At 46.0% G+C, this 71,207-nt stretch overlaps 1 protein-coding gene and 1 pseudogene across 5 annotated transcripts; both read left to right on the forward strand.

Moving 5' to 3' along the window:
- Positions 1–3,165: 3,165 nt before the first annotated feature.
- Positions 3,166–43,706, forward strand: SFXN1 (sideroflexin 1). 5 transcript variants are annotated; one of them, XM_019450357.2, is made up of 12 exons: positions 7,088–7,350; positions 9,609–9,721; positions 16,351–16,525; positions 23,199–23,369; positions 24,112–24,210; positions 25,513–25,588; positions 26,105–26,190; positions 27,154–27,281; positions 29,157–29,206; positions 36,191–36,240; positions 36,647–36,694; positions 41,110–43,706. In XM_019450357.2, the coding sequence occupies exons 2-12, from the start codon at positions 9,688–9,690 to the stop codon at positions 41,204–41,206; spliced, it is 1,014 nt and encodes a 337-aa protein (XP_019305902.2). In that variant the 5' UTR covers positions 7,088–7,350; positions 9,609–9,687; the 3' UTR covers positions 41,207–43,706. The 5 variants fall into 5 exon arrangements, with proteins under 5 accessions (XP_019305904.2, XP_019305906.2, XP_019305905.2 ...); XM_019450359.2 differs by lacking the exons at positions 7,088–7,350; positions 9,609–9,721 and adding an exon at positions 3,166–3,307; XM_019450361.2 differs by lacking the exons at positions 7,088–7,350; positions 9,609–9,721 and adding an exon at positions 4,184–4,634.
- A 10,362-nt stretch (positions 43,707–54,068) lies between these two features.
- Positions 54,069–57,485, forward strand: LOC128778381 (zinc finger protein 296-like; annotated as a pseudogene).
- The last annotated feature ends 13,722 nt before the right edge of the window (positions 57,486–71,207 follow it).

The raw sequence follows: 71,207 nt of genomic DNA on the forward strand, positions 1-71,207 counted from the left end.
AATCTGGAGCTTAAAGTTTTCACTAGCATGTTAACATAAAAGGAAAAAAAAAAAAAAAGATTCTCACCAAATTCCCTGTTCTACCGTGAGGAAAACGTCATCTTGTGAGATACTCAGCAAGATCTCTCTCCAGCTCACTGAACTTTTACTATGCTCAGAAATGCACCCCCTTCTTTGCTGACTTAAGCATTGTTTTATTTTTGCCATGCCTTGAACAGTTCAAAGTCCACATTAAAATGCAAGGGTTTTGCAACCTTTGTTGATGCAAGCCTCGCAAGAATTCCCAAGCACTCAGCTTCCTTATCAACAAAACTGAAAACTACGATCTTAGTTTCCATGAAAGCTGTTTCCAAAGGCCGTTTATTTGAAACAATGGACACTTTTTATTTCTGCATCCTCAGCTCCTTTCTACTTCCTTCCTCTGCCTCCTTTTCCTACTTTTTCAAATCTGGTTGCACTCAGCTCAGATGTCACCATCTCTGGGAGTCCCCTTCCCCCAAATCAATCAGGAATGGAAATCTAACTTGAAAGAACTTTGTGATTTAAAAAAGAAAAGAAAAAGAAAAGAGTGTATGTGAGTAGCTTTCCAAGGCCTGAAATGATGTCATCTGAACTCTGTCTCCCTTGCATCTTTCAGCTTAGTTTCTCTTCTGTAGATTGGCAGAAAGTCCGCCCTGACCAGTAGCCCCTTATCCATGTTCTCCCAGCTCTGTAACTCCAAGAGGGGTGAGGGAGGGCGACGAGTCTACATATAAACACAGGACAGGATTCTGTTTGGTCCAGCTTGGGTCTCGTACCCAGAACGTGGTAGGTATGAGAAGATAAGAGATTGATGATCTGACTAGGATCAAATGAAACAAGGGGAATGAATTGGAAGTGAAGGCATGTCAGTTCTCTTTTTTTTCTTTAATGTTTATTTATTTATTTGAGAGAGAGAGAGAAAGAGGGAGAGAGAGAATCCCAAGAAGGTTGTGGGCTGTCAGTGAAGAGCCTAATACGGGGCTCGAACTCATGACCTGTGATACGACCTGAGCCAAAATCAAGAGTCAGACTCTTAACCTATCGAGCCACCCAGGCATCCTGAAGATGTGTCACTCCTAAGCCTTGGCCTCAAGAAGCACTGAGTTTCCTTCTTCTATATCTATCTCTGTCCCTCCACCCCCTTGTCGGTCCAATTGTCCCAGCTGAGTCCCCAGACACGTAAAAGAGCCCTGCTAAGATCCACAAAGCCACTGACAGCCCACAGCTGACCAGACATGAGTAAGCGTTGCTGAGCCCAGCTCCTATCAGCACAACTTCCAGTCAACATAGACTCAGGCACAAAAATAAATGTTCATTGTTGTATACTCCTGAGGTTTCGTGGCTATGCTGGAACATCACTGTGGCAACAGATAACTGATACGCTCTGTATCTACTCTAACTCTCTTGCAACCCCATTCTGCAGGCAAGCTAGTCAGTCCCTCCTCCAAGCTCTTAGCACTTAGCTATACAGCCCGCATTATACTGTTGCAATTGTTATATTGAATTGTAATCATATCTTGTAATTACTTGTTTACATCTCTGTCTCCTTGCCAATAAGCCCTGTGAAGGAACGATTTCTTTTCTTTTCTTTTTTTTTTTTTTTTCCATCTTTTTGAGCCAAACACTTGCACAGGGTTTGGTAAGGAACATAAACTGCTTCAACATTCGTAGGAATTCTGAGGATAAGGAGTGCTACCAAAAATTTTGTGAAACCCGTGCTGAGTGCCCAAATAAATTACTGACCAGCTTGAAAATCTTTACTTATGCATCGGGACGATTTCTTTTTCCTTCTCTGTGAGTTGCATAGCCATGATTTTCATATGTCTTTCCATTGGGTGGTTTCTTCTTATTAGTTTGTAAATTTTTTAAAAATATTTTCTGGATAGGTATTCTTTACCATATCCATGCATTGAAAATATTTCCTCCCAGTCTGTGAACTTTTCACTTTTTATGGTATCACTGGTGAGCGTGAACTTTTGAGTTTTAATAAGGTTTAACTTTTCAATCTTGCCTTTCTATTTTGTACTTTTTGTGTTTACTTAAGAATGACTCCTTCTCCCAGGGTCATAAACATACCCTCCTCTATTGTCTGCTAAGAACTTGAGAGCTTTGTTTCTCATACTTGGGTCTTTAATCCACCTGGAGCTGAGTTTTGTGTATGGTACAAGTAAAGATTCAATTGCCCCAGTATTATTTAGTGAATATTTAACCTACGCCCCTCACTTGGGATGCCAGCTCAGAGCACATTTCTATACGTGCAGGGTCCATGTAAGGTATTGCTGTTTGGCTGCACTAAGCTATTTGTTACACAAACATACTACCTCTCTGTGTTTATAGCATGAATCACTCCCCCCTCCTCTTTTTCTTCAAAATTGTTTTGGCTATTTCTGGTTCTTTGTTTTTCTCTATACATTTTATAGTCATCTTACCTAGCTGTGCGTACACACTCTTATACGCACTGGATTTGTCAGGATTTTGTTTGGGATTGCATTATATTTATAGGTTATTTGGGGGAAGAATTTAGGACTTAAAAAATGGAGTCTTCCTCTCCGTGAACATGATGTAATTCACCATATACTGCATTTCATCTAACCCCAAGATATACCCAGAACCCAATAATTCTCACCGCCTCGCTTGTATCAACCTGGTCCAAGCCGCCATCGTATTTCCCTGGCTAACCAGGGTAGCCACCCTACTGACCTCTTTCTGTCTCCATGTCCTGCAGCCTATTCTCCATACCGTAGCCAGAGCGAGTCTTTTCAAAGAAGTAAGTCAGACCGTGGCACCTGTACCACCTAAAATGGCCTTGTGGCACTCCACACTCGGGGGAACCCGGGTTTAAATGAATGGATGAGCGACTGAATGAGCGGCTGCGAACTCTATACCAGACGCTGGCCTTGAAGAAATGATTTGCCCAATTTCCATTGGGCAAGCCCAAATGGAAAGCGCTGGCACCGGCCTGAGCAGAGAGGGCCCCCGACCGCCTGGAGGCCGAAGTTGGGACTTCACCGCGGGGCCCGAGAGCGGGGAGAGACCAGAAGCGAGAGCGCGGGCACGAGGGAGCGCGCGGGGCGCAGCGCGAGGCCAGGCGGACGGCGCGGCGAGTCGGGGGCGGGTCCGGGGCTCCACGCGGCCGCCTGGCTCCGCACGGGGACGCGCTCCGAGGGCGCGCGCGGGGCGGCGGCGGCGCGCGGGGCCGCCCTGGCGGGAGAATCGCTTCCGGTGGCGGCGCGGGCAGCGCTGAGCGGGGAGTGCCAGCGGCGCGGGCGGCGGGTGGCGGGGAGCGGTGAGTTGCGGGCGTCGGGCCGAGCCGGGGTGGGTGGGAAGCGCGCGGGGAGCCCGGCGGAGGGGCGCGGGCAGGGGCGGAGGGGCGCGGGCCGGCAGGCGGGTTGCGCGGAGACCCCCCTCCCCCTCCGGGCCGGAGGTCGGGAACCCCCGCGCCGTGCCGGGGACTCCCGGGCCAGGGGTCCCGGCACCTTGGGGACCCCTGCCCTCCCGCTGTCTGGCCGCCCCCCACCTGCAGCAGCCCGACCTGTCCCCGAGGCCCCCTGAGCCCCGGCGTTGGAGTGCGGTCTTGCCCCGGACGGGAAGGGGCTCACCCATCCACACCCGCACACGCCCTGCCACGCTGTGCTCGGCCGCGTGACCAGACTCCCCGCGGTGAGGACACCCAAAATGGCTGCCGCGGGGACAGGCCACCGCGCTACGGGCGCGAGTGATTGCCTGGTGACCGGGTGTTACCGACCCTACCCTCATGTCCCCAACACTCTTAGCTCTTGGTTTCTCCTCCCGGCGCAGAGCAGGGCTCCTTGATCGGGTTAGAGACCACCCGGCCCCTGCCCTAGAACTCGCGATCTTGCAGGAAAGAGGGGAGCGAGTGGTCCTGGCCCCACCTTGCATCTCCATGCCCTCTTGATCTTTCCCACGTGTCACAGGTCTCCAACCTCCCCGGAATGACAACCACGGTATCTGCTAAGCTTGTGCAGTGATTTCTTTCGGTCCATTTACTTTTACATTCTTTCAGCCCCGTGAGGTGCTTGGTGGTGTTGTCCATGATCCAGATGAGGAAGCTGGTACTCAGAGAGGTTAAGTAACCAGCACAAGGTCACACAGTTGGCCATCAGCTTAAGTGTTACTTGCCCATGACTGTGTTGTCTAAAATTGACCCCTCACGCATCCATTCTTTGTTAGGTTACCCCTGTGGGTTTTCTTCAATCGCATTTGTCACCAGTTGGAATTAACTGTGTTTACTTGCTCGTTTTCTTCTCTCATCTTGTGATCAGGGCCTGTTTGTCGTGCTCACCTATCTGTCCCTACCTACATCCAGCAATCTCCTGTACCAGGTAGACCCTCAATGAATATGCGTTGGGTGCCTGAATGACAACACCTACCTCCGAGTAACTTCGGAGCGTAAGCACTTAACCACCTCATGGACAGCTGCCTTCTGAACCCCCACTGCATTTTGTTTGTACTTCTCTCAAACTCATAATCTCTCTTCTGCCTCGCCTTCTAGATTTTGACTCGGGTGCCTCTTGCTTTTCTCTTCCCTTGGTCCATCCCCGGTTCACTGAGCTGCTTCCAGGCATTGCAATAGGTGGGAGGTGGGTATGCAGGTAAATAAGGAGGCTCTGCGACTCTTAACGGTGCTGGAGTCAGACTTGACATACAAGGTATACAGGATTGGGGAGGGATCTCTGAAAAGATGCTTGGAGGCTCTACCAAGAAGTTCTGGGGCCTCTAGCCGGTCCTTTCTCCCTAGGACTGCAGGTGTCCAGCTTGCAAAAATGACAGTGTTTGGAAGGGAAGATCTATCAGATCCTGTCTTAGTCGTACGTATAATTGCTCTAAGTATGCCCTCAAGGGTTAGATTGAGGGTGCAGGCTTTTAAGCCCCGTGGGCCTTCAGAAAAGGGACAGTATCTGGTGTAGTTGTCAGAGAGGAACCTGCATAGCAAAGCAAAGTCTGGCTGGACTTCAGAGGTGGTCATATATTTAGAATGCTCTTAATGCTCTGTAGAAGTCTCATGAAATCTCATGCAGATGGATGTAGGAAGATGCCAACAGGGAGGAAACATCCCTCCCCCTCTTCGCTTCCTGGGCAGAAATCTTAGAGGACGACCAGAGCAGCAGTGACCTTACGAATCGGTCCATCATCCAACTTCTTTGCTCTCCAGTGCCTTAGAATAAAAATATGGATGGCATCTACGTCCATCCTCCTATGCAGGCAGTGGTCAGATGTATTTAGTTGGAGTATAATCATGGGTGGAACTGACCTTTTGTATGAGGTTAAAGGTAAGACATCGGTAGCAGTAATCAAAAAAAAAAAAAAATGCTGACTTATCTGCAAAGTGAAAAATGAAAGTAAGTATCAAACCTGTATGTAATTATACAAAGTTCAAAGTTATTGACATTTTAGTTAACTGTTACTTTGTCACATATTTTCAGGTACAGTATCTATAACATGATTTGATTCTTTTTTTTTTTTAATTTTTTTTAACATTTATTCATTTTTGAAAGGCAGAGAGAGACAGAGCATGAACGGGGAAAGGGGCAGAGAGAGAGGGAGACACAGAATCCGAAACGGGCTCCAGGCTCCAAGCTGTCAGCACAGAGCCCAACGCGGGGCTCGAACCCACGGACCGCGAGATCACGACCTGAGCTGAAGTCGGACGTTTAACCGACTGAGCCACCCAGGCGCCCCCATGATTTGATTCTTTAAAGTGGGTGGTAAAATATTCAACTGAATATGTCTAAAATAGTATGTTAACATTTGTATAGGCTGATGCCACCATCTCAAGTAGAAACCAATAGCATTAAAAAAAAAAGAAAGAAAATGGATGAGAATTTCACCCCATCCTAAGAAATTGATTAAGAAACCCATACCCAAAGTTGATCTTGACTGCTGGAATATGACTGATGATTGTATTGTCACTGGGATGTTTTAAAGTTAATCCAAGAGTGGGATCTGCCTTGTGGGGTGGGAAATAGGGGGCTGGGAGGGTGCTGACAGGGAGATAGGCAGAAGGCGTTAATTCTCCATGTCTTCCCTCAGTTCTAGAAAAGCCCCCTGGAATAGAGGAGAGTGTGCAACAGAAAGCCATTGATGAGTGGAAATGCGCTCTGAAGGAATCTAGTTCTTTGCACAGGATTCAACTTTCTGGTCTGTTATTTGATCTCCTGTGTGGCCACACCCTCGAGAAAGGAACCCTGTGCCTGGACGACCAGCCCAAACAAATCAGTAAATGTGCTGTGTAGGCTTCTTGAGTTAGGGTGATTGCCCCTGGCAGGCACATCACCTGTGGGCCCCTCGGGGTCAGAAATGTGGTGGAAAGTCAGACAGAAGCACGGATTCCAGGTTGTGCCATCTTGGGTGTGGAACTTGATTTTTCTGAGCAACTCTACAAAACTGGGGACGTTTTCTTGGAGAACAGAAATGAGGGTTTGGCATTGAATAATCCCGGAAAGCCTAGCATCTGGCATAGTGGGCACTCAGTCACATCGCCCAGACAGTGACTTTGACGGGGTGTTTCACACCTGCCTGGCCCTAACTAAACCAGGGCAACTAGGCTTTCTTACCTCTTTCAAACTGCAGTTGTTTTAATCAACAGCAAGGGTACAGTTTAATAATTTCCATCGTTAATCTTTAGCCAGGGTTAAAGGTCTTTGTTACTAAGTCCCTGATAAAAAGCATATTCTCTGCTAACTTGTTTCCTGCAAAGTTTTGGCAAGAAAATTTTTTCCAATATTTAAGCATTTTCTTGGCATGTAGCTAAAAGTTTGAAACAAAGTTTATCTTGGAGGGAAGTTATTTTTGATAGACATTTTCGATCATCATCTTCAGGCAGCCAAGCTCCAGTCCATTTCTCCCCCAACCCCATCACCACCACCATTGCCAGTGACTGTATTTATGGGCAGGACTTCAGCCAGTGAGGACATCCACTCACAGGAAACTGGCTTGTTAGAAATGTTTCCTACCTTTATTTAGCATTTTGCAATTAATAAAGGTTTAAAGCTCTCTTGTGTACCTCAGCTTGCTCTATGAGCCACTTCTTATCTCCATTTTATAGATGATAATATTGAGGCTCAGAGATGTGAAGTGAGTCACCCAGTGACATGCCTACAAACGAAGTGACAGAATCAGGACTCTAGTCCAGAGTGCATTTGGTCCAGTCCTGTTCTGATTCCATACACTGTCAGGGCAAGTGCTCGCAGGACCAGGCCATAGGGCAGGAAGCTACTCTCATCAGGAACCAGTCAGAAAGAACAGACCCAGCAACCAGTATTAACGGCCAGGGAGTCATCTAAATGTCTACACTGGCCCTGCAAAAGGGTAAGCATCTTCCCTTAACTGGGAGGGCATTTGGTCATTATTTATTTATTATTTTTATCTTCTTCCAATGGTGTTTCCCAAACTTACCTAATCATAGGATTCCCCTGGTGTACTTCTTAAAAATCTATTTCCGAGGCCCCATCCACAGCTCTACTGAATCGGAATCTCCGGGGAAATGCTATCCTGGTTACAACCCCTTCTCCCAGGAGCAGGGTTCTGGAGGAGCCAGAGGACTTAGGTTAACGTTCCAACGCCCCTACGTACTTGAGCAAGTTAGCTCAGGAAACTGAACTGTTGTGAGGGTTAGAAGAGTTGGTAATCTAAGGAAAGCTCTTAGAACAGATGGTTGTTAAATATTAGTGGTGGTTATTAGGTAATATCCCAGTTTCATCCATAAAGATCCAGAAACTAGGAACAGTGGGCTAATGCATACAAGGTCGCAGAGTCATTGGTGGAGCTGGGATTTGAACTCAGATCTGCTGCCTCCACAGACACAGTCTCCTAACCACTATACCTTCCATTCAGGGATCCCCCAAGTTATAAGACAGTTGGTTAAGTACAACCAGACGGATGGAAACCAAACGATCACCGTTGCCCAATTGGTGCAGACTTCAGCAGCCGTGAAGGCTTATCTGTAGTAGAAGGTGGTCCTGGTTCTAGGACCCGGGGGTGGGGGGGGGGTGGTGGTTTTCGCCTTTGTATAGCTGTGCACTGACTGTGTGACATCTAACAGAAATGCCCTCCCATAATTGTTCGTGAAGATTGTGATGTAATTTGAATAATGACTTGGAAGGAGACGGAGTTCATTAACATTGCCAGTAGGCCTATGATAGATAATGTAGTCCTGTGTTATGAGTAGAGGAACTTGGTCATGCCACTCTGGCTTTAAAAGCTTATGGATTCTGTGACTTAGTCATTGTGTACCTCAGAGCAGGCTTACTCCATATAACGGATATTCTTGAGAATTATGTACAGATTTGGAGACCAGAGTCACTCAGCAAGGTTTGTGATCTGATAACTCTGTTAAAGACTTTATCGGCAGAGTTAGGCGATGTCCATGCATAATAAGCTCTATGTACGAAGGATGTCTGCAGGTTTTGGGGGGGAAATTTAGGTTGTGATCATTAAAATATGTTTGTTTTTCAACTACCATTCACAGTATGTATTGGGTCTTTCCAAACCCAAGACCAAGCCGGTGTTGGGTACAAGGGAGGCCTTCAGTGGATACTGAATATATCAAGTAGTTTTGTTTGTGAATTAATGAATAAAAAGGCTTGGAGAAATGTATTTTGATGAGGCTCCCCGATACTATGTTTATGCAAACCCTTAGCCAAGGGTTTGAGTTCTGACAGTTTTCCTCCTAAGAGATTATTTCTGTCCCCTCTCATGGGTTAATTAATGAATCAACATATACAATTTGTAAAATAATCTCTTTGGCAATGTCATTTAAATTCAGTCTAATTCTCTAATTATTAATGGTGCCAGATAGCCACATCCTGAGTTCATTCCAAGTGATTTTGTCTTTAAGTGATAAAGCTTTGGCTTTCTTTTAATTGCAAAGTGATGTCAGTCATCCACAGAAAACTTATAAAGTATGTCTATATATATATTTTTTTTAATTAATTTATCTTTTAATTAATTGCTTATTTAATTTATTTTGAGAGAGACAAAGAGAGCACAAGTGGGGGAGAGGCACAGAGAGAGGGAGAGAGGGAGGATCCCAAGCAGGCTCCACACCTCCTGCACAGAGTCAGGTGTGGGGCTCAAACTCACAAACTGTGAGATCATGACCTGAGCCGAAACCAAGAGTCGGATGCTTAACCGACTAAGCCACCCAGGTGCCCCTGTATGTATGTATTTTTTAAGAGAGAGAGAGAGCACATGAGCTGAGGAGAGGGGCAGAAGGAGAGAGAGAGAGAGAGAGAGAGAGAGAGAGAGAGAGAGAGAGAGAATCTTAAGCAGGCTCTATGCTTTGTGCAGAGCCTGACGCAGGGCTCAATCCCACAACCCCCTGGGATCATGACCTGAGCTGAAGTCAAGAGTCAGACACTCAACTGACTGAGCCACCCAGGCACCCCTCATGGGAAAGATTGTTGAGTAAGAATTCATACCTCATTTGGTCAGGCTTCAGGAAGCTCCTTGCAGCTACTTAAACATATAAAGAGGTCACCTTCACCAGCCGTTTCCTCGTAATATCTCTGTTCTGGACTCTTCACAGCCTCCTTCCCTCCTCAGCAACCCCTATTCCATCATTTCAGATCGTGCAAGCTGAGTCTGTTGAACGTCAGAAGTGTGCCAAGATGGTGTTGTGTAAACCCTAACATTTTGCTGTTGGGCATGTGCAGTTGTCACACTGGCCGGGAACTGGCTCGTAAGTTCCTGCTGGGGGAGGTCTTCACTTACTGCCTCCGTGGCTGTGATGTTCCACAGTCGTGTCTCTCTCTCCGTGGCATCATTTCTGAAGGTATTTCAGCAGTTCTACGTAACTGTGAAGGCCTCAGGTAGACGTGCGAAGGGGACATCCTCCCCACTGCTGTCTTCTGATTCTCGAGATGACTCTTTCATTCACTTCAGGTGCGATAGAGCTGGTAAACTCACGCATTCTTGAACACATTCTTTGGCGTCCCGTGCAGGCATCCCTTTAAGGTATTGCATTTTTCCTTATCCGTGCTGCTTTGGCAGTCCAGAGATCTGCATCTTGTTCTCTGAAACTTTCTTCTGAACCATTTTGGCTTCTTGATCATTCCTCCTGCCACCAGTATCACAAGGTTGTACATCATGATGACTTCCTCGGGTGTTCTCTGCAGAAATTCCTGGTTGATGAGTATCTGTCATAAAACTGTCAGCATCTGTTGTTCATGAAAAACTGTCAGAACCATGTGCTCAGCTGTGTTTGAGAACATCTCTCTAAAAAGGTGTCTGATCTTGGACCAGTTTCAAGCCAGTCAGGGTGAGGGAGCTAGCCCAGGGACCCCAGACCTTCAGATGACTGCTCATTTTATGGGTGAACCAGACTGTGAGGAAACCAAGCTCATTCCTTCTCCTCCCACCCCTGGGGACTCGGCTTCCTCCCTACAGAGGTGCCCAAGGGGGGCACCCCCAACCCTCCAGCGCAAACAGCTGGTCAGTACCCAGTATGTGGGGGCCGGTGCCATCTGCCAGTCAGCGGGCACCCAAGACATGGTGGTTTGACCAAGCGGTCAGGCCCAGTCATGGCCCAGCAAGCAGGCAGAAAGGGGGCATGCCTCAGAGACCCCCGCGTGGTGGCAGAGGCCACGCTGGCTCATTCACCCTGGAGATGGCTGTGTGATCAGAGGCCCAGATGGGTCTCAGCCCCCTCCCTTAGCCAGCTCCAGGTACAAAATGGAGCGTGCCTGGGGTAATGATGAGAGGGGTCCCCAGCAGCGCCTCGGTGCCACCTCAGCCTGCAGCCCCCAGCACCCTGGCTCGGTGCACAAAGTGCTGCCGTCTGGTCTGCAGTCAGAGCACCCAGGCCCGGGCGTGGACAGGAGGGGAGACAAGTACTCCAGGGCAGTGGCGGGACCACTCCTGGCCCCCCCCCTTTTTTTATGTTTTTATTTTATTTTTGAGAGAGAAACAGAGCATGAGCAGGGGAGGGGCAGAGAAAGAGGGAGACACAGGATCTGAAGCAAACTCCAGGCTCTGAGCTGTCCGTGCAGAGCTGACATGGGGCTCGAACTCACGGACTGTGAGATCATGGCCTGAGCTGAAGTCAGACGCTTAACCGACTGAGCCACCCAGGTGCCCCATGGCCCTACTGGTTTTTAATGTGGAATAGGAAATACATTTTTGAAAAGAAAAAAAAAAAAAACAACCAAAAAACCCGAAAGTGGAACTCCTGATTCTAGACACTGGTTGATTTGTTTAAAGTTGAGAAAGTGGATGTGCTTGAAGGTTCATGTGTGAAAAAGGCTTGTCTAATTGAAACATGGGCATCACAGTTAATAATTAAAAATTTACCTGGTTTGAGACCAGCTGTCTTGGTAAGCGTGTTAATATGACATTCCTGATGAGGCTTCATGTTTTTGAAATGCATGGGGGGCAGAGACAGGTTATCAAGGCTAATTGGTATGTCTTATGCCAATGTACAGTGCTATTTGAAATCCTTTCTAAGCAGGGAGAACGGTGCTGTATTAGTTTCCTTTCGCCACTATAACAGACCACGACAAAATTAATATTTGTAAACCAGCACGTTATTTGATAGTTCTGGAGTCCGGTGGTCTAAAATGAGTCTGTGTTACTTCTGGAGGCTCTTTGACTTTTGCAGCTTCCAGAAGCTGCCCATGTTCCTTGGCTCACCGCCTCAGGTCACCCCAGTCTCTGCTCGTCTCACATCTGTTCTTCCGGCTCTGCCTCACCTGCCCTCCTCTTGGTCTCGTGGGGGCTCTTGTGATCGTATCAGACCCACCTGAGTAAGCCCCAGTGGTTCCCAGTGTCAAGAGCCCTGCCTTAGTCACAGCAGCAGAGTCCCTTGGTCACAGAAGGTGACCGTGCATGTGGCTAAGACGTGCACATGTTGGGGAGGGGCATCATTCTGCCTACCACAGGTCCTTACAGGGCCCATCACTAAAAGCTTTCAGGGTTGCGGTTTTGGTGGGCTTGGCCGGGAGTCTGAAGATCAGCCTCCTGGCTCCCTTGCTGGGTAGGTGAGGATTAGTTGTGAGTAGCATCTCAGAATCTTGCTTTCCTCCTCGTTGAGCACGCTGTCAGGAGAGCTGAGGTAGACTCTTCTGCCACGGCATGTAGCAGGAGCTGGCACTCTTAGGCTAGCATCTAGCCCGGTTCCTTGCATGTAATAGAAACTCCAGACGTGTTGGGGTTCCTTTCTTCCATCTCTCCCCTTTTCCTTTGCCTAAAGAAGGACTCCTCCTTTAGGCAAAGAAGACCTCCACAGCTTTCTTCTTGCTCACATGTTCTAAGGTCACCACAGGGTCCTCGTTGTGCAGAACTTCATAGTGTCCGTAGACACGTTAGTATTTAAACAAAAAAGGAGGGCCTCAAAGATACCAGTTCTGTGCAGGCATTAATTGATGTACTTTGAGGGGAAAAATAGCTAAATGAGAGTGGTAGAGTAGAGTAGAGAGAGCTGGCAGACCAATGCCCAGGAGTGCAGTCCTGCTTTGGGCTGTCCAGCTTGTCTTCAGCCACCAGCACCAGTCACACAACCCAGGCAAGTTATTTGCAGCCTCTGGGCCTCCGTCTCCTCATCTGTGTGGTGCGGTTAAAAATGGCGGGTCAGGGGCCCCTGGGTAGTTCAGTCGGTTAAGCGTCCAACTTCGGCTCAGAGCATGGTCTCACGGTTCATGGGTCCGAGCCCCGCGTCGGGCTCTGTGCTGACAGCTCAGAGCCTGGAGCCTGCTTCGGATTCTGTGTCTCCTTCTCTTTCTGCCCCTCCCCAACTTGTGCTCTGTGTCTCTCTGTCTCTCAAAAACAAATAAATGTAAAAAAAAAAAAAAATCTCATGCCTGGCCTTCTGCTAGGCCTACTGGGTCAGAATCTCTAGACAGGAGATAGTAATTGCCTTTGCGGGGACAAACCGTTCCCTAAGGAGGAACACTTCACATGTGTGTACCATCTCACCCTACTTCCAGCCACCATTGCTGAGAGTTTTTAGAACGGACAGAGTTCTGCTGTGTTCCCCTCCCCCTAGACTGGCTCCTCAGGGGGCTGTATTCTCCCGTCTTCACATTCCCAAAATGGGAGTAACCATCTACCAAGGTGTTCTTCATTTTGGCCAGCTGGACTACCAAGGGATTCACTCGACCTGGTTTCTAGGACACCACCCTGTCCTGCTTTTCCTCATGCTCGTCACTCCTTGTCAACATCCTCTGCTGTAGCCCCACCTGCTGAATCCCCTCCACTCCCTGCGGGGCACGAAGGTGTCTCAGCAGACAAGTCTGGAAGCTACTGCTCTCCTGGGTGTGAATTGGAGTTTTTGTTTTGCTTTTTGTATGTTTTGTAAGTAACACATTTGATGTATTCGAATTCATAATTTAGACATTTCTCTTAACAGTGGCACAACTCTTTGATGTGTACTACATAGCCCTTGATTTTGATGTGTTCTAGTTTGAAATTTAAGACGTTTTCTCTTACCATAGCCCAGTCAGCCAAAACCCAGCAGGGACAAAGCTGTAGTCAACAAAGTCACGTTCATTGGCTTCTTGCATTGAGGGAGACCACACACCAGAGGAACCAACAAAGGAGGAGATAAATCTTATAGAGCATCTTGGAGAACAGTGGACTTTAGATGAAGTTCAGTGAAACAGTATTTTGATTGGCTTCAACCAGGGCTGCGTGTTAAGGTCTAGACCCTGAAGTGGTCCCACTGCCCTGTTTCCTTGGAAATTACAGAGTTAAAAATTTGTGGAATGTCGTGTCCAGAAACTCTGTGATAAACTCCACACCTAGGCTGGAAATCCAGGCTCCTTTTCTTTTCTTTCCTTTTTTTTAATATGAAGTTTATTGTCAAATCGGTTTCCATACAACACCCAGTGCTCATCCCAACAGGTGCCCTCCTCAATGCCCGTCACCCACCCTCCCCCTCCCTCCCACCCCCCATCAACCCTCAGTTTATTCTCAGTTTTTAAGAGTCTCTGATGGTTTGCCTCCCTCCCTCTCTAACTTTTTTTTTCCCCTTCCCCACCCCCATGGTCTTCTGTTAAGTTTCTCAGGATCCACGTAAGAGTGAAAACATATGGTATCTGTCTTTCTCTGTATGATTTATTTCACTTAGCATGACACTTCAGTTTCATCCATGTTGCTCCAAAAAGCCATATTTCATTCTTTTTCATTGCCAAGTAGTATTCCGTTGTGTATATAAACCACAATTTCTTTATCCATTCATCAGTTGATGGACATTTAGGCTCTTTCCATAATCTGGCTATTGTTGAAAGTGCTGCTATAAACATTGGGGTACAAGTGCCCCTATGCATCAGCACTCCTGTATCCCTTGGGTAAATTCCTAGCAGTGCTATTTTTTAATCTTTTGAGGAACCTCCATACTGTTTTCCAGAGCTGCTGCACCAGTTTGCATTCCCACCAACAGTGTAAGAGGGTTCCCGTTTCTCCACATCCTCGCCAGCATCTGTAGTCTCCTGATTTGTTCATTTTAGCCACTCTGACCGACGTGAGGTGATATCTCAGTGTGGTTTTGATTTGTATTTCCCTGCTGAGGAGTGACATTGAGCATCTTTTCATGTGCCTGGTGGCCATCTTGATGTCTTTAAAGAAGTGTCTATTCATGTCTTTTGCCCATTTCTTCACTGGATTGTTTGTTTTTCGGGTGTGGTGAGGTCTTTTTCGGTTTGGTGAGGTCTTTATAGATTTTGGATACTAGCAGGCTCCTTTTCTTTGTGAAGAGTGGAATGTTTCATTCTTTCTGTTGGATTTCCAATAGCAAAGTTTCTAACAGTTTGTGATTATAGAAAACAAGGTGTCTGGGTGAGATAAGAAAGCAGTGGTCACTCCAAGAAGGACAGTGTTATGACACTTTACAGCTGCATCGTGACCTTGGGAGAAGTATGGTTTCCCATTAACTTTGCAGTTGGCTTCATCCGTGTTTGCTAGTCCAGCTGGCTTTATGAACAGCAGACCTGATTTTTACCTTCTCACTCTTCCTGACCAGCTATGTCACACGCACTAGATTTCTCACGTCTGTTGTCCTAACACGTTCGCTTTTGATCCGGTGGGCTGTGATACGTATTGAGAGTTTGATAAAGCCCGGTGACCGGAGTGCCTAGAGTCTGCACCTGGCATCTTACCGTACCTAAGAACTTGTGAAGCACCTGGAAAAGAAAGCTGCTATTCGAACTGGTATTAGAAATGTAGGGGAGGGAGACAGGAATACAAAAGCAATGGTTTGAAGCCTTCATAGTGATCCAGTCCTTCAATCTGCTAATGTCATGCAGAGATCAAGCCTAAGGAGATCACCAGCTTTGAAGAGATCAGAGACAAGGATACAACATGATTTATCATGGTGAAAAACTGGAAATAACTTAAACATTAAAGGTGTTGTTATATACCCAAAACGAATATTTAGTGCTGTGGGAAATGCACATGAAATAAGCACAAAACAAAAAAAATCAGGAAATTAAAATACAGAGTATGATATCAACTTTACTTTGTTATTTATATGATAATATGTATTAAAAAATGCCTGCAAGGAATTACCCAAACATTAAAGATGTTTATTTCAGTGTGGCTAAATTAGCAGAGGTTTTGTTTCTTCTGTATTTTCTACAATAAGCTTACATTATTCAGAATACTACTATAAGCATGCATTTTAATAATACAGTGCAGTTTTAAAAATAAGTGTATCACTCAGAGAAAGAAATTATTTACTTTTGGGAAAATAGTAATGGTCCTTAGCCATAAACTACACTAAATGCTACAGTGTTACTCTTATTCATGGGATTGTGCCACTGTACTTTTTCCACTATGTTAGATTGAAGAACATAACTTGTCATTTTTGATTGGTGGCTTATATGCTCAACAAGCCTGCCTGAATCTGAATCTTGTTCTAATTGTAGGATGTTTGGCATTTACTTAACCCTTTTTTGCATAATTAGTCACTTCTACTGGTAGAAACAACAAATTTAATAGACCAGAGTACAGTAGTAGTTTGAGAAAAGGGGTTTCAAACTTCAGACCCTGTTACTGCTGATGTTAATTTTTAACTTTTTATATTTCTATTTTTTCTAGAGTATTTCTAGGCTTCCAGAAGTTAAGGAGTGATGAGATACTGTGTGTTTATAAAGAGAAATATGTGGGAAATTAGTGAAATTTGGTTAAGATCAGGTGGGATTTATGGACAAAGTAAGCTTTGGATGTAGATGGTCCTTCTGCCAGTTATAGCCAAGTTATTTTTGTAAATAGGAATGTACATAAATCTTTGCCTGAAGGCTGATGTGACTCTAAGTTTGTAAAACGTGTTGGAACATTGTAAGCCTTGACTAGACTTGTCTTTTTGACCCTCCGCAGAGTCCAGGACGATGTCTGGAGAACTTCCAGCAAACATTAACATCAAGGAACCTCGATGGGATCAAAGCACCTTTGTTGGACGAGCCAATCATTTCTTCACTGTGACAGACCCCAGGAATATTCTGTTAAGCAACGAACAACTAGAGAATGCTAGAAGAGTGGTGCATGATTACAGGTAACGTTAACGGCTATGCTTTTTGGTGACTATAGTAATAGGTTGTCATGTGACCTATTATCTCTAAACCTTCACTTAGTGATTTTACAACTTTCTTTTTAACCAAAAAGGAGGAAATAGGAACACACAGTTTATCCTGTTTTATGCTGAGCCTGAATGCAGATATCCAGGGTTCAGAGTAACCTGGAAATGAGACAGCCATCCCTCCAGCTCCTAAGTACCAATCTGTGAGGTCCCCTCTCCCAGCGCTCTGCCTCCTCCTCTTAAGTACACCCCAGCATCTGTAGCCCCCTGTGTATCTTTCTATCTCCAGATGGAGACAACATCGTGTAGAAAACAAGTTGTTAAGAATTAGGGTAGGTTGGTTGCTTCTGAGCTGGAATCTCAGTGAATAAACTGCACAGGCAGGAGCTCAGATGGAAGGATGCTGGTGGCAGGTTTGTAGGTTTGGGCTACAGTTCATCAACTCAAAGAGTCGGTCATGAGGTCAGAGAAGACAGATGCTCTAGTAAGGCAGTGGTCACACCTGTCTCCATCGAAGACCACATAAGAATATCTCGGGCTTTGTGGGCCACAAAGGGTTTCTGTCGCCTGTTTTTCTTAGTTTGGCGTTTGCGTTGTTGTTGTTTCTTAAACAATCCTTTTAAAAACTTAAAAGCCACTCTTAGCTAGTGAGGCAGGCAAGCCAGAAACAGTAGTTTACAGACTCCTGCTCTCGGGGAGAGTCCGCCGGAAGCTGAGAATCGGAGCAGTGGGCACTCGGGCCACAAGCCGCATACACAAGGCAGGAGTTTGATGGTTGGTCACATGGGTGGTTGGGGAAGGAACCAAGGGCAGCCTGTAAACTCTGTGACCAGCTCTGAGGCTGGCCGGATCTTCGTATGTGCTTGCGCGTAAAGAGAGAATAGCCGGACAGCAGTCCTGGAAGCATATACAAAAGTACTGAAGAACAAGGCAGGGAGGACAGCAGAAGCACAGTCAGGAATTCAGAAAAGCAGGTGTTCTATGAATCTGGAACAAGCGCCATAAAAAGAGGAGAGGTGGAGAGGAAAAGACGAGTTGAAAAGGCATAAACACATTGCAAAGAAGCTAACAGTTCTTTGTAAGAGCATGATGAAGCTTCCCGGCAGTGGCAGGGCATTAATGATCATCGGAGCTGGCTCGGTGAGAGAGTAGAAACAAAGACGTGGGGAGCGAACCGGGGTGCTCTTCCAGCGGTGAAGGGCGTGGGGTGGCCCACCTTTCCCACAGAGGGCCAGGTGGTAAATATTTTCAGCTTTGCAAGCCATACGGTCTGCATATTCTCTCTTGCATATTCTTCTGTGTTGTTTTGCTTTTTTTTTTTTTTAATGTTTATTTATTTATTTTGAGAGGGAGGGACAGAGCATGAGTGAGGAGGGACAGAGAGAGAGGGAAAGAGAGAGAATCCCAAACATGTTCTGCTCTGTCAGCACAGAGCCTGATGTGGGGCTTGAACTCACGAAACCACGAGATCACGACCTGAAACGAAACCACGAGTCAGATGCTTAACTGACTGGGCCTCCCAAGCACGCTGCCTTTTTTTTTTTTTTTAACAACCGTCTAAAAACGTACAAACCACTCTTAGCACACAAACCATTCAGAAGCAGGCCATGGGCTGCAGTTTGCCAGTTCTGATACAGAGGAAAAGGTGGAAGCTGACTGGGGGTTGCCAGGAAGTGGCAGAAAGGAACGGAAGGAACTTTTGGGGAGATGAAAACATTCCATACCATGATCCTGGAGGTGGCCCCACCACTGTGTACATTTTCCAAAACTCATCAAATCGTACATTTAAAATGGGTGACTTTTATTGCGTTTAAATTATACCTTAATAAAGCTGATGTAATTTCCTGAAAAAAAGGAGATGCTTCCCAATTCATGTGCAACCCTCGTACTGTAAATGACAGAAGTGTGCTGAAAGAAAGCAGTGGCCCATCTTACAAATTCATAAGGCAAAACTCCGAAATAAAATCCTGGCACATCAAATCCAGACTTACGTTAAAACCTGAACAGGTAGGGTTTATTCCAGGAATAAAAAAGATGATCTACTTTAGGGCATCTATCACTATAATCTATCACACCCAAAGCAGGAAAGTCACATCTTGATAGATGCCCAAAAGAAGGTGAAATTATCCATGTGTTTCTCAGAAAGTAATTTCTCAGCTGGGAATAAGGTACAGTGTGTCTTTAATATGGTAAAAAACACACATTCCACAGTAGCAGCCAGCATCGCACTAAATGATGAAACAGGAGAACTGAACTTCCCAGACAGTTCTGCAGAAAAGCAATCCTGTGGAATACTTCCCCCCAACACCAGAGACCAAGAGAAGGAGAGAGACACCCAGAGAGGGAGAGACAAGGTGGCTTCCATAGTCAAATTTGAATAAGTTTACATCCCATTTTTTTTGTTTTTTAAGATTTTAAGTAATCTCCAAACCCAACATGGGGCTCAAGCTTACAACCCCCAGATCAAGTGTTGCACGTTCCACCTATGGAGCCAGCCAGGCATGCCCCTGCATGCCATTCTTGAGGATGTCCTATCCCATTGACTTTTTAAGTATTCCACAAAGTCTTGGACTAAAGAAAGCTGTTGAATCCTTTTTCTCAAACTTGAACATGGGCCCTTTTTACATCCAGGAGAACACTCCTAAAAATCCTGCCCTAGAAGGCATTCTCTCTAAAGTCAGGGGCGGGGCGCCTGGGTGGCGCAGTCGGTTAAGCGTCCGACTTCAGCCAGGTCACGATCTCGCGGTTCGTGAGTTCGAGCCCCGCGTCAGGCTCTGGGCTGATGGCTCGGAGCCTGGAGCCTGTTTCCGATTCTGTGTCTCCCTCTCTCTCTGCCCCTCCCCCGTTCATGCTCTGTCTCTCTCTGTCCCAAAAAGAAATAAAAAACGTTGAAAAAAAATTAAAAAAAAAAAAAATAAAGTCAGGGGCAAGTCAGGGATGCTTGTATCTTCACTATTGTATAGTATTTTTCTAGAAGCTCTAACTAATTCAGTAAACATAAAAAAGGAAGGAGAGGGGCACCTGGCCAGGTCAGTCAGTGGAGCATGTGATTCTTAATCTCAGGGTCCTGAGTTCAAGCCCTGTGTTGGATGCAGAGATTGCTTCAATAAATAAACTTAAAGGGCACCTGGGTGACTCAGTCGGTTGAGTGTCCGACTTTGGTTCAGGTCATGATCTCGGGGTCCGTGAGTTTGAGCCCCGCATCAGGCTCTGTGCTGACAGCTCAGAGCCTGGAGCCTGCTTCAGATTCTGTGTCTCCCTCTCTGCCCCTCCCCACTTATGCTCTTTCTCTCTCTCCAAAATAAACAAACATTTAAAAAAATAATAAACTTAAAAAAAGAAAGATGTAGAGATCTAAAAACATGAGACAATTTCTTTTTTTCCCTTCCTCCCTCACTCTCTCCCTTCTTCCTTCCCACACTCCCTTCCTCCCTCCCTCTCTCTCTCCCTCTTCCTTCCTTCCTTCCTTCCTTCCTTCCTTCCTTTCGATATTCTTACCAATCAACTAAAAAGCTAGTGGAACAAATAAGAGAATATGATGAGTGGGCTACACCCAAAGAGTCAATAGTTTGCCGTACACCAGCAATAATAAGACAATATTTTTTAATATCATTCCTAAGACCAAAACACGTATATACCTGTATATGAAACATCTGGGCATATACTTGCCTGGAGGTGTGAAGCAGTTAGACGACCATGGAGGGTCATTAAGAGAGGCCTTTGAGTAACTGGAGAAACATGCAGTCAGTCTGGACAGAGTTTCAATCCAAATACAATTGTGTTCACATATAAAATTGGCAAAATAGGGGCCCCTGGGTGGCTCATTCGGCTGAGCATCCCAGCTCTTGGTTTCGGCTCAGGTCATGATCTCACAGTTCATGGGATGAAGTCCCACATCAGGCTCTGTGCTGACAGCATGGACCCTGCTTGGGTTTTTCTCTCACCCTCTCTCTCAGCCCCTTCCCCCCACTCTTTCTCTCTAAAATAAATAAATCAATATTGAAAAATGACAAAATAGTTCTCTCTTTAATTTTTTTAATAGTTATTAATTTTTTTGAGAGAGAGAAAGAGAGATCGCACATGCGTGTGTGCCCAAGTGGGGGAGGGGCAGAGAGAGAGGGAGACAGAATCCGAAGTAGGCTCCAGGCTCTGAGCTGTCGGCACAGAGCCCGACACAGGGCTTAAACTCGCGATCTGTGAGATCATGACCTGAGCCAAAGTCAGACGCTCAACCCACTCAGCCACCAAGGCGCCCCCAAAACTGACAGAATAATTCTAAGCATTGTCTGGAAGAATAATGAGTATAATTCAGGGGCTTTTGAAAAGGGAAATGAGGAGTCATGGTAGGAGAGACCTCTGCCTTCTTACCAGGCAAAAAATGGACTGTCTGCAAAAGGGTGGGGATCGGCCCCACAAGGTGTAGATAGTGGGAACTGCACAGAAAGCCCCAAAACCAAGCCTGGCATTCACAGGATGTCAGCAGATGATGACTGTAACATTTAAATCTTGGTGTTAGCACAGTAGACCAGCCAGGGGGAAAGCAAAATTAAGCAAATTTCACATTTTCATAACTGAAGATAAATTCCAAATAAACTAAAAACTTCAGTGACAACAACAACAGCAAAACAATGTTGAAAGTATAGGACGTAGAGGTGAATGTTTGTACAACCTTGCAGTGGGTCAGGCCTTTCTAGGTATTTGTTCCTACCTGACCACATAAAGATAAACATGTTCTGGGCAGCCGGTAACACAACTAACCAGATCAACCACAGTGTGTTAAGTGTACATGTGAGTTGCTTAAACAGTGAGGTTGCTGCTGCCACTGATAATAAAAAAAACAGTCAAGTAAAGAAAAGGATAAAAGGCATATTTAGAGTCTCAATATTTCATATAACTTTTGCCACAGCAAATGTATTCGTTTCTAAATAATCTTGGATGCAGAAAAGATTTATTTATAAGAAGATTAACTTCCTCATCCTTTACAAATGAAAAGATTAGAAGCAATTAAAATGTCCAACAATAAGGGATTGGGATAATCTGCTATCTGAGATTCAGTGGAATGCTGTAGCATTTGAAAGGATGATGCGTTAGTTTCCTAAGGCAGGCGGCTGTAACCAACTACCACAAGCTGAGTGGCTTAAAACAACAGAAATGTATTTATTCTGTTGCAGTTCTGGAAGCTAGAAGTCTGAAGTCAAGGTGTGGGGAGAGCCATCTCCCTCTCCCTGAGAAGGATCTAGGGGAGAATCTTTCTTCCCCTCATGCGGCTTCTGGTGGCCCGAGGCGTTCCTTGATGTTCCTTGACTTGGAGCTACATGATTCCAGTCTCTGCCTCTGCCACCACGGGACCGCCGTCTTTGTCTGCACATGGCTCTTCTCAGGGCCCCAGTCATTGGATTTAGGGCCCACCCTAATTCAGCATGACCTCATTTTAATTGTTACATCTGCAGAGACCCTGATTCTGAATAGGGTCACATTCTGAGGTTCTGGGTGGATATGAATTCAACCCAGTATAGATGATATAGAAGAAGGAAGATCCAGAGAAATGTTTACAAAATATTTCTCGTTTTAAAAAGGTGGTCATAAAGCAGTTGGTGTGGTGTTTTATAAAGGTCCTAAGTGGCGTATTCAGGTCCTGCAAGACACTGGCAGCACATTTACCACAACAGTGTCGGTGGGAATGAGTAGTTACAGGCTTGAGTGGTTTTCATTGCAGTAATGAATTTCTGTGTTTTCTAAATGTTTAGCAATGAACATGCGTTTCTTTGATAACAAGACAATGAGCCTTTCTAACCTAGGGTTTCGAACTGTAGGTTTAAAAATAAATTAATGGGGTGCCTGGGTGGCTCAGTCGGTTAAGAGTCCGACTTCGGCTCAGGTCACGATCTCGCGGTTTGTGGGGTCGGACCCCATGTCGGGCTCTGTGCCGACAGCTCAGAGCCTGGAGCCTGCTTCAGATTCTGTGTCTCCCTCTCTCTCTGCCCCTCCTCTGCTCATGCTCTGTCTCAAAAATAAATAAAAAAACATTTAAAAAATAAATAAATAAATAAAAATAAATTAATGTTCTTGATCACCACAGCTTTTGTCTAGTTGGCTAAAAATATTTTAGAGTTTGCAAAGTTCAAGATATATTTTTATTATTTATTTATTTAATTTTATTAAAAGTTTTACTTATTTATTTTGAGAGAGAGAGAGACAGAGAGCGGGGAGAACAGGGAAGGGAGAGACAGAATCCCAAGCAGGCTCTGTGCTGTCAGTGCAGGGCCCGACATGGGGTTTGAACTCGCAAACTGTGAGATCATGACCTGAGCCAAGATCAAGAGTCGGACGCTTAACCGACTGAGCCACCCAGGCGCCCCTCAAGATACGTTTTTAAATACGTCATTTAAAACAAAGGATATTTCAGAGTTGAGTACTTCAAGATATAAGGTAAGTTTTTGTTTTTCAAAATTACAGATGATTTGAGATATACGGGTGTGAAATGTACATTGTGTTTACTGTCTTTTGTGTTACTAAAATTTCACTTAGTAACTTGCAGGCACGGTTGTTTCAGGTAAGCGGAAACTCAAGAACTTTCTAGCTACACATCTCTAGAGCACTGGTGAGATAATTAAGATGAAATTTCCCTTGTTATTTCTTGTTTCCCTAGGCAAGGAATTGTTCCTCCTGGTCTCACAGAAAATGAGTTATGGAGAGCAAAATACATCTATGATTCAGCTTTTCATCCCGACACTGGTGAAAAGATGATTTTGATAGGCAGAATGTCAGCTCAGGTTCCAATGAACATGACCATCACAGGTTGTATGATGACGTTTTATAGGTAAGTTCTGGAAATGTGACAGCAGTTCGTTTTACATCACAGAAGCTTCAAGTACAGTTTTGTATGTGAATAGTTTTATTGAAAGAAATGTCATTTCACGTTGAGTTCCACTTCGTATAGATGTTGTAACTCTAGGGGGTTGTTTTAACTTTTCCCTGTGCTAAATAAATAGTATTCTCTTCGTTGTTCAAAAGGAGACTGAACGTTTCCCTAAATCTGAGACCCAAAAGAAAATGAGATGGAGGAAAGAAAATTAAAAAACGCTCTAAGCAGATTCTCTTTTGAATCCGTTCATGTGACCCACAGTGTAGGTGCAGCTGTAGACGTGGACACTTAGGCTTTTGCATGTGGTTGGTTAGGAGGCATTAGGGCTACTTTGCCTACAAATGGCTTCTTTTTTCCCCAAGAGAAGGAACCTGACATTTGTTGATTGCCTACTGTATGTATGCCAGGCTCTTTACAGATTTAAGATAAAATGTAAGGAAGATAACTTGCTCCTCACTGTAACCCTTTGAGCTTGGTGTTACTCGTAACTAAAGAACGAGGGAGCTGAGAACCAGAGGGCGAGCATCTGCCCCGCCGTACAGGTCCGAAGCCCTCGACCCAGAATGCACGGTCTCTGCCCTAGCGTCCTCCTTCCGCAGTCCATCTCCCCTCTGGTTACTGGTGTTCACATTTTCTGTTCTGCACAGCGGCTAGGTCACAGGCGATGGCCGGTATGTGATGGATCGCTCTGTTTTAGGACCACGCCGGCGGTGCTGTTCTGGCAGTGGATTAACCAGTCCTTCAATGCCGTGGTCAATTACACCAACAGAAGTGGAGACGCTCCCCTCACTGTAAAGTAAGACTGTAAGAGTTAACTGTTCCCTGACTTCTCCAGCGTGCCCTTGATTCAGTGCCGTACGAATTGTTGATACTGTTCGGAATATCACGGGGCATGGTTTTCAGTAGTGTTTCTTCTCCTCCCTTCTCAGGGCTCGTGCTGTTAGTGGTGCTGGTAGGTGGGTTTGTCTCCCACACCCTCGAGCTCCCCCTGCAGAACGCCTGTGGCAAGTTTAGACAGCCCCCACCTACCCTGAGCCTGTGGCCAGACAGCAGTGTCCAAAGTCGCAGGCTCAGTAGTACGATCTCTGCAGAAATCAGGGGGACTCTCATACAGGATTTGTCTTTCTGGGGTTTTACTGATGTTTTTATTATTTATTTTAGAGAGAGACAGAGCATGAGCGGGGGGAGGGGCAGAGAGCGAGGGAGATGCAGAATCCGAAGCAGGCTCCAGGCTCCGAGCTGTCAGCCCAGAGCCCGACGTGGGGCTCGAACTCACGAACCGTGAGATCATGACCTGAGCTGAAGTCGGATGCTTAACCGACTGAGCCATCCAGGTGCCCCAGGATTTGTCTTTAAAATAAATCATCTACAGAGCCAGTCCTGTAAACAACTGTTTCAATGTCCTGAAGTGATTAGCTAACCACAGCTTTTAGCTCAACTCGTACAACACTTCAGAGTGTTTTCTTTTTCGTCGCATCACTTCAAATGGCTTTTGACGGTCCACACGGTCTTCTTTCCCCAAATGGAACAAAGGCTGTGGAAATCTGCCACCAGCAGTGTTTATCACACCTTCGTTTCTTCCAACCCTTTGAACTAAAATTTCTTTTAAAGTGAGAGAAAAGCGCTGTGCTTGGCTGACTGTCGAGGACGGGACCTTCAGTAGTTCCATACGACAGGTTCTATCGTTTTAAGAACGACAGCAGCGCAGGTTTGCTTTCAGTGTGTATGTTTATATTGGGGAAGTATCTTTCGCTTGAGCAGCCGTGCTGCCAACACGCAGACCCGGCTTCTCCTCCCTCCTCCCCGCGCTGTGGCGTCGTGCACGCACAGCCCCTGCGTCCCACCCTGGAACCGGCTCCCTGTGGCCGCTCGTCGTACGTGGCAGGCGGCTTGTGTGCGAGGGGTGCCCCTTCTCCGGGGTCCGCCTGCTCCCCTTCGGCGTTGCTATGTGTAGACCGATAACAGGTGTTGTTTTGGGGGCTCTCCGCTCTCAGTCACGCTTTTTCACATCTTCCCCTCATTTCTTCAGAAAACGGCGAGCCCAAGTTTCCTGACGTGCCCTCCTTTCTCACGCACCGTTCTTTCTCTTTGTTTTCAGTGAATTGGGAACAGCTTATGTTTCTGCCACAACTGGAGCCGTAGCAACAGCTCTGGGACTCAATGCATTGACCAAGGTACCCAGATTCTCATTTCTGTAGCAGAGCTTCTGAATTTCTTCTCACCTGCCTGGCTCCAAGCCTCTCAGTTATTTCCCAGAATAGTTCAGGTCCAGTTGTGTCTTCCAATGAGCTTGGGAAGTGCCGTCACCCACACCGTCTGCCAAGCCCCTGGTCTGTCCCTGGCACTGTGCCCAATGTCCCCTGACCCTAACTGCCCGCTAGAGGCTGTGTGCAGAAGAACGTGCCTGCGCCCACACCTCCGGAGAGGTAGGGATGCCAGTACGTGGACTCCAGACTCTGTGACTCCAAAGCCCCCCAGTCCGTCAGCCAGGCTAAGCTGTCACATGTCCCGGAAGTGCGCCCATGCGGGAAGTAGACGGACACCACCAGGCCACGAGTTTTGAAAGTACTCCTGGCCTGAGCATCCGTGCAAAGAAGGCTCTGGGTTTTTAGCGGTTTTCAGGGAGAAATAAGTGCATTTAGTCATCCGGGCAAAGTAAGGTAACGCTTTTGGAATTCTCTTTTCTGCAGCACGTCTCACCACTCATAGGACGTTTTGTTCCCTTTGCTGCGGTAGCTGCTGCTAATTGCATTAATATCCCATTAATGAGGCAAAGGTAAGATCCACGTGCAGTCGTCGAAAGGACTGGTGCTTGACAGTGGAGCCGCTTGGGATAATTAGTTTTGTCGGAACTTTTATTACAAGTTCATGTTAATCTTTGCAGACGGAATTACGGGAGACTACGGGGGACGTGGGGTTTGCTTCAGCATAATCCGTCACGGGCGCGGAGATGGGTCCATTAATGAAGCAAGCTTAGCCATGACCTGTTAGTTACTAAAGTAGGCTGTGGGCATGTGGGGGGATAGAATATTCTTTCTGCTTCTGTGTAGTAAAACGTTTAAAATGTGGATCTCAAGCTCACATAATGTTTGTGCTAGGGCTAGGCAGAGAAGGTCTCTGCACTGAAAGTGTATTCTCTAAAATAGGTTCTCCCCGACCACAGCCCAGAACCGTCTTCTTGGCTTTAAAATAATATTCATGTCTATCTTTGAAAGTATTTTATAGCCCTGGCAAAAAATTAGGAGAGAAGAAAGGACAAGGAAAAGCAGCTTGGAATGGATAACGAGGAAGGGTAACAAATAGGAGGTGTACTTTTAGTGTTAGTAACTAGAGTTAAATATCCAGCAGTGCCACGTACTAGTGAGTCCTGCGTCAGTCTAGGCAGTTAGGTCACTGATGGCACATATCATGTATGTGTCTCTCATTTGGAGAGTTGCCCAGGTTTGCACGTGAGCATAGGAGTTAGCTTTATCTTTAAGTTAGCATACTTGCCCTTTGAGTCCTATTGTTCCTAAAAATGAGACACTTTCTGTAATGGAGTTCGCTAGTGTTAATTTACTCTTGAGCCCGTCATACAACTTGTTCGTGGTATTTGAAAACAGGCCCCTTAGTGCCAAAAATGACACCTGAGTGGCTAGTTGGATTAAGTGGGGACTTGATCTTCCACAGGACAGTGCTGTTTCCAGCCTTTTCACGAGAGGGCGTCTGTGAACCTCTTTGCATGTGTTTTGCTCGGCAGGGAACTCAAAGTCGGCATTCCCGTCACAGACGAGAATGGGAACCGCTTGGGCGAGTCGGCCAATGCTGCAAAACAAGCCATCACACAGGTGGTCGTCTCCAGGATTCTCATGGCAGCCCCGGGCATGGGTTAGTAGCTGTCAGTCAGCGAGGCCTGACTGTAGTCTGAGTGGCCACGAGGCAGTTTGGGCAGGGGCGTGGGGTCATCTTTCTTAGGCTTTTGCTGCACGACACCTGGCGCTGTGGGTGCCCTGTGGAGGCCAGAGGGAGCCAGCAGTGGTGGTGGGATGGTTGGGGAGACTGGCCGGGAAGCTGGCCCACCACAGCAGACCAGTGTTGGGGACAGGTGTGGACCTGGGCGGTGACAGTATGGGTTATGAGAACCTGAAGGCAAAGAATTTGATTTTCATCACTCTTAAAAAGAAACTTCGAAAAGTTCTTGAATCAGAGTAATTTCTGCTGGAGGTTGATTTGTATCAGTTGGAGACCCTTTAGAACACACACCAAGTCGGGTTGGTTAGAGCAGCTCTTAAGATGTGCACCAAGCTTCTACTCAGTTTTGTTCGCAGGGCTTGGAGTCAGCACAAGCGCCAGCCAAAATCTGCATTGTGTTTAGTTCCCCTGAGAAACTCTGGGCCCCTCCTAGGGCTTTCTAGAGCTACCCTCAGACCCAAGGCCGAGAGAAGATTCTCAGACTTACTCAGAAACCAGATGGTCTGGAAGGTCTAGTGCTGTTTATAGAAACAAGTGGAAACTTGTATGATTAATTTGATCATCTAAACTGAATGCAGAAAGCACTTGGCTATTAACCAGGCTCTCAGGGGAAGCCTACTTACTTAATCAACTGCTGTCAGGTTGTCCCGCTAGTATATTTTGTTGTCTTTAAGTTCATTTTGTCATTGTGAATCTCATCAGGGGATAAGTAGGAGTAGGCAGCAAAAGTTGAAGAAAAGGGCCTGAAGGAAAACTCTGAGGAACATGGTAGTGGCATCCCAGGTAATTGGGATTATCCGATTTCGCCACCATTAATTCATTCAACAAAGGCACCCTCGTGGACCCTCATGAGACAGCAGTGTCTGCTCTGGAGGTGGGTGCGCTGTGGAAACCGCAGTCCTGAAACAGGCCAAGAGTCCCCCCGAGTCTGGCACCAACACACCCTCCCCAACCTACGAGGGGCCGCGGCGCCCTCCCCGACGCGCCTGCTGAGCCCGGATTTCCAGATTTGCCAAAATCAAGCTTGCAACTCCTGCTTCTGTCCCGTATCTGTGTTCGATTTTAGTTTTGTTCTTTCTCATTTTGAAATACAAGGTTCCCCTTTGGAGTTCAGCCAGCCCAACAGATCTTTCTATTTCTAGAGGCTTGGTTATTTTAAACATTATTTAGTCCCCAGAGGAGAAACACAATCTTTCTTTCCCAGTGAAATCTATAGAGGTAATTGCCATATCGAAGTGGTTGACGTGACAGTTTAGTCTGATGGAAATTGTGAGTAAATAATAAATGAACTACCACTCCCCGAAGTTTTATGTGCATCATTGTATCTGACCGTCCCAGCCAGTTTGATAGAATTTTCTCCGCTTTATCAATGAGGAAAACAGAAAGCTGAGGCTCAGAGAAGTTAGGTAACTTTTCTAGGGTCACTCAAGGCAGGAATCTTTTTTTCTTTTTTCTCTTTTTTCTCCCCCCACGTGGGATGGATGCCTGGGGGAGGTTGCATGTGTTTTGTTAACACAGGAGAGGAAAGTTCCTGATGTGTGTGCTGTTGCATACTTAAAGTAAAATATAAAGTTCCCTTCAAGATTATAAAATTTTCTGGCTGGTAAAGACCATCACATTAGTTTTAAAATCTTTTTTAAATACTAAAGTATTTTAAAGAATTACTGCAAATAATTGCACTCTGCCAGCAAAAATAGCCTAAAAGTGACATAAGCGTTTTGTGAAATTGTTGAAAAAAACGTAAGCTGAAAATAAATATTAAGACTTAGGTGGATCTGTCTTTACTCGCAGCCATCCCTCCATTTATCATGAACACTTTGGAGAAGAAAGCCTTCCTAAAGGTAAGCCCCGCTTCTATCTCTGCCTCAACCCTTTCGGATTTCAAACTGTGCAGAATGTTTCCTACACAGCGAGTAAAGAGTTTGAAGGCCGTTGGCACTTGGGCACTCGCGTAACTAAAAAGATGTTTCGAGGGACATTTTACTTGTGATCTCAGATATTTGAAAAAGCTTTCGTAAATGGAAGGTGGCTGCTCACTTCTCGAGAGGTCACACCCTCGGGATGAGTGAGACACTCATCCTCGTCATCACTGGGATGCCTAGCTAGGTGATAATGAAGACGTGGTGTGAATTTGGAGTGATGTGTTGATAGGTCACTGTGCCGACTACCGGAAATGGAAACGTCGTTTGGAGTAGTAGCTTTGTTGAACCCTGAATATAGCGCCCCGTGTATTTTTCTTTGGTGATCATAGCTAGTAATTCATTAGTCTCTCAGCCACCTCCCTTCAAGGACTGAAAACATCATGGGATGAAACTGTGACCGAGGACTCTCGATGCTCCTACACTGCTGTTTGTAGCATCCGCGGTTTAAAGCAATAGTGTTCACGCATCATCTTCATTTTCCAGTGCTTTAACAATTGGGATATGGTAGAATCGGGTGACTCATGTGGCTCATGCAGTTTGGAAAGTGGCTTTGTTAGATCTACCAGGAGAAAGGAGGCAGGCTCCTCGCTGAAGGAACAGGTGTCTTGTGGGGAAGACCGCAGCTGTCTTGGGGTGAATCGTTTTGGGTCTTAGAAACAGAAATGTAACATCGAAGAGACACTATAAAGCTTTGAAAAAGGACCTAGTTCGCAGGCCAAACACTTCCTGAATGGTTTCCTAATCCTAATCCCATGATTAGGAGAATTCTAATGGGCCCCAGGAGGAAAGCTACAGTCACCGCTAAGTGAACACTTCATAAACACTTGCAATACAATTAATGTTCTTAGAGAAGGAAACCAGAAAGTATGCCGTGAGGAGATAGTAACGTCGAGTGCCTCATTTGACCCATGTACCCAGGCTGTGGCCCGTCCCTGCATCAACCCCATGTTAGGGAAAGGGGACCCTCTCTCCAGCACCTTCTCTCGTATTCTTTCTTGGGTGCTGTGGGCACATGAAAGAGTTGTATTCCCTGAGCACCCTCCCACAGCAGTCTTGCACATCAGTATGAATTGTGCAATAGCATGTTATGGTGGCCCTGTAGCCATTGAACTGTCCCCAGATACAAAACAGTTCTATATAGATATATAGATACCTATCTATATCTATATCTATATCTATATCTATATCTATATCTATATGCATGTATGTATTTAAGCAGTAAAGCTGTCGGTATAGACCAAAATGTCATTGTGGATTCACGTGACATTTTACCTACTTCAGTAAGCTGTTATTTTAAGAATTAATGAAAAAATTTTGCCCATCTCTCTTTCTGGTGCAAAGCTTAGAGAAGATGGACTCTTAAAAGCTGCTAACGGATTAGTTTATGTACTTGAACAGTGACTGTATCCTAAAACTACCAGATTATATACACATCTGGAATTCATCAGCTTTGACATCTCAGTGCTTTTCAGAAAATCTGAAAAAAACTAATGCAGTGCTCCTTTCTCTGTCGATCCCTGCTTTACTTATGGGAAGTGATTTCGGCTTTGAAGGAAAAAGCACTTCAGGGTGCTAGTAGTGAGTGGCCCATACAGTACATGCCTAACTTTGCAGACGTTGAATTGATGCCCTGTGTTCTTCTCTGCCGGCTCTTGCTCTGGGAAGGCATTAGAATCCCACTGTTTCTGCAAGGGCATACGTCGGCCCAGGCAGCCTTTTTGGCTCCTAAGGTCTTGGCGTGCCAACTTCAGGAGCAATGGAGGATCAAAATAAATCTAACCCCCCACTCCTGCTGAACTGAAGAAACAATCAGGTTTTTGAAGCAAGACCAGATTTCTAGGTTGGTTACAAGACCTGGAAGCTGTCATCTTATATAGTTCGTCTGACGATAAAAGTGACGCTTTCGTAAGAGACGGGTCATCAGTGTGGCTCATTCTGCCGATCATGTCACAAGGTTATGATTGTCATGAATCTGCAGGTGGCTGTGAAAGCTGTTGGGAGGCCACCTTCAGTGACGGCATCCCCACTGCCGAAGCCCTCCCGTCCTCTTCTCTCTGTCTCTCAAAGGCCACCCAGCAGAAGAATCTCGGCAGCCTGGCTCTGGAGCAGAGGCTCCGAGTCTCGCTGCGTCCACCGCGGGTGGGACTCGATTCTGCAGAGTCTGGCTGCAGCCTGGGGGCACGTGGTGCCCTGTGGCTGCTGACGCGTATCCCGATCATGGCTAGGGATCCCAGAAATTCTCAAGGAAAGTCTGCATTGGAAGCTACGTTAATGCTGAAAAGTTAGATCACTGGAGAAAACGCATGGAAATGAGGCTGGTACATCATTCTCCCAGTTCAGTCGTGCCTTGGCACTCCTGGGGTCTCGGCATTGTTGGAAAAGTTGCTGTAGTTACTCTGAGTGACAAACACTGGACAGGGGACGTAGTTGTGCATAATGCATCATTTTCTTGTTTCGGCCTAACAGCATTTTCTACATGAAAGAAGCAGCAAATGATCCAGGCAGTTAACCCCCCATTGCCACTCTCTTTTAGGCTTTTTCACGTTAATAAATGAATACATATTTTGTTCTCCTCCCCCATCTCAGTTTGCAGTTTTTAGCTTCGCTCGATACCATGTACTTAATAATGATTTGGAGGTGTGCCACCCACACATCCTTCACGGAGAAGCCCTCTGCCTGCCCCGCTCCCCAGCCTGCCCCTCCGCCCCTCTGCCCCTCCACCCCTCCGCCCCTCACCTGGAGCTGGCAGAGGCCGCCGGTTGCAGATCCCCGGGGTGAGGTTGGGAGAGGCGGTCAGAGTAGCTGGTGGATCAGTCCCAGGGTCTCGCTAGCTACCGGGGGTCTGGTTGTGGCTGCACCCCTTCAGACCCCAGGGGAGGACGTCGCTTTGAAAAAGCAGTGGCTAAATGTTGGGCTATTCATGCACACATTCCACTCCCCGAAAGAGTGCAGGGTTGCTGTTAGGCTGAAGTCCTGCATTTTGCGCAGTAGAGAGTTCCCATGGGACTGAAGGGATAGTGTAGCTGCTACTAAAACATAGGCAGAGGTGGCTTGTGTTAATAGCCATACATTTCCATCTTCGGAGCGCTTTCATGTGCATCTTGAAAGGCAAGCTTTACCATGCTCCTTTCACAGAGGTTTCAGAGATCATTTTTCAGCAGCTCGTAACGTCCATGTGGGTGATGTCTGCCTCGCCTGGCCCCCTGATTGTTCCCACAGCTCTAGCGGCCGCATGTGCCCCTCTGTAAGGATGCACTTGCCTGGGCTTTTACCTTGGACATGACCAAACTCCTCTGCCAACATGAAACAAATTGGACATTCTTGGCTTTTTTAATGGTGAGCTTGGGGAGCATTCGGTATGACTCATCCCTCCCCCCACGCCTTATCTTTTTCCAAGTGGAGTGCTAGCTAGAAAAAAGCATCATCTGTGGGCAGGTGACTCACAGAAACCTTTGCAATAAATCAGAAAGTTCACTGCCTAAAATCTGGCACTTTGAAGAATGGTATTCTTGAAGAATAACTCCTGTGGTCTCTTTACCTTGCTGGCACTTTCATTAGGAATAAATAAAGTTACTATGGTTTAGATGAGATAATAGTTCCTCATCCCTTAGTTCTGCTTCTTCCTTATTCCTTTTAACAAAGGTAGACAGCTCTGTCTACTCAGTGTATTTTCAGGATTTTCTGTTAATTAAGTGTGAGTGTAGCATTTATTTGTTCGTTCACTCGTGCATTTACTCAGCAGCCCTTTGCTGAATGCCCTGTTACAATCCAAGGAATGTGCTGGGTAATTGAGTCATAGAGACAGAGCCCTGCTCTCAACAGCCAGAAAGCACAGTGACAGGAAGAGGCACAAGGCAGTGGTTCCAACACTTGGTGATTACAGAATGCAGCACAGAGGGATTAGAAATGTCTCCCCCAAATGCAGGAGGTGGGCAGAGACTTGAATGGTGGCCAAGGATACATGGTCCACAGAAGCTCAGAGAGGACACACAGCATGGCTTATTGGGAAACTTCCAGATGGCCAGGTTGTGGGCTATGTATAGGGAATTGACTGTACCATATATAAAAATTAACTCCCCATGGTTCATAGACTCTAAACGTAAAAATCTACAACTGTAAAATTTCTGGCAAAATATAGAAGAGGCCATCTTTGAGACTGAGGGTTTGGCCAAGATTTCTTAGACACAGCAGCAAAGGCACAGTCCATAAAAGACAAATTGATAAACTGGACTTCATCAAAATGATAAAGTTCTGTTTTTTGAAAACTTTATAGTTTTGAAAAGGCAAACAGACTGGGAGAAAATCTATGCAAGCTTGTATCTGATAAAGGACTTCTATACAGAAGATATAAAGAGCCTTCAACACTCGTTCAAGAAAACAACCCAATTTAAAAAAATGAGCAAAAGGTTTGAACAGACATTTCCCCAAATATATACATATATACATATTTATACATGTATATATGTGTTTATATACATATACATGCTCGGTATCTTTAGTTACTGGGGAAATTCACGTAAAAACTACATGAGCTACCACTAAACACCTCCAGGAGTGGCTAAAGTCAAAAAGACTGACCATAGCCAATGTCGGTGGCAATGTGGAGAAACTGGAACTCTCATATCCTGCTAGTGGGAATGAAAAACAGTACAACCACTTTGGAAAATAGTTTGGTAGTTTCTTAAAAAGTGAAACAGATGTTTACCACCTGACCCAGCCATGTCACTCCTAGGTGTTTACCTCGGAGAAATGAAAGCATGTGTCTATAAAAGACGGATGTTCACAGCAGCTTTATTTTTATTTGCAATCTCCAAAAACCAGAAACAACCCAGATGGTCATCAGCAAGAGAATAGATTATCAAGTTGTGCTGTATCCATGCAATAGAATACCTAACTCAGCAAGCAAACGTAATGAACTATTGATAACGTGCAACAACCTGAATGAACCTCAAAATGATTACACAAAAGAATATATTCTGTGCATAAAATGCTGGAAAATATAAACTGATACATATAGTGACAAGAGATCAGAGGTTGCCAGGGAATGGGGTGCGGGGTTTCAGAAAGAGAAATTGCCAAGGGCACAAGGCACAAGGAAAGCATTAGGTATGGAAGGATATGTTCATTATCTTGATCGTCGTGATGGCTTCTCAGCCAAATACATGTATCAAAACTTTACACATCAAATCTGTGCGTTTTACCATAAGTCAGTAAAGCTGTTGGGGAAAAGATCACGATCCTGGCGGAGGGAAGATTTTAGAGTCATATTAACTTTTTGCACATTGGCCTCATGAATATATACCTTTTAAATTGATGGGTAGTGTCTCTAATTCATTGAAACTATTATTTAAGATAGCCTCTGTTGGCACAGTTCGAGGTGTGGGAGCATATGAGGGAAGACCAAACATCCACAGCTCCCTGAGTCTCAGGCTAAGTGCTGTTTAAAAAGTGGGGATGAGTTGAGCGGACAGGCTGCTGGAGAGGAGTCAGGAGAGAGGATGACATCCAGGTTGGATGAAGTCAGAGTTCTCCAGGATCCTTGTCACTACTGAGAGCCTTTCCATGGAAACCATTGGCATGAGGCACAGTCGGCCTCTCACTTGCACACGTCCTTGGAGATTACTTGCAGCTGCTCCCTGGTTTAACAGGTTAGCCCCCTTCCCTTCAGACAAGAGTCCACTTGAAATAAGAAGGCCGCTCTCAGGGGCTCAAGTTCATCCTTCACAAAATCTCCTTGCTGAGCTTGCCTTCCTGTCACCCAGCGCAGACGTCACAAGTCTGGGCAGTGCCAGGGCGAGGATTTACATCTCCTGATGAAAATCCATCATCACTCCAAGCCAGTTGCCCAAGATACCGTGTGTCCTTTTCTTACTGTCCTTGGAGGGGTGGGTGTGTCCTCTCTTGATGACATTTCTCCCTTCCTCTCTAGTCCATGCCTCTCTCCCCCCCACACTACCCTGCGTGATGTACCTGTTCTCCAGAGGAGTCTTCTCGGGGACGAGGGTATGCCTCTCCTGCAAGCATCTTGGGGGTCATGATTTTTTTAACAGCTTGTGTTGACTCTTCACTAAGTTGGCTGATTTCATAACGACCAGTTCACAACTTGGTTGCAGACGTTTCAGTGGCCTTGTTTCTATAACCATATACCCCACCGTTCTTTATAGTGTGTTTTTTGGTACCACTCCTTTTTGAAAACTAAAAAGCTAACTGCTTATTCTCTGAAAGACCAACCAACTCCTTCGTTTCCATTTAAAAAAAAAAAAGAGAAAGGCACAAGTTTTCTGTGCCAGCAATAGTTTTAACCATATTGACAGCAACTAAAAGCAAGAAAGGGAAGATGCAGGGGAGGAGGGAAATGTTGGGTTTCTGCTACGTTCCAGGCACCGTTCTAGGTGCCTTATGACCAATACCTGACATATCTTCTCTCATTCACTGTTGGGAAGCCCGCTGTGATCCTCGTTTTGCAGACGAGAAAACCAGAAGCTTGGAGCGCTTGGGCTCTGCCTGTCTTTCCCCCACTGTCAGGAGCGAACTGGCAGGGCAGAGGTTTGAGTACAGGTTAGTTTGTCTTCCAACCTTGACACCAGGCTGTATAGCCTCCCCAGCCAAGAGGTGAATTACAATTAAATGGTAATGATTTCTCCACCTGTTTAGAGCCACGCATCTCTCAGATTATATGTGCAAGAGAAAAAAATGAGAAGCCACTTGATCTCTGCATGGGCATTTACTGACAGATCAAGGAGGCTGCAGGAAGTGAGAACTAACGTGCCTGCTGCATTGTTCCCCCCACATTTCACTAATCTGGGTCTTGTAGTGTGGAGAGTTTCCTTCCCGCTAATCAGGAGAAATTGTCTCGAAGAGCCTGTATAAAAAGCATTCAAAGTAATTTATTTCTCCACACAGAGGTTCCCGTGGATGAGTGCGCCTATTCAAGTTGGATTAGTTGGCTTTTGGTGAGTGGAATCACTTTTACATACTTAATTTCCTTTATGGAGGTAAATATACAGCATAAGAAAGGCAAAGCAATGGGTAGATAATGTGAGACACAGGTTTTGAAAGTGAGACCCAGAACAGATCCCGGAACTTAGGGAACTTATGGTCCCAACAATTGGATAGAAGCAAAGGGAAACCTACAACATTTGGGACTCTGTGTGATTCTTTTTTAAGTTCTGGATATTTCTCTGATTTTTTTGAAACTTATTTTGACAGTCCCTGGTGATAAAATTACACAAACAGGACGTATTTTTGGGGAGGAAATGTAATATTTGAAGGATCGTTATAAAAGTGAGACAGACAAAGGATCTGAAAGTTGCCATTGGAAAGGCTCTGACTTGTCTTTTTCTTTTCCGTTTTTCTAAGTTTGGTGTTTGCTACGCCGCTGTGTTGTGCTCTGTTTCCTCAGAAAAGGTATGTATTTGCTTTTCTTCGGAGTGATCACCAGCTTTAATCCTAAAAACCATTTGAAGACGCAGGTGCTGCTGTCCCATTTCATTTGTATGGACGTTGAGATTCACAAAGATGAATGAAGCCACGTCCCTCAAAGGACAAGACAGAGGCAGAAATCAAACACACATCTGCTTAATTTCAAAACTCTTGATCCAGCTCTACCACCACATTTGAAAATGCTTTATTCTTTTGTAAGAATCACGTTAACTCCTGGTACAAGTGTGCTTTTAGAAAACTTTAGATATGGCTCCTGGCCGCCCAGTCCGTTAGCAAATGCAGCTGGAACACAGACGCACTAGAATTTGAGATCCGCCCCAGGGACAGCAGCTACACACACTTAGTCTCAGTGATTGGTATATTGGCTTCCCTTCTTCCTACTTGGCTTTTCGCCTCAATTGCCTTATCGTGTGCCTTCATCCCAGGCCACCCTTCAGTCCTGCTTTTGATGTAAGAACGGGACTGACGGGCATTAAATCGGCATCGGATAAATCTAGGTCTTCAGCCTCCTCCTGGTCTAACATGAAAGCACAGAGAGCAGCGTTTTGTTGTTTGGCTTTTGTCTGAGGATTACCAGGCTGCTGCTGCCTTCGTGGCACCTTCACGGGCCGACAGGCTTCAAACGTACGGTCTTTAGTGCCCTAGGCTTTCAAAGCATGATGAAGTGTTCTGGAACTAACTGTATCAGGTCCCCTCCACCTGAGAGAGAACTCCACTTTTCACCTGCTCTTTCATTTCTGTCTTTGGCTCCTACTAGTACTAAATAGGGCACTAAATCTCCAGGAGAGGGAGCCTTGTACCACTTTGATGCCTAGAGCCCTGCCCTCCCCTGGGAGAGGGCAAGACCTTTAGAACCTCTTCTCTAAGCCCAGGGCAGATGCATTTTTTTTCCATCTCCTAAGAGGGCTAATCATACCTATTTACTTGTGCAAACCCCAGAATCTCAGGGCTTAACGCAAGAAAAATTTATTTCTCTAGTATATACCAGTGTCCCAACAGTTGACCTTGTACTCGGTGACTCAGAAATAGTGTATGTCAAATGCTGAGGAGAGCACCTGATACAAAGTAAACCCTTAATAAATATAGCTTTTGTGATTGTGAGATCAAAGGATTTGAAAATCCATAAAGGAGCTCCTTACATAGACCTTGGTTTTGTTTAAGTGTTATGAGAAAAAACACTGTATTTGTTCTAACATTTGTTGTTATGATTGATTTAAATTCTAGGTATGGACCTTCAAAGTTTTTCTGTAACTACTGGTGCCATGAGGTCACCTGTCCTTGGAGAGTACGTGGTTTCCACATTTGGGAGACCAAGGGCACTCTTTTGTGTTCCCCTATCTAAAAATGAAGCTTATCACTCTGGGTTTTTTTTGCTTCTACATTTGCTTATTTTTCTTTTTGTTTCTTGCTCATAAGTTCCATAGAATAGGATTACTCCTATTCCTTGGTTCTTTACACACTGTTCTTATTGGTCCCAGCATGACCCTATTTTATTTTGTTTACTTTAATGATACAATGAACATCCGTGCACCCACTGCCCACTCATGAATAAAAAGATCACCGGTCAGTTACATCTTTTTGTAGGTTCTTCCCTGCCTCCTCTGCAGATTTAACCATTATGCAGAACTTCATAGTTATCATACAATTGCATTTAAAATTTTTTATTTTTTATTTATTTAAAAAAAATAATTTTTTTTAATGTTTATCTTAGAGACCGAGCACAAGCAGGGGAGGGGCAGAGAGAGAGGGAGACACAGAATCCAAAGCAGGCTCCAGGCTCCGAGCTGTCAGCACAGAGCCTGACGCGGGGCCTGTGGACCCATGAACCATGAGATCATGACCTGAGCCGAAATCGGCTGCTCAACTGACTGAGCCACCCAGGCGCCCCTTAAAATTTTTTACTTTATATATATAATATATATACACACACATATATGTATTACTAATGTTTAGTTTTGCCTCTTTGGGAACTTTTTAGACAAGGGTGTCATTACTATGTATAGTCTTTTGGTGTTCGTTCTTTTTTTATTCAATGTCCTACAGCTAAGATTCCTCCGCATTATTGCATGTAGCTGAGTTCATTTACCTGACTGCTATATAATAGTCCGTTGTATAAATATGTCACAGTTACCCATTCTACTGTATAAATGAGAAGTAATAAAAACCCTCCGTATCAAAATTTGTGGGAAGCAGCAAAAACGTTGCTCTGAGAGAAATGATTGGCTTTAAATGTTTATATTAGAAAGGAAGAATGCCTGAAAATCAATGCGCTAAATGTCCAACTGAAGTTCAAAAAGGAACAAAAAGAATAAACTCCGGGGAAAGAGAAAGGAAGGAGGTAGGCCCAGAAACAAAAGGTCAAAAGTTGGTTCTTTGGAAATAGTAATGGATGGTCATCTTGTGACGCCAGTCGGAACAAATCGTGTTGTGAACGAAAAAGAGGTATAACTAGAGACCTCGCAGAGTCTAAAAAGGTAAATGAATATTATCGACATCATTACAACAGTAGATTTGGAAACAGGCACACGGGCAGGTTCCTAGAAAATGTTAACAATGCTAAAACATTAGAAAGTCTGAATTGGCATGTCACCATTAAGGAAGCAGAAGGATTATTTAAACTTCTTCCTACAAAGTAAACACAAGAACCAGGTGGTTTTACAGGTGGAGTTTACTCAGCTGCCAAGAAACATATTACTCCAGTATTTATTTATTTAATTATTATTTATTTATAAATGTTTATTTATTTTTGCGACTGGGTGGCTCAGTTGGTTAAACGTTGACTCTTGATTTCAGCTCGGTTACAGTTCGTGAGATCGAGTCCCGGGTCAGGCTCTGCTCTGACAGCTCGGAACCTGCTTGGGACTCTCTCTCCCTCTCTCTGTACCTCACCAGCGCATGCTTTCTCTTTCTCTCTCTCAAAATAAAGAAATAAACATTTAAAGGTAAAAGATTAATTACATATCAAAATATTACCAGGTTTTCTGTAGTAAGTATTCTGGACAGTTTTTCTTCGTACTTTTGTATAATAAATACACATTTATAACAAAAAAAAGCTTTAATATATATATATGCATATAATACATTCAAGTACTTTTTTAAAATTCATCAAAGACTAACAGAGGTCATCTCTCAGTGGTGTGTGACTGTGAGTGATGTTTTTCTCTTGCAATTTTTAGTATTTTCTTTTTTTGTAATGTTTATTTATTTTTGAGAGAAAGAACATGAGCAGGGAAGGGGCAGAGAGAGAAGGGGGACAGAGGATCCAAAGCAGGCTCTATACTAACAGCAGCGAACCTGATTCAGGGCTCGAACTCACGAACTGAGATCATGTCCTGAGCTGAAGTCGAATGTTCAACTGACTGAGCCACCCAGTCGCCCCCATTTTAGTGTTTTCTAAAAGTTTTGCAATAAGCATGTGTTATTATACAATGGACAAAAGCATATTAGTGCCAGTGAATTGTTAGTGTTACAAATTCCACTAAATCGGGACGCCTGGGTGGCTCAGTCCATGAAGCGTCCGACTTCAGCTCAGGTCATGACCTCACGGTTCGTGAGTTCGAGCCCTGCATCTCGCTCTGTGCTGACAGCTCAGAGCCTGGAGTCTGCTTCAGATTCTGTGTCTCCCTCTCTCTCTGCTTTTCCCCTGATCATGCTCTCTGTCTCTCAAAAATAAATAAACATTAAAAAAAATCCACTAAATACATGTCTTTTTTATTAATGGTGAACATTAGATTGTTCTTTTTGGGCAGTGGCATATTACCACGTTTCCCAATATCAGCAGGGTCTGGAAGTGGTGTTGCTTATTTTTCCCAGCGAAGAAGTTTGTAAGCTTTAATGATTGTTGGGTTCTTAGGGCTCCTGTGTGGCTCAGTCAGTTAGGCATCTGACTCTTGATTTTGGCTCAGGTATTGATCTCATGGTTCATGGGATCTAGCCCCACATTGGGCTCTACGCTGAAGGCATGGAGTCTTCTTGGGATTCTCTCTCTCTCTCTCTCTCTCTCTCTCTCTCTCTCTCTCTCTTTCTCTGTCTCTCTCTCTCTGTCTCTGTCTCTCTCTCTTTCTCTCTCTGCCCCTCCAGGACTCACTCTCTCCCTCTCTCTCTCTCAAAACATAAATAAACATTAAAAAAACTAAGAATTGTTGGGTTCTTAAGTGTATTTCTTGGATTTTTAGCAACAACTAATTGTCTAAAAGGAACTGGACACTCACTTTCAGGGCCCAGGAAGCATTTTTCAAACAGAACCCTGTTTTACAATACCAGTCATGGCGGGGTGGGGGGGTGAGGGGTGGCACGGAAAGGTCCCTTCTCTGCCGTCTGCAGATTCTAGTTCCCTGCTCTGCCCATGTAATAATCCTGTCATTTCTCCGTTATCCCAGTTCCATGTCTGTGACGAGCTTGGAGGCTGAGCTGCAAGCCAAGATCCGAGAGACCTATCCTGAATTACGGCGCGTGTACTTTAACAAGGGATTATAAAATAGGGGAAGAAACTCTACAGCTTGTCCCGCCTACTGCAGACCTGGTGAGGAGAAGCCTGTTCAACCTGGGTTCTCCCAGTGGCAGAAACCTTTTAAAGATCCACATTAGCCTTTTAGAGTCAAGCTGCCACCTACAGCACAGCACCTGGTGTGGGCCTGGCGCCCGACACCCGTTGGCTCCCTTACATTTGAATCACGGTGTAATTTGCAAAAATACCCTTCCTGTGGCTTTTATAGTAATTGTTTTTCAAAGACAATATACCAGCCCTCCCCCAGAGTTTTAAAAAGCACTGTTAGGCATAGAGTAGATGTTCAGTATATACTCAATAAATCCTTACTGATTATCAGTGAGCGAAAAGGAAATCTGTTTGAAATACTGAATGTTTATCCTGTTCTTGTTTCAAATCACTCAGCAGTGATTTGGGAAAACAAAGCTCTGAGGCTAAGCTGGAAAAAACTGGACTCATAAACATTAAGGGAAGTTTACTTCCAGTTTGGGCAATGGGCAACCCCAACTAAGTGACATGTCTTTTGGATTTGTAGGATTGAAAGCTCCCCCATGTACTTCCCAAAAGGCACGGTAATAGACAAGTGTCGTGAGCTGTTCCTGCCGGCCACGATTATATGCATTCACATTGCTGGGGGATTTCTTTGGTTGACTTCTAAATTTATTCTGTTTTACATTCTTACGAAGTTCATCTTACCTCGCACTTGTTGACCTTAGATTCGGTTATTTACACCAAGTAATCAAATCACAGAAATGTTACACGTGTCGGATTTTGGAAGTATATTCAATACCAGTGCTGTGTGACTGGGTTGGATCTGGTTCGTTTGATTCTTTAGAAGTGAGAGCCCAGCTCCAGCTAGCTACATGTGTTGGTCATTCATCTAGATCTCCTTGGCTTTCAGAAAGATGCGGAAATGTTGTGTATGTGAATCAGTGACTAAATGAATTTTCCTTGAATATTGTCTATTGCATTCTACCCTGTTTGAAAATAACGAATCCATGGACCACTGTTTACATCATCTGTAGTAGCTTCACCTATTTTTAACGTAACAGGTTATGTTTCACGTCTGTAGATGCTCCAGGCATATGCTAGGTGGTTGTTCTGTTGAGTGAAGACCACTCGGTTCACTTGTAATTCAGAGACTTGTAAGTGGGGGGAAAAATGTAGAAGCTAGTTTCGACAGGTTTTTCCCGACGATGTGACCAGTCTGTATTTCCTCATAAAGAAAAAATGGTGTGCCTTGTGTCCGTGTTTCTCTTTTTCTCTGAAAGGATTATGGATCTGAAGCTTGGGGGCACCTCGAGCCTTCCTTTGTGCCACCAGAATTTTCTCTTTGAGATTTTCTGTCTTAAACCATTTGAGGCAAATTGGTTCCCCATGACATTCTGATGTATTTTGTTGCCGTAGATGCTTCTCTTTAAATAGCGGTAAGAGGCTGAAATTGAAGGCAGATCTCCATGAGGTGCTGAAAGGGTGGTTTTTAACCTAACTAAGCGCTTGACGCCCACCCCACCTGCCCCAGCTAATCTCAGAATTCTCACCGCCCCCTCCCCCATTAACTGTTAGGTCCCTTTCAGAATCCTGACCTTCATTGAGAAATCAGCTAGCAGCTGGCTTGACGCTTGATGAACTAACCAAAATTTTATACACACCAGAAGGTAGGACCAAAGCACTGTTGTAGAAGGGATCATGAACATGGAGATGTGTCTTTTTAAACACTTACTGAGGCTTCCAACCCCTGATGCTTTTATATAGAAATATTAACTGTATCATTTAATCATGGTTTATAAAAAGGAACAAATGAACCAAGATTGGCAATTTCGCTGATCTCTTAGAAATATCTTTTCTGGAGAAAAGTCCACATGAAGTGCAATGAGCTTATAAAGGTAAATAGTTGTTCATATTTCTAGTCACGTGATAATTATGATTGTACGTGTTACTGACTGGCAGATCTTATTACTTCAGTATTAGCACGGTGTCTTTGCCAGTGTTGGAGTCAATGTATTATTTCCGTTCAACTGGATGAAATGTTAAATAAACTCAGAATGAAAATAAATTCTCTCTCTTTTTTGTATGTGAAGGGTGATGCAGTTTTTGTGTTAACAGTCGATGGTACTTTCGTTCAGACTTAACATCTGGTTACCATCAGGAACTCCTAATGAGGAAACAGTTTTCTGTGGTGCCTTTGGCAGGAAACGTTTTCCTGTTTGGGGCTACCAGTCTTCCACCTTCTCGAACACCATGTGCCCCGGGCACCCACCCTCTGCCCCCCACCCCGTGGTGTCATTCCAGGAACGTCTGTTATGAGCACGGGGGGGTGGGGGGGGGATGTCCCACTGCACATGGTTGGTGAGGTGAATTTGCTTTCATACTGTTTGTCAGCTGCTAATGTGGGACTAGCATTTTCTGTCGTTCAGAGAGAAAACCTAAGTTAACCCAAGATTGGGGAGTGCCTTATTAACAGACTTAATAAAAGATTGCGCATTGTAACCTTGTCGTTCACGTCTCTGCATCTGTTTTGCTACCATCCCTCCGTCCATCACTTAGATTAATCATACTCAAGAACGTGGGTCCAGAAGTCACAGCTGGTAGAATCTTGGTTGTACCCACGGTGGCAATCGATGTGTTTGGGCAGCTGACGTTCTCTGTGACCTTCAGTTTTCTTTGTTCGCTTTGGTTATGTGGAGAAAATAATTGAAGCTACTTCATAGAGTTGTAAACATGAGCAAGACCATCCCTGTACGGCAATTCGCATATCGCCGGGCACCTCGTAAACATTCAGTGAATGGCTGCCCGTGGTACATTTATGAGTTCTAGAGATACAGAGAATACCAGTTCCTCGGTATTAATGGTAAGATTTTAGAACCCCAGCAACCTTCCCAGAGATAACCCACAGCCTGACTACAATTCCCAGGTTAAAATGGTCAAACGGAGACACTTGGATCCATCCTGTAAAATGTCTAACAAGGTTTTGCCTAAACGAGACCAAGGTAGGAAAAGTCTGTGCTTGCAGATGAGAAAAGCGGGGCTTCCAATGGCGAAGCGCATGCCCAGGGCTGCTCCTGGTCACTAGAAAACTGCGGTGGCAGCCAAGATCAGACACCCAGACTTCCAGCCCTGTCTGAAAAAGTAAACCACTGGAATACTCAAAATTAGGTTTGTTTTTGTTTTTGTTTTTGTTTTTTGCATATGCAGAATTTTACTGAAAGCTGAATAAAAATAAGGTCATGTTTGTTGTGATGAATATAAGATGTCACTTAAAATGTAGATATTCAAAGTGTGGTCCATAGACCAGAATATCCAAGTGTGTTAGAAATGCAAGTTCTCGGGGCGCCTGGGTGGCTCAGTTGGTTAAGCGTCTGACTTCTGCTCAGGTCATGACCTCTTGGTTCACGAGTTCAATCCCCACGTCGGGCTCTGTGCTACCAGCTTGGAGCCTGGACCCTGCTTTGGATTTTGTGCCTCCCTTTCTCTCTTCCTCTCCGCCCCCCCCCCCCCACACACACACATTCTCTCTCTCTCGCTCTCGCTCTCGCTTTCTCAAAAATAAACATTAGGAAGGGAGGGAGAGAGGAAGGAAGGAAGGAAGGAAGGAAGGAAGGAAGGAAGGAAGGAAGGAAACTTCTCAGGTCCCACTCCAGACCTCCCAAACCAGAACCTGCAGGATAACAGGAGCCCCAGGGACAGCTTGACAAGTTCTGGCTGTAGCCGAACCTCTCGGTGTTCCCGGAGATCTGAGTGTCCTTGCGTCAATTTCAGATCAACCTACAATTTTCCATGAATTGGCATATTTTGCCCCCCACCAGATTCCAAGGAAGTTCAAGGCTCAGTGTTGACGTACTTAGGAAACCAGTATCAATAAGCTTATGAGGGCAAGGATTTCTGTTTTGTCCACTGCCATATCTCCAGCACCTAGAACAACGGTACCAGGCAAGGATCCGTGTGATCATTGGGTTCAAACTGGACTCTTTCCAGGAATCTGAAAAAGCGGCCTCCCATTTCCTTGCAGAAAAGAATCCATTTTGTGTCATCACCAGGATGTGTCAGGAGTGGAGTACGATTTTCTGGGGCTAGAGCCTGAAACAAACACCGTCCCTGGAAATTGAGAGGGGAAATGGCTGTCAGCAACCAAGCTGCAACCACTGTTACAGGAGCATTCCTTTGTCACTGAGGACATCACTGCCCCTAAAGCCTCTGGAGCAGAAAGAACACTTGGGACGATGCACATTTAACCCTCAAGGAGCCCATCATAGCCCCATCTCTTTAAAGAGAAGGAGTACCTGAGTGGCTCAGCCGGGTAAGCGTCCGACTCTTGATTTGGGCTCAGGTCATGAACTCAGGGTCGTGGGATCGAGCCCCATGCTCTGTGCTGACAGAATAGAGCCTGTTTGGGATTCTCTCTCCCTCTCTCTCTGCCCCTTTCCCGCTCGTGCACACATGCGCGCACGCTTTCTCTCTCAAAATAAACTTTTTAAGAAAACAGAATTTGAGGCTCAGCAAAGTGCACTAACTTGTCTAGTGTCACAGTGGCCCAACCACCATCTCAATCCAGGCCTGTCAAACTCAAGTAGTTCCCACTGTATTTCACAGCTTCTCCATTAATAGGAATAATTATAACGGACTTTGGAATAGCATTTTATGATATTCCAAGTGGTTGTGCCCTTTTTTTTTTTTTTTTTTTTTTTTTGCGTATATCACTCCTTATAATTCCCCCAAAGCTTTCATCTCCATTCAAAGGTGGGAAAACAGACTTGGAGAAGTGGGATGACTGGCCACAAACCTAAGTTGGTTCATTCAAAGAACTATGAAAGATTATTCACATTCCCATAGACATACACACACACACACACACACACACACACACACAAGGTTTGTGGAACATGTAGGTCTGCGAGGTCATTTCCAGATAAAGTCCCAGATTAAAATAAGAATCGGGAGCGACGGTTCTTAAAATGCATTCCCTGGACCAGCAGCGGCAACACTGGGAACTAGAAATGCGTGTTCTCAGGCCCTTTCCATAAGTACTGAATCAGAAGCTCTGAAGGTGGGGCACAGCCAGCTTTGAACAAGCCTCCCCCGCATGATTCTGATGCATCCAACGTTAATGAACCACCGCGGGGTTGTTAGGATGAAAGGCTGAGGTCGAATTCAGCTCCGTTCCGTGATTTGAGGCAGGCTAAGCAATCTGAACCTCAGTGTCCTCTGTAGCAAGAAAATAACACCGCTTCCCTCACGGGCTACTTGTGAGAATTCGGGGAGTGTTAATAAAGAGACAACACTAGCCGGGTGCCTGGCGCGGGGCGCACGCCCTCAGCACTTTGTAGCTAAGCTTCAAGTGCAGATCACAGGGGCTGAAAGTTTGACAACACTCTGTGGGGGATCCTGCTGAGAAACAGGCACTCCCATGACCGCCAGTGGGTGTGCAACCTGCTATGATTTCCCTGCAAGACAGTTCGCGGTATCTATGAAAACTTACAAAAGCACATGCCCTGTTTTAAGCAATTCCTCTTCTAAGAATTAATCCCACAGATGAGCACACTCAGGTTCTTGGAAGGCCCGCCTACTCCCACAGGAGCCATATGGATGCAAGGTCAGGCGGAGGTTGGAGGAAGGGGGAGCTTGAGGGGTATTTCCAGAGAAATTACTAGGCAGGAAAAAAAGAAAGTTACTCTACTGTGGGGTAATCTAAAATATAAGAATACGTTTTCCCTTGGGAACTTTTCATTTTTTTTTTTTTAAGGTTTCATTTATTTTTGAGAGAGCACAAGTACAGGAGGGGCAGAGAGAAGGGGACAGAAGATCTGAAACCCGTTCCTCGCTGACAGCAGCCAGCCCAATGTGATGTGAGGCTCGAACTCAGATCATGACCAGAGCCGAAGTCCGACGTTGAACCGCCTGAGCCACCCAGGTGCCCCTCCCTTGGGAACTTTTTAAAAAAATTTTCTGATTGGAATTCTTGCAAGATAGATAGATAAATGGATTAATAACAGTCCATTGTCGCTAATATAAATAAGTCGAGAAGAAAGTCAATCTCTGGATGATGGGATTATAAGTGATTTTTAAATTTTCTCCTTTATGCTCTTCTGAGTTTTCAGACTTCTGCTCCGGAATTCAGGACACATTAAATACTATTTTTTAAAACCTCTGTGTAGGATAACCCCAATTTTCTAATAATAAATGCACGGATATGTATAAAAGACGTATTAGAAGCATATACACCAAAATGGTGAACAGTTGGTGTCTCTGGGTTTACAGGCAATCTTTGTTTTCTTTATAGTTTTCCGTGTCACATACTTTCTGGAATGCATCTGTATTCCTTTTATAAGCAGAAGAACGCCAAGTTCAGGCTGCTGAATAATGCCTTGGCTTTATCTGCCTCATAGGATCATTGCCAGTCCCAAGCGGGCTCCCCTGGTTTCCGAGCTCCAGTGGGAGGGAGCTGCAGCGCTAAGAGGCGCCGCTAGGGCGCAGCATTGCCTGCGAGATCGCGCGGCTGAGCCCCCCCCCCCCCCCCCCCCCCCCCCACGCTCCCCGCAGCTGACCGCAGGTGTCCCAAGGCAAGGGACTGTGGTGGCAGGAGAACTTGCACCTCTGAATTTCCGAGGCCAACTCGGGAAGAGAGGAGAGGACGCTTTGAGAAAGACGATCTCTCCAGCTGCGGCAAGCTGGAAAGATGGCCAGGTTTGGTGTAGGACAGGCAGGGAAGGATCTATCCGTTGAAGCACCTGATGCGGGTGGGGGTGGGGCAGAACACAGAACAATGGTAGACCGACCCAGGGCGTACCCTCAGGGCCATCGGCGCTGTGACACAGGCCAGTGACACCAGGAGCATGAACCCTGAAAGCTCCGGGAGGGGAGCTGGGAATGGGGGGCGGGGACTTTAGGGAATGGTACATCATCTGACATCAGAAGGATGAGGAGGAATTACTGATGGGGAAGAGAAAGGGGAGATGAAGAAAATGGGGGCTTCTGGTTGGAGGGAACAGTCAATGGGAGGACCTGGAGAGCGGAGAAAGGGTGGCTAAATACCCTGTGCAAGGGCCAGTGCTCTCAGGAAGATGCCAGCTCCTGGGTGGGGGATGGGGGGTGGGTAGAGTGGTGAGATCCCTTCAGTGCCCAGAGAAGGAGCATCATGTTCATCCTGAAAGCCTGGGCTCATTCTGAAGGGTTTTGTGCAGGGGAGAAACAGTAGTCAAATCCTAGCTCTGGCACTTGCTATTTTCATGATATGGGAATAGCCAGTTCCCCTCTCGGAGCCTTAGTTTTCTCATCTGTAAAATGGAGACAGTAAAACCCACTCTTTGGTCTTGCAAAGCTTAAAAGAGGTAAACGCTTGGCGCGCCTGGGTGGCTAAGTTGGATAAGCCTCTGACTTCGGCTCAGGTCATGATCTCACAGTTCATGGGTTAGAGCCCCATGTTGGGCTCTGTGCTGACAGCTCAGAGCCTGGATCCTGCTTCCAATTCTGTGTGTGTGTCTCTCTCTCTCTCCCTCTCTCTCTCTCCCCCTCTCCTGCTTATACTCCTGTCTCTCTCTTTCTCAAAAATAAATAACTGTTAAAAAATTTTTTTTAAAAAAGAGGTAAACGGAGAACCCCAAATCATGACTTTTCTTCCCTGGTCTTTTTATTTTTTCTGCAATAACATTCGAATGGAAAAACCAGACAAACGCCATTTCCAGTATGGCCACGGTGTCAGCTTGGCAAACATTAGTAGTCCAGGGGGGTCATCCCAGCTAGCTTCCAGTGGCCAGGAAATCATTTCATCGTGTGTGATTGCAATCAAGAACACGTTCTGCCCTCTTATTCCCGTTTATAATGAAATGTATTTTAATCATGTGCAATCTCCAGGAAAGATGGTAACACAGAGAACAGTTTTTCTTTAAAAAAAAAAAAATAATAATAAAAAGCTAAAAATAGAGGCTAAACCGGCTACTGTATTGAAATGCTAAAGGATGCAACCTCCTGGCACAGATCGAATAATAATGTTGGTTCAGAATGCAAGGGGTGGGGTGGTGCTGGGATCCCATTCCCGGGCAGAGTCCCATCAGCTGGCGCTGTCTGGGGTGGGTGCAGGTGGGGACAGATGCAGGAAGCACAGGAACACAGCAGATGTTTCCCTCTGGCCAGAAGAATGAGTGCCCATTTTGCAAGGGCAAAATCTGGACAGTGGAGGAAAAACACGAAGGAATCCCAAGCTGCAGGTAGAGGCTGACAATATAAAGTGGAGGGAGGGGGGGCGCCTGGGTGGCTCAGTCGGTTAAGCGTCCGACTTCAGCTCAGGTCACGATCTCGCGGTCCGTGAGTTCAAGCCCCGCGTCGGGCTCTGGGCTGATGGCTCAGAGCCTGGAGCCTGCTTCAGATTCTGTGTCTCCCTCTCTCTCTGCTCCTCCCCCATTCATGCTCTGTCTCTCTCTGTCTCAAAAATAAATAAACGTTAAAAAAAAAATTAAAAAATAAATAAATAAACATTAAAAAAATTTTTTTAAATAAATAAATAAATAAAGTGGAGGGAGGAAGGAGAGGCAGAGGACAGAGAAGCGTGGACCACAGCTCTAAGTCAGCGAGTTGAGAGTAGGAAAGAGAGGGTTTGGGCACAGAGAGAGGCAGCCATGGGGAGATGCATCCGTAAAAGTCAGCTGGGTATTAAGAGGGCGCCCCATCTGAGTAGGGTTTCTCACGCCCGGTTTCCAAAACCACCTGAGGAACATTCCCCAGTTCCCATGCCTCAGGTGTTATCCAAACCAATTGCATCAGTATCTGGGGTGGCCTGGGGACTGGCATTTTAGGCTCCCCAGGTCATGCCAGGGTTGAGAACCACTGTTCTGGAGATCGAGGGTACTTTCAAATATTTTTTTTAAGTTTACTTATTTTGAGAGAGAGACAGTTGAGGAGAGGCAGAGAGAGAGAGAGAGAGAATCCCAAGCAGGCTCCACACTGTCAGTGCAGAGCCCGATGCGGGACTCTAACTCACAAATCGTGAGATCATGACCTGAGCCGAGGTCAGATGCTTAACTGAGTCACCCAGGCACCCCATTACTTGCAAATAATTTAATGACTTTGGGGGTGCTCAGTGGGGCTTTTAAGGCACCGCAGTGTATGAATGTCCTCCGCTGAGCTAACGCTGCAGACGGACGTGTGTTATCCTTTAAATCCACCCAAACACCAGTGAGCCCCCATGTACAGAGATGGCTAACGTTCACCGCGCAATTATTTTGCCTTTTCACCACCTCACTGAATCTCAGGACACGCTGTGAAATAACCACTTCACAGATGCAAGTGTGACATTTCAGGCCCTGGCCCAACAGCTGCCAGCTAATACGTGGCAGAGGCAGAACTGAGCCAGTACAGCAGGTGCCCCTCATGTCCTGCCCGGGCCTGCCCTCCCCTCAGCCTGCCTGCCACCCGAAGGAGGGGACGGAGCCAGCCTCTGACCCCAAACCCCACCACTAAGACTCGGTTCGGAGCAGCCTGCGCAAAGGACCCCGGAAGAGTGTTGCATGCAAACAGTAGATGGCCCCAAGACGGCAACGTGTGGGTTGTGGACAGCACGTCTCTGAAGAGACTCTAGTAGGAATGGAGCTCGCCTTTTGAAAAAAAAAAAAAAAAAAATGAAGCTTCTGGAGCCCTGCAGGTGCTCAGTTCTGGGCACGCACCTGCTTCTCTGTTCATTCCCATCCCAGCAACCGCCCTGGCTCCACGTTGCTCTCCTCCCCCTCCCCCTGCCTTCCGTCGAGCCTCAACCTCTCCGGCCTAAAGAGCTCTTTAAGTTGCACGGCAAAAATAATACATGCTTAGAAGAACAGACTAAGAGAACACGGAAATGGATCAAGTGAGAGCTTCCCTCTTCTCGTTTCCCAGTCCCAGCTCCCAACACTGCATCTCCGAGGGAAAGCTGCAGAATAATGTGGTCTGTGTTTATCCAGACCGCGTATGTGCGGATGCAAACATGCACGCTCACTTGTAATGGGTGTGGTTTGGCTTTGTCTATAAAAATGAAATTTTAGGGGGCGCCTGGTTGGCTCAGGTCATGATCCCAGGGTCATGGGATTGAGCCCTGGGTCGGGCTTTGCGCTGCGCGTGGAGACTGCTTGGGATCCTCTCTCTCTCCCTCTGCCCCTCCTCTGGTTGTGCTCTCTCTTCTGTCAAAACTTAAAAATAAAAATCAAAGAAATCTTAGTATACGTATTAAATTACATGCAACCTCATTCTTTCCCCTTAAAAATATACCGTGGGTATTTTTCTTACTTTTAAAATTTTTTTCTTTCTTTAAGTAATCTCTACACCCAATATGGGGCTCAAACTCACAACCCAAAGACCAAAAAGAATCACCTGGTCTTCTGACTGAGCCAGCCAGGTGCCCCCACTATGGACATCTTTCCAGGTGACAAAGGTAGATCTTCCTCATTCTTGTTAGGAGTTTTACAGAAGTTCGAAATAATAATTCCTAGAATTTACTTACCCTTCCCCAATCAATCGACAGTGCCATTATTTCCGTGATTTTTCTATTTTAAAAAAATGCTGTGGTGAAGATTCCTGTATGTAGTTTTCTATTCCCCAAACACTGTTGTCTCTTTAAGAGAAGTTCCTAGAAGTGAGATTAGCTGGGTCGTAGGCTGTGACCTTTTCAAATTTTGATGGTGATGGCTGTGACGATAAGGATAGAAACTGACTACATTTAGCATTGACTTTGAAGTGCCAGGCATTATAAGCACATTTTACTCACTATTTCATTGAAGACTTTTATCAAGTCCATAAGATAGATCCTCTTATTGTCCTCATTTCTCAGGCAGTGACCTTGAGGCCTACAGAGGTTGGCTCCCTTGCCCCAAATCACATGGCCAGTAAACAGACCGTCCTCCAAAAAGGTGATGCCAATTTCCACTGTAGCAACAGGACCCCTTTCTTCACATCTTCCCCAACAGAGGATGTAATGGTCTTTGTGCAAAGAAACAATCAAAAGGTACCTGTCTTTGGGTTTGCTTCTTACTCCTTGAGGTTGCGAATCTTCTGCGGTCCCCGTCACTACAACCCTGTTTCAGACCATCGTCTCTTCCACTTGGACCAGGGCCTTCATGGGCACCTGCTGCCGGGGTTCCCCCTTCCAGTTCATCCTTCACACTGTCTGAACAGGCTCACCCTCTCCTGAAGCCCTTTGACAAAGTTCTGGTTCCTGGATCTGACCGTTGAGGCCCTGCCAGCCTGTCCAAGTCGGCATTTTCCCTCTGGCCTTCCTGTCCCTTTCCCATCAGCTTTCACAAACCACGTCCACGTACTTCCACATGGACATGCCATTATCTCTGGAATGGCCTTTCCATCTTTGATAGGCCCAGAAAACTCCTACTCATCCTTCAGAGCCCAACCAAAATGGCCCCTCTTAAAATCCAGGTGAAACCAAGAATACCAAAATGTTACCTGTGACAGAGACTCACAAGTATATTTATTTCTGTTATATGCTTTTTTTCTAAATTTTTTGCAACGAGTAACCATTACTTTCATAAGTAGAAAAAATAAAATAATTTTAATTTTTGAACACGTCTCAGCTGAAACGTTTAATTCTGAGCTTTTTGGTTTATACTGGGGTCAAAGTAGGTGTCTTTTCCTTCTGAGAAAATTTTCAGAGTGGATGGCATATAGTTGAACCTCAATAAGTGGCTGCTGAATGCACTGATTAATTAACAAGTCAAGCACACCCTCACACACACCTTGGCTGACTTTGAAAGCATAAGCCCCTCATGCATTCAAAAGAAGTCTCCCCCCTCGGCTCCCCTGCCACAGAAACTAGAGAGGGGCATGATCCTCCAGCAAGCCCTGATGTGTGACAATTTCAGGGCTCCTCTGAGTCTTTGCTGTCTAAGAGAGCAGACATTATCTATGTGACTCAGGGATGGGCCCGTGTCCCATTCCCAAATGCGGAAGGCACAGTCTGGGAGCAAATTCTGCCCCCTCTGATCCCTCGCGTGACCCTAGGTGTGAGGGGCAACCTCTACAAATTAGGCGGCTAGGGACCACGTGTCTCCTTCCTGGGGACTTGTAAGGTTTCAGAGAATTCGCTTCTCTCCTCGGGCGGTGTTTATATGGGTACCTGTGTATCAGCTATCTATTGCTACGTAATAAACATTCCAAGCGGTGTCTTAAAACAGTGAGGGTTTGTTACTTTGCCTGATTCTGTGGGTTGGCTGGGTGATCTTCGGCTGGTTCACCTGGCCTCCCTCATGTAGCTGCGTTGGTTGCCGGAAGGTCTAAGATGGCCCCTGCCTGGTAGTTTAGGCTGGCTGATGGCTGGAACACCTTGGTGCCCCTCCTTACGGCCTCTCATCTTCCAATAGGCTAGACTGGCTTCCTTGCATGGGCCTCAGGACGGCGCTCCAAGAGGAAAAGGTCCCAGTCCCCCAAGCACTTACGAAGCCTCTGTTTACCCAGTGTTTACTGGTATCCCATTGATCAAAGCAGGTCACCTGGCCAAGAGTAGCGTCAGCTGGGGAGGAGGCTTGGCCCCTGCCCCTCGATGGGAGCAGTGGCAGAGGAGACAAAGCTGGATCCCCACTTAGCTGCTGGACCAGCGAGATCATAGATGGGTGTGTCCACCCATAGGTGGGGAGATGTCAAAGGGAGCAGATGTGGGGGAGCCTGGGTGGCTCAGTCGGTTAAGCGTCTGACTTCGGCTCAGGTCATGATCTCACGGTCCGTGAGTTCGAGCCCTGCGTCAGGCTCTGTGCTGACATCTCGGAGCCTGGAGCCTGCTTCGGATTCTGTGTCTCCCTCTCTCTCTGCCCCTCCCCTGTTCATGCTCTGTCTCTCTCTGTCTCAAAAATAAATAAACATTAAAAAAAAATTTAAAAAAAAAGGGAGCAGATGTGGATGACACCCACACTTGGGCCTGCACTAGGGGAGCTGGAGCCCCAAGACCACCCCTGGCTGTCCCCTAGTCCCCAGGCTCTCCGAGCCTTGGTGCTAAACAGGATAGGACTTGAGGAAAGCCACTGCGGTGGGGAAGGAAGGTGGGTCCTGAGGAGAAGTCAGTCCCCATGGAAGGGGGAGTGGTTTCCAAAAGCTGGAGAGAGGCCCGAAGAATGACAGTCTTTCTCAGGAGCCTGCACACCAGAGCTCAGTGAGGAGCCGGTTGTGTTTATGAGGAGATTGCCAGTGGCAGCAAGAGAGATGCTCCCATTTTCCTTCAGGAAAGTTGCCTTTTAGTTCCAAGACGTGCGTCTGGCCGCCAGCCTCTTGTTGGGAGACAGCGCTCAGGACCAGCTCTAGCTGAGGCCACGCTCTTTCTGGGAAGTACCCGCCAGTGGCTGGGCGTGGCAGGGGCACTTGGGCCCGGCCATTTCTGTCCAGTGCGAGTCTTCTAAGAACAATCTTTGCTCTACAACTGCATGCTGCCCTGGCCAAATGTCAGAGCTGTACCACCGTCTGAGGGTCTCCCTGAGTCGTCCCCTTGCCCTCATCTTTCATGGGCCTTATGCCCCCTGAGCCCTCTGCTCTGCTATGATTATTGAGCATTTATTATGCCCCAGGCACCGTGCTAAGTGATCTGTGCACGTTGCCGTTTAGTACCCACGGCAATGTATGAAGCAGGGGCTGATATGATCCCCATTCTCTGGGTGAGGAAACTGAGGAGCAGAGAGATTATACAGCTGGCCCGGAGGCCTTCGGCCAGTACGAGGCCAGGCCGGGTGTTTGAGTCTGCGCCTCTGGAGGGCAGGTCCCTGGGCCGCGACTGGGCAGTCTCATTTCTATGGCCTCCCAGCCTCAGGTTTTCTAGACTTTCATTTCCTCCAAACTGAAAACACCACACTTCAGTTCTTGGAATCTAATTTTGGAATGAAGTTTCCTGGGACTCGGGTCAGACATTCATCAGCAGGAGCTAAAATTAAAGGCTTCTCCTCAGCGTGCCTGTGTCAGAATGGCCCCCACGGAGACTTGAGTCTGACTTGAGTCAGAAGGAAGGCACCCCATGCGTGTGGAGCATGAGCAAGGCTCAGCTTCCCCAGCTTCAGCAGGGCCTCACAAGCCAAAAGACCTGAGCTGGATGGAGGCTGCAAGTTCGAGGAAGGCCGAGGTCTGTTGACCCCTCGCACCAGAAATGCACCCAGTGAATGACATGGGGGGGGGGGGTTCCCCGCACGGCGCCCGCCTCACCACAGAAGCACAGAGTTCCCTGCCCCAGGGAGGACCAGCCCCTCACCATGAGTCAAGAGGACTGAGAACGCCTCTGGTGGGGAACCAACTCCTGTACCCCTCGAGTAGTACCATCAGAACACATTGACAGCCTCCCGCTAAGGCTCCGCTAAACTCTTCTACTGGTCGGAATCCTCATTCCATCCGTAACGCCTGACCCATACATCTGTGTCGCCTAGATATCCTCCTAGATATCCGCCCACTACCGCCCACAAGGAGGAATCCTTCAAACTCCCTGCAGGGATCGCTCACATCAAACGAATGAAACAGACATAGCGGAACAGAATCGAAAGGGAGCAGAGCAGGCCACCCTGAAATGTGCCACTTTGACACAGGGATTATTTTGAGCCGAAGGCAATCAGGACACACCCGACTCAGGGAAACTTTTACCTCTCCCTAGTGCCTGAAAGAATTTAGATAAAGGTCCTGTGTCAGAAGGAGAGTTATTGCCAAAGAAACCTTTTTATCTGAAAGACTTATCTGTATGGCAGGGCAAACGTTTGATTACCATACATCTGCGCTTATCTCCCTGTGAGTTGTTCTTCTCCCCTTGGAAGCCCCAAGCTGCTAACTCACCTGAACCCCTCGGTCTGAGGGCACCTGGCCCAGGACACCTCCAGCGGCCAGCCCGCCTGGCCCTCTCCCTATGTCCCTCCCGCCACAAGGCCAGTTGCACGCCCTGCCAAGAAGACCGGGCCCCAGCCGCCAGCCTCCAGCACAGACGTTGAGATGCAAAGGCCGGGCCTTGTCATCCAGTGAAGCCCAGGCCAGATGCGCCTCCCCTACAGGCGCCAGGGCTGGAGGCTTCTGCCGGAAAGGAAGTGCCTGCACCAGGACGGTCCCGGAGCGAACCCTGCCACTCCATTGGGTGCACAGGTGACCTCAGCGCGCAGAATGAGCGGGTGCTGTCGATGCCACTGATCCACCGCCCTCGCCACCACCAGCCCTGGACTGACAAACACCTAGATCTGTTGACCTCAGCCGCCGCCTGTTGGCCTTTCCTTTGGAGACCATCACTGCTTTCACGGAACACAAGAAGCCGGACTGTCAGCTTCGTAGACGTCCGACCCCTGCCAGGACTTAGAATGCAAAAACCCCAAAGCCTTGAGCTGCCTCAGCTGCCAGAGACAGTTCACAGGGGCCTGGAAGCTGCTGCACGTGCCCTGTGGGACCAAGGATTGTTCTTCCACCAGACAGGACCTGAGGCCCCCGAGGCCCGGCTGCCGGGCCTGGCAGAGGTGGCCGCCGCTGTCTCGGCAAAGGTGAAGTCAGAAGCTGAGGTCACAGGCCCCCGAGTGAGCAGAACCCCACCTGCCCCGTCTATGCAAAGACGCTCAGCTCCTTCAAGTGCACATGTGATTGCATACAGGCCCTACGAGTGGCCCTACACCTGTGATCGATGTCCCCATATTTGTACCAAGAAGCACCAAGCTCAACTGCCCAAGACCCACGGGCAGCTGCAGACTCAGAGCCCTGCAGGGCCACCTTGGAACAGGCCTCTGCCACTGCCCCTCTGAAGCCAGCACACTCCCATGCAGCAGGTGGGGGTGGGGGGAGGCACTGGAGCCTCGATCACAGCGGGGGTCCAGGAACCTGGGGCTCCTCCTGATGGTGGGGCTCAGGTAGGCCCCAGGGGGACCAACTGGGGAGCTACCACCGTGGAACAGAGAAATGAACCTGCAAAGAGCCAGATGTCCCCCCAAGAAGATGCCAGAGCCAGGGGGCAAGAGCTGCAGGCCTGGGGGCGTCTGTGAGTTGTATGGGAAGCATTTTACCAACAGCAGCAACCTGACAGTGTGCTGGTGCTCGCACACGCGAGCTCTGATCCTAGGCCTACGCCCGGAGCAGTGAGCTCTATACCACCACCGCATGCACAGTCTGGGGCTGGGCAGCTCCCGCTCTGAGTGTCGCCACCGCGGCATGTCTTTTGGCCTGGGTGCCACCTTGGACAAACAGCTGTGGCAGAAGCACCCCCAGATGGGTGGGGAGGCCTGAGCCGCAGGAATGCCCTCTCTGCTGCCCTTGGTACCTTGTACCACTTCTGTCGACCTCCTTGTCCTTCCTCTGCTGCCAGCAAATCCTCCCGCCCTGTCACACGCACACACACACACACACACACACGCACAAGGTATATAAGCCTCCGTTGCCTGATTGCCTCTGGGTCTCACATTTTTATGGGGCTCCTGTATGTACACATTAAATTTGCTTTTCTCCCGTTAATCTGTCTTATGTCAATTTAATTATTAGATCAGCCAAAGAACCTAGAAGGGAAGAGGGAAACATTTTTTCCACCCCTCTAAATCAACCAGTGCAAACCTGGCTTCTGGCCCAGGTACGTTGTCTTGGAAAATTACTAAGTCACTGTAAGAACCTGGGGAAATCACTCACCTCTTTGCGCCTCAGTTTTCTCATCTGTAAAAGGGGCGTAATAATAATACTTATCTCGTAACATTTTTACAAGGATTGCACAAAAGGGTGCCTGCAAAGTGCTCAGCATAGCGCTGGGCACACAGCCAGCACTTAGTGTATGTTAGCTATTGTCTCAGTCTGTTGGAGCTGTTATAACAATATTGTCGACTGGGTGGCTTATAAACAATAGAAATTTATTTCTCATTGTTCTGGACCCCAAGATCAAGGTGCGGGTAGCTTTGGTGTCTAGAGAGAGCGTGCTTTGTCCTTCGTAGCCATCCTCACATCGTATCCACACACAGTGGAAGGGGCAAGGGACTCTCTCTGAAGTCTCCTTCATGAGGGACATTATCCCGATCATGAGGGCTGCACTCTTAGGACAGAATCACTTCCCAAAGGCCCCGCCTCCTAGTACCATCACCTTGGGAGTTAGGATTTCAGCGTATGAATTTGGAGGGCCCATAAGCATGCAGACTATAACAGGTACCAGCTACCTTCTCGCTTTGGGTTCTTTAAAGAACAGGTCTTGGGGTGGTGGTTTATTTATAGGTGAGGCCAGGAGGTACAGTGGAGACTGGGGAAAGTGAAGGCAGAAAGGCCAGTGCAAGGTATTGTTCTGAGTGGGCTCCCGCTGGGGGGGCCATGGGCATGTGGAGCAGAGTGCCCGTTGCTTCTGTCCTGGTCACATATTCTCACACAGCCACGCAATCCAATTTCACTGTCAATTTCCAGCACTCACACCGGCCCCCCGGTTCACGCAAAGGGAAGGAGGGGAACTGCCAGTTATCAAGGGCTTCTGGGTGCTAGGGGGCTGTGCTCAGCACCCAATCCTCACACAACTCATAAGCGTGGGGATTAACATCCCCATTTTGCGGGGAACAAAACTGAGGCATAGAGAGGTTACGTATCGTACCCAAGATCACACAGCCTGTAAGAGGCAGAAATGGGACTCCAACACACAATAAGACTCCTGGCGTCCATCATCTCGATCTCTGCTCAATTGCACTGAAACAGCATGCAAAACACACACACACACACACACACACACACACCTAAAACAGTATGATTTTATGCAGTGCCCCCTGAGACCGGTGAGCGGATGAGACAGAGCCGGGTACTCAAAGTCAGGTGCCAAGAAGGCTAAGTTAGTGACCTGATGAAACACTTCCAGGCTCCTTCTCCTGAAGCATTGCTCTTCTGTTCTTGGGGAAGCCGAAGTCACAGTTTGCACACTGGGAAGGAGGGTGACCCCTCATTTGGGTTGACGAGGTGTCATTTTGCATAACACCCCCTCCCGGTCCCAGTCTCCCTGGTATTTTGTCCAAATCATGCTCAGAGACTGAGAGCATCTTTGCCAATAATTTACTTAACACGGGTTCACTGTGGGAATTATAATGTATGATACTATTTCACAATCAATAGCATGCGGGATAATGTCTCTTAATAAACCAATGGAGAAATACCATATTCCCCTGATAGGTTAATTACACCATTTTCCCAGGCAAAGGGGAGATGAAAGAAAGAAAGCCCAGGTGTGGTCGAGGTATAGCTTTCTAAGACGTAGTTCTTGGAAGAGCTGGCTTAGCCAACCAACAGCTGACGTCCAGCTGCCAGCGTGAATTGAAAGCCGGCTGTTGCTGGGGCACAAGGCTTTAGTGGAACAAAGACCCCAGTGTTGGCAAGCAAGATGATCTCCTTCACGGGGGCCACTGTATGGTTTTCACCACCACTGGCAAAGAGTGGCCTTGCCATGGCAGGAACTGATGTCCCAAGGTCTTCGAAGAGCTATTTAGATCAGCAAAGAGTAGCTTTGCCCGGACTTGATGGCTCTCGGTACGTCCTCACAGATTCCCGGTACTTAAGGTTTCACTGTCCGTTAGTCCTAATGTCAACCCCGTATGTTCCTACGGATAAACGCTCAGGGGCACAACCGTTTTGATGACGCCGCTTCCCCAGGGTAAACAAATTCACCCCCCGAACAAAACAACTCCACTTAAGCCATGAACAAGTGGATCTGGAATCATAACAAATCAACACGTAACATCTGGTTTTGACAATAAATTGTAGGTCTCCCTCTATAGGATGCTGTTAACAAGGAGCTTCCCTGTGGATTTAACATTTTTTATCCTCCCCACAGCCTTGAGATAAAGCTGCTTCTGGCACCATTTGACGGATGAGCAAAATGAGACCCAGACAGGTAGATAATTGCACAAAACCACCCTGCAAACCACCGGCACGGCTGGGACTGAAACCCAAAGGCCGGGCTCCACGGTCCCTGTCCTTTCTGCAGTTCCGTCCCGCAGTGTTCTTAGATCGGTCTCCATTCATTCGCTCACTTATTCACTCATTCATTCGCTCCTTCTGAGCACATGGTGCCAGTTTTCTCGTTTGCCTGTGTTTCTACAAACTCAGTGTCCAGAATGACACAGAACCCCAGGCTTGGGCACCCGGTCCCTGTGCACCTTGTGTCGCAGTGCCAGATCTTTGAACCTGCTTCTGGGCTTCCATCCCAGAGTGACTCCACCTGAGTAAGTCCTGGGTTCTTCATCCGCGACATGAGATCATCGGAGTGAGCTCTCACCTCAGGCAGCGGTGGGGGGTGAACGGAGACAACGGGCGGACGGAAAGTACTTGGCGCCCTGCCTGGCAAACAGGAAGCGCTCAGCAGAAGTGTAAAAGCCATGATGTCCTGTCCCAGGCAGGAAACACCACCCAGATCTGCACCTGGACGGCGGAGGCAGCAGCTCTAGGCCACCAGCAAATGGGAGTTTGGGTTTTGTTCTTAGCCAGGGACAATAGTTCAAAATTTATAACCCCCACCCCACTCCCCAGGAATATGGACCACATTTTAAGGAAACAGTTGGGGGCTGTGGGGAGGCGATTTCTAAGGAAAGGGGGCTTGCGAAATGTGGAACCTTCATTTCTGCATCTGTGCCCCATTTATCCTGGGAGTCTCCACTGAACCACACACGGAAGGCAGAATCAAAGGGGGCCATATTTGCATAATAAAAGAGGTGATTGAATTCAAACGTGTGGAGTCTTTACCTTTCAGAGTCCCCAATCCTTTTGTTCTCCTGTCTAATCATTTCTGGCAGTTTTTTAAAAGACTAAAAAATGTGGCACAGGGAGATATCAATTCAGAAGGAAAAAATACGGTCATAAGAGGGGTTAATGTGAATCGTGGGCAGAAAGCCTTTTTCTTTTTCTTTTCCTCTGAGGAGCCCTGACCCAGGGAAAAAGCAGTGACTGACGGGCCGGGGAGGCAGAAGAAAAACCATCTGGATTCCTGGATTCCTTTTCCTTTCTTCTTCTTTTTCTTCCCAACAGGGGATCTTTCTTCAAAGAGGAATTTTAAAACACTCTGAATACACATCTGTTTTTAAAAACAAAACAAGGGGCACCTGGGTGGCTCAGTCGGTTAAGCGGCTGACATCAGCTCAGGTCATGATCTCATGGTTTGTGAGTTCGAGCCCCGCATCGGGCTCTGTGCTGACCTTGCGGAGGCTGGGTCCTGCTTCAGATTCTGTGTCTCCTTCTCTCTCTGCCCCTCCCCCGCTCATGCTCTGTCTCTCTCTGTCTCAAAAATAAATTAAAAAACATTAAAAAATTAAAAAAAAAAACCCATAAAGTTGTTTGATAAATGCGACAGGACACTTGGAAATGTCCTTGACTGTCAGTGCTCAGTCCAGTCAGAGAGGCTGCTGGGCACTGATGAGGACCTACCATAGGCTTAGTCTTCTCAAAGTCTTTGATGTGTTTATATCATTTCCACTTCACGGATGAGGAAACTGAGGTTTAGCGTATTCAAGAAGGTACCTGGAAAGTACCTGAGGGAGAGATTGAATCTCACCTTTTTTAATACAAAGCAAAGCAAATAGTATAGAAAAAGACAAAATGAGATATGAGAAAGAAAGAAAAAAGAAAGAAAAAGAAAGAAAGAAAGAAGAAAGAAGGAAGAAAGAAAAGAAAGAAAAAGAAAGAAGAAAAGAAAGAAAGAAAGAAAGAAAGAAAGAAAAAGAAAGAAGAAGGAAAGAAAAGAAAGAAAGAAAGAAGAAAGAAAGAAGGAAGAAAGAAAAGAAAGAAAGAAGAAGGAAAGAAAAGAAAGAAAGAAGGAAAGAAAAGAAAGAAAGAAAGAAGGAAAGAAAAGAAAGAAAGAAAGAAAGAAAGAAGGAAAGAAAGAAAGAAAGAAAGACAAGACAAGACACAGAGAGAGGAAAGATTTCTTAGGTATTATAAAGAAAAAAATCTAAAATATTAAAAAAACAAAGAAAAATTTAAGCGGAAAGGTTCTGAGGCAACACACTGAGACAGAGGCTGAGTATTAGAAATAGAGCCAGAACAAATACAGGCTGTGTGGAAATAGACTTCTGGGGCCAGAGGTGATATGTCATGAGTAAGGAAGGGAAGCCGCCTGGTGGGGACCCTGCCTGGCTCTGTGGGCAGTACATGTCCTGTCTAAAAGGTGCAGCCAAAGCCCGTGGAGACAGTGACAGTGTCATTTCTTAGCATCCCCAACTCCTCTTAAAACCATGCACAGAAAAAGTAGGGGAGCAAAAGAAAAGAATCCACAGATGACATATTTAACACAGCCTGGTGACCAAGTATCCCAGAATGCGGGAGGCTGGAGCAAAGCCGCTGATGGGGGCAGAGACGTCTGGGTTGCAGCTGTGTGAGAGCAGGTGGAGGGGAAGGCGAGGGCTTCCAGAAGTCCTAAGAGCTCGGCCTGCACAGACTGCTGAAAGTTAGTCACCTGGCGAAGGTGGTCCGGAGGACTGGGGACTAAACGTGAATGCAGGACCGGCAGGGGCCCATACAGGCTGCGACTTGCAGGTTAAGTACAAGGGGCTGGAGGGGGTCTGGGGGCTGGGATGGCCCGGGCCCTCGGGGCTCTCCAAAATGCAGGGGAAATGCCCTCAGAAGGGGAAAAACGCTGAGAACAGTACGCAGAAGGACCTCCTGCACAGGAAGTCTGTGGGCAAAGGTGGAAAAAGGTGTAGACGCTTCTGGGGGAGGGGGCCTGAAGAGACAGCTCTGTGAGTACAGCCAGCTGGCTGCACTGAGAGACTGTTGTGGGAACAACAGACCAGAGCCCTGGAACAGCCCTGGACACGGGTCGGAGGTGCCAGGACAGATTTTATTCAGACCAGGGCCGCGGGGCACGTAGGCTCGGGTATAAACTGAGCCCAACTCCGACTCGGAACAAAGGCGACTGAGGTTCTTAAAGGGAGAACGGAGGGGGAGTTAAAAGGGGCCAGGAGGAAATGGGAAATTACAGGAGGAAGGTAAGTAGAGAATTACTCACCGGTTTGGCAGCGTGGGTTGGGACAATGTACGTTTTGTAGTTCGGCCACCCTGTGTTTTCTTGAGTGGAGACTCAGCGCGGGGCCTGGGGTCCCCTTTGCAGACGTGGCCTAGTGTGGGTGCAAGCCCGGCTACAGTGGGTCAGGTCTCTTAGCACAGCGTGGGCAAGTCCTCTGTGCTGGGCGGGAGTCGCGGGGGAGCTGGCCCACCCACCCCCACCTTCTGCACAGGGACGACGACGTCTGGTTCTTCCCTGGAAAACTGCATCGTCTACAGCTCACCCTAAGCCTTATTAGATTCTGATTCGTGGGGGCTCTTTTACAGCCCCGTAAATAGTGTGTAACTGACACACAGGTAGGTTCTGTCCCGTGTCACCCCTTCTGTGCACACACAAAGTTTGCCTTCATTAACAATTCATTTGGACACACTTTTGCTCCACATACATTGGTACATTTCTGGCCCTGTCTTTGAACTAGTCACAACATCTGCCCGGTTCCCCTGTGGATTAACAGAATGCAATTTTTAACATGTGTCCATATTTGCATCTGGATGAGACGTGCGATTTTATCTGTTTCTGAAAATTATCTCTTAGCAACAGGAACTTCCTCCAAAAAGTATGGGGAGACCCATCTCACTTAAATATAAATAAACAGAAAGAAGATTGTGATGAAAGAGTGTTCCAAAAACAGGATACTTATCAGAGTAATACATCTATAAAAATAAAAACCCATTAGAAACATATAGCTCCAAGCAGAGGAAAACTATAACCTAATATTCCAAACTGACCTAGGAGAAGAAAAGGATATAAAGATTATGGATGGCAATCAAGAAAGAAAAACCTAAAACAGAATTAGAAAAGGTCAGGAATGATTTAGAGATAAAATAGATAGATGCCATAGAAAATCACAGTGAGAGAATGACGGGGGCGGGGGGGGGGGCGGTGGGAAGGGGGAAAAGAAATGGAGCAGAGGGGCACGTGGGTGGCTCAGTGGGTTAAGCATCTGACTCTTCATTTCGGCTCAGGTCATGATCTCATGGTTGGTGAGTTCGAGCCCCACATCAGGCTCTGCACTGACAGCATGGAACCTGTTTGTGATTCTCTCTCTCCCTCTCTCTTTGTCTCTCTCTCTTTCTCTCTCTCAAAAATAAATAAATAAACTTAAAAAAAAAAAAGATGTAGAACAGAAATGAAGAGGTCCCTAAGAAAAGATCTGGCAGAGAGTGATAGTTACAAAAGAGTGAAATGCCCAACATGCATGTGATAGTTCCCAAAGGGGGAACTTGCGACCACAAGAAAGTAAATAGCAAAAAGTATAATCTGAGAAACTTTTCTGGAAAAAGCAATCACTTGAATTATCCAACCCAAGAAAAACAATCCCAAATGGCCAACACCAAGATATATTTCAGTAAAATTTTTGGACTGTAGAAGAAGCATTACGCTGGATATCTGGACAAAATCCACAAATTCTTAGAGCGGGAAGGAAAATCAGTTTAATATCGAGTTTGCCATCAGAAACATCAGAATTCTAAAGAGTGACATATTTAAGAAGTTCAAAGAAAGAAAATGAGAGTCAAGTGTTTCATATCCAGTCAAGTAGATCAAGTAAAAAAAAGGCATAGCACAAAATGCCATGAACTTCGAAGAACGCAGAGAATATTGTTCCCATAATCCTTTTCCGAGAAATCTACTAAAGAATAAACTTCAGACAATCAGAAAACAAAGGAAGAAGATTCAGCACAAGGCACTGGGCGTGTTTAACAATAAAAGAAACACTAAGTGTTGGGGCCAGGAGTGACAGGCTAGTATCTAATTGTCACATGTTCTGACAACTAGATATGATACAATTTTCAAAACATGGGGAGAGAAGGGAGTGTATGAAAAGTAGAATAATCTCATTGATGGCCTCATTGGTATTCATTGGAAGTAAACCGATGTTACTTTAAAATATATCCGCTGTTCCTTTAAAATAGATGCTGAAGGATGAAAAAAGGTCCTCATTAATTTCAGTATTTGTCCTGGTAGGAAACCAATACACACACACTGATAAAGAAAGGGCTACGGGGGGTGCCTGGGTGGCTCAGTTGGTTAAGCGTCCGACTTCAGCTCAGGTCACGATCTCATTGTCCGTGAGTTCGAGCCCAGCGTCGGGCTCTGGGCTGATGGCTCAGAGCCTGGAGCCTGCTTCCGATTCTGTGTCTCCCTCTCTCTCTGCCCCTCTCCCATTCATGCTCTGTCTCTCTCTGTCTCAAAAATAAATAAACATTAAAAAAAATTAAAAAAAAAAAAGGGCTATGGATATCACACAAAGCTTTTAATCTAAAGGTAACCATTAGAATGAAAATACAAAACTTCGTACATACAATAGCACCCCCCCCCCCAACAACTTCCTGCAGTTTTGCCTTCTGTGGTTTTAGGTTACTTGTGGTCGACCACGATCCAGAGGTGCTGACGATCTTTCTTCTGATTTATGGTCAGATCATCAATAGTAAATGAACGCTCCGTCACAACACCTGGGTCATTCGCCTCACTTTATCACATAGGCATTTTATAACATATTCTCACAGGAAGGGTGAGCACAGGGTAATAAGGTATGTTGAGAGAGAGAGAGCCCACATTCACATAACTTTTACTACAGGATGTTGTTATAAGTCTTCATTCTATTAGTAGTTACTGTTGTTGATCTCTCACTGTGCCTAATTTATAAATTAAACTTTATCAGAGGTACGTATGTATAGGAAAAAACAGTATATGGTGTTCAGTTCTGTGATTTTAGACATCCACCAGGGTCTTGAAACCTGTTCCCTGCGGATAAGGGGGGATATCCTACCAAAAGAAATAGACAGGGACTGATGGTAGGTCTCTCAGAATATACCACGTTTTATAGTTTTATTTTGTAACGATGTAGATGTTTTAGATAATTTTTAAAAAGCAAAGCAAAAAGAAAAAAACAAAACCTCGCTGCATAGGAAGAGAGTGGCAGAACTATTCACAGAAGAATTATTTCAAGTTACTTTTTAAAAGTAACTAGGGGCGCCTGGGTGCCTCAGTCGGTTAAGTGTCCAACTTCAGCTTAGGTCGTGATCTCGTCGTCTGTGGGTTCGAGCCCCACGTCGGGTTCTGTGCTGACAGCTCAGAGGCTGGAGCCTGCTTCGGATTCTCTCCCTCTCTCTCTGCCTCTCCCCTGCTCACTCACTTGCCTGCTCTCTCTCTCTCTCTCTCTCAAAAATAAAATAAAACATTACAAAAAATTAAAAGTAAGGAAAAAACATAAGATATTTTAAACTGCAATTGGTAGTCAAATATTTAGTAAAAAAATGTAAAAGTGTTAGGTTTAGTTATGTTTTGTAAAAGTGTTCTGTTAAGCCTATATATGTATGTAAATTTATATATATAAACACACATATTTATATCTTATATATGTATATATAGAATGTAGGATATGTAGAATATGGAGAATAAAGCAAATAAATAATTATATTAATTCCATCAGAAACCAAGATAATTAGCATAATTTCAAAAATGAATGTACGTATATCAGAACTGTTCGGTACAAACGGTAATTTTTCATTTGAATTGGAAACAGCTATATGAACTTATTTTTTTCTCTTTCTAAAAGTATTTATTTCCTATTTCCGCCCAATATAACTAGAAGCACTCTTAGCACTCACACTGTGCTGTCTGCACACCATTCCCCTACCCCTCTAGAAGGAATCAGTGCTCTTCAGAGAAACAGGGATTTGAAGATCTGGGGAAGAAATGTCCAAAATAAATCTGGGACATCTTGTCATAACTGACAGACTATTGCTGGGCGCTTGGGTGGCTCAGTCGGTTAAGTGTCCGACTTCAGCTTGGGTCATGATCTTGTAGTTCGTGAGTTCAAGCCCCGCATGGGACTCTGTGCTCACAGCTCAGAGCCCAGAGTCTGCTTTAGATTCTCTCTCTCTTTCTCTCTCTCTCTCAAAAATAAATAAACATTCAAAAAAAAGAAATACAGACTATTGAGAACACAGCAAGGGACACAGAAGCCTATTTGAAGGGACTCCATTGGTCAAAGCAAGATTAATTTGAGCATCGAGAAAAAAACTCACTAAAATGAATGGAAAAATCATGCAAAGCATATGAAATGTGTAAGTTCAAAATGATACAAAAAAACCTCCTTGGTTCCTTTGCAAGTTGCTAGGCACCAACTCATTATGCTGAAAATTGATAAACAAAGGACAAGCATTTATCTTGCATTTCCTGTACAGATTGGATTGCAGAAAAGCCAAATTGTTGATAAGAAGTTCTTCTTTATAGAAGACTCACAGGCAAAAAAATGATAGCATTGGGAAATGACCAGTTTGCCTTCCTTAATGAAGGAATACATCCATGCCAGTGTTTCCCAAACTTCTTTTCATCATCATCCCCCTAGGGACATTTCAGACACTTTTTTCTTCCTAATCACAACCTCCATGGATTTTTTTAAATGTCTATTTATTTATTTTGAGAGAGAGGTTGAGAGGGGGTGAGGGGCAGAGAGAGATAAGGAGACAGAGAATCCCAAGCAGGTTCTGTGCTGTCTGCACAGAGCCTGACGGAGGGCTTGATCTCACGAACCGGGAGATCATGACCTGAGTTGAAATCAAGAGTCGGTTGCTTAACTGACTGAGCCACCCGGGTGCCCCCTTCCACACCATGGAATTTTAATGCCACAGATATACTGCATATCCGTTTATACTATATATATATATATATATATATATATATATACACACACACATATATATATGTATATATATGTATGTATGTATATGTATATATGTATATGTATGTATATATATGTATATATATGTACATATATATACACGTGTGTGTGTGTGTATATATATAGTATATATATATAGTGTGTATATATATATATAGTGTATATATATACATACATAGATACATATAGATATATAGATACATAGATACCTTTGCTTTATGCATTAAAAGAATATGACTTTTTCCTCTCTAAACTCCTCTCAAACTAATGTTGGCCTCTTTGGTGGCTTTATCAACCCCTTTGAGAATGCATGATTTAGACAATGGTCATCGGTGATCTGAGGGTGAACTTGATTGTGGTGAGATCTGTTGACACCACCTGAACCTGCTCATCATTCTGAAAAATGTGGACCGACGCTGTGAGTCTCTTAATATAAAGCGATACGAAGGAAACAGCAGCATTGAGTAATACTTGCAAAAAAAAAAAAAAAAAGAAAGCGGATGAATCTGAATGTGACCTCACATCAGTTTCGAAGCGGGGTAGGCAGGCACGTCTATACAGCCGGAAGAAACAAGCAGTGAAACCCAGAATACACGAAGTTCTGCCGGACAAAGGACCCACTTTCCTCAACAAATGAAGGGGTGGGGGAAGGAGAGGGGGAAGGAACTATTATAGATGAGAAGAAATTTAAGAGACACAACAACCAAATGTAATGCGTGCATCTTATCAAACACAGTTTCGGTAAGATGATATTAAGGAATTAGCATTAATTTTGTTGAGTGTGATAATAGTATTGCGATTATGATTCTTAAAAGTCTGTCTCGGGGCGCCTGGGTGGCTCAGTCGGTTAAGTGGCCGACTTCGGCTCAGGTCATGATCTCACGGTCCGTGAGTTCGGGCCCCGCGTCGGGCTCTGTGCTGACAGCTCAGAGCCTGGAGCCTGTTTCAGATTCTGTGTCTCCCTCTCTCTCTGCCCCTCCCCTGTTCATGCTCTGTCTCTCTCTGTCTCAAAAATAAATAAACGTTTAAAAAAAAAAATTAAAAAAAAAAAAGTCTGTCTCTTAGGAAATCGTTTTATTGTATTTATGGGGGAAATCATATGATGTCTTGAGTTTGACTTAAAATATTTCAGGCCGTCCCTCACGAAAAAGAAGCTGTTGGGGATGAAGCCTGAAGAAACAGGAAAAGCAGACTGTTCTTAACTGTCGAAGCTGGGTGATAATACAGGGGGAGCCCCTACATGATTCTCATCTCTACTTCTTACTATGTTTGAAATTTCTCATGATAAAATTTTTTTTTTTCAGTTATTTGCTTATCCAGGGTGGCCTGGGTGGCTCAGTCGGTTAAGCGTCCCACCTCAGCTCAGGTCATGATCTCACCGTTTGTGGGTTCGAGTCCTGCATGGGGCTCTATGCTGACAGCTCAGAGCCTGGATCCTGTTTCAGATTCTGTGTCCCTCTCTCACTCTGCCCTTCCCCTACTCACACACACTCTCTCTCAAGAATCGACACCCATTAAAAGAAAAATTTTTGGGGGGCGCCTGGGTGGCTCAGTCAGTTAAACGTCCGACTTCGGCTGAGGTCATGATCTCACAGTTCGTGAGTTCGAGCCCCATGTCAGGCTCTGTGCTGACAGCTCAGAGCCTGGAGCCCGCTTCGGATTCTGTGTCTCCCTCTTCCTCTCTCCTCCCCCCCTCATGCTCTGTCTCTCTCTTCTCAAAAATAAATAAACATTAAAAAAAATTTAAAAAAAAAAAGAAAAATTTTTTTAAATCAAGTTATTTGTTTATCCAAAACATCCTAAACGAGACATAAAATAAAGAAGGCTGCCAATCGATGCCTCATTGGAATGAGGGGCCAGTGTGTCCAAATACTCCAGTTTTTCAAAGAAGCTTGAAATTGGGTTTTTGTATGAACTCTCCCAATTTTTAAACGTTAACAGCAAATTCTGCATTTTTTTGAAGATCCCTGCAGGGGCCTGTGGTGGATCCATCGTAACTGGTAAGTGCCCAGTCTGAGACCTTCGGGAAAAATGCCAAACTCCATTGCTTTGATCAAAAGCAGTCCTTTCTGCACTGAAAATAACTTGTCTGCTTTTAGTTTGAAACTTTGTGGTTATTTTTGAAATGCCAGTTTATTTTCCTAAGGATGACTAAGGCAACAATTGATCTGAGAAATGTATTTCCAGGTCTCATTTTCTCGCCGTGTCTGACAGCACTACTGTTGTTCAGGTTTCCTCTTCCTCGGTGTCTCTGTGACACTTGACTCTCCCTCCATCCCCGCTCCCTCCCAACGCCCTGTCTTGGCATTCTTTGGCCCGCTGTTCTCTGAACCCTTAGTCACGCAGGACAGGCCCCCATTTCTTCCCACCCTCTCACACTCCCTTGGCAGGCTCCCATGATTTGTCACCATCACTGTGCCAATGACTCCTAAGTGCCCGCCTCCAGCCCAGCCCACCCTCCTGCTGATTTTCCAAGATGTCTTAAAGACATCTCAACTCCGCCCTGTTCCAACCCAAGGCATCGTCTTTTTTCCCCTTGCCACACCCTCCTCTCCTGACCTCACTGTGAACAGGGCTACCGTGCTTAGAAATTTTAAGTTGGGATATCTCACAGCTGTCTGATCTCAGGCTTGGTCTCCATTCTTGCACTTACTCGTTTAACAAATTTGTACTGGGTGCCTACCTTGTGCCAGGCGCTATCTGGGTGGTGGGAACACAAGAACATGACAGAGTCTTTGCTCTGATGAAGCTGACGACATACGGACAGGTTCATGTATAACACAGCAGGGCAAGGCAACGGAGAGTGACCTTGAAGAGGGGACATTGGAGCAGAGACCCAGATGAAGTGAAGGAGCGAGACATGTAGATATCTGGGGAAGAGGATTCCGGGCAGAGAGAACAGAATGTGAAAAGGTCCCGAGGCAGATTCCAAGAACAGTAAGTAGGCCAGAAAGGCTGGAATCAAGGGAGTGAGAGGAGAGGAGTAAGACAAGGAATTAGAGAAATAGCAAGGACCTGGGTGGTGCAGGGTCTTATCCGTCATGGGGCCCTATTAAAAAGTGGACAAAAGACTTGAATAGACATTTCCCCAAAGAAGACGCACAAATGGCCAACACGCACATGAAAGATGCCCAATCGTTAGTCATCAGAGAGATACAAATGAAAACGGCAATGAGATCCCACTTCACCCCTTCTAGAATGGCCAGAATGAAAAAGACGGCCAGCGAGGGTTGGCTTGTGAGGATGTGGAAGCTCACAACTCTCATACACAGCTGGAGAAAGTGCAAATTGGCACACCTTCTTTGGAAAATACTCCCGCAGCTCCCGAAAAAAATTAAATACAGAATCACCACAT

The sequence above is a fragment of the Panthera pardus genome, unplaced genomic scaffold, assembly GCF_024362965.1.
Source record: "Panthera pardus isolate Hobbes unplaced genomic scaffold, ASM2436296v1 HiC_scaffold_2, whole genome shotgun sequence".
In the NCBI taxonomy this organism is placed as follows: Eukaryota; Metazoa; Chordata; class Mammalia; order Carnivora; family Felidae; genus Panthera; species Panthera pardus.

What these genes read in the sequence shown, in the direction of transcription:
- SFXN1 (XM_019450357.2), top strand. Translation starts at nt 9,688, where the DNA reads ATGTGCAGTTGTCACACTGGCCGGGAACTGGCTC. An exon ending in AGAGTGGTGCATGATTACAG is followed by an intron (nt 16,526 to 23,198) that starts GTAACGTTAACG and finishes TTGTTTCCCTAG; the next exon opens with GCAAGGAATTGTTCCTCCTG. An exon ending in AGAAGAAAGCCTTCCTAAAG is followed by an intron (nt 29,207 to 36,190) that starts GTAAGCCCCGCT and finishes TTCTCCACACAG; the next exon opens with AGGTTCCCGTGGATGAGTGC.